Consider the following 72,089-nt stretch of genomic DNA (forward strand, 5'->3'; position numbering starts at 1 on the left):
TGTCAGACGATGTTTTATAGCTTTGATAGTTTTTTTAGTAGACCGTCTGAGAACCTTGTATTTCAGTTTAACAGTTTTGGGTTTTGATCATGTAATCACTTTAAACAATATTGTTATTTAAATTATGTTTTTTCATTGTCATTTGATTATCATTGCTTCGGGTAACCGAGATGGTAGCACTTCCATGCCTTGAGGGGTCCTGGTAAGGCACTTGGAGTATGGGGGTGTTACAAGGCTGCACTGTCAAATCTCCCATGGCATCCCTACTCTGCATCATATGTATCCCAAACTTCCCCACCTCATCTCTCAACCTCATCAAAGATAAAGCTGTACACAAAGAATGTACACTCTTCCTACTCAAAGCATCTTCAACAACATTGGCTTTCCCTTCATGGTAGATAATATCCATGTCATAATCGCCAATCAGCTCCATCCACCTCCTCTGTCTCATGTTCAACTCCTTTTGAGTGAAGATGTACTTGAGACTCTTGTGATCAGAAAATACATTAAAGGTCGCCCCATAAAGGTAATGTCTCCAAATCTTGAGAGCAAACACCACTGCACCCAACTCTAGATCGTGTGTAGGATAGTTCTCCTCATAAGGCTTCAATTGCCTAGAAGCATAGACAATCACTTTACCGTTCTGCATCAACACGCATCTCAACCCATTCTTTGAGGCATCTGTATAAACCTCAAAGTTCTCGATCCCTTCAGGCAATGCTAAGATAGGAGCTGTGGTCAAACGCTCCTTTAATGTTTGGAACGCCGTCTCACAACTCTCATCCCAACGAAACCTGTTCTCTTTCCTCATCAAAACTGTCATAGGTCTAGCAATCTTGTAGAAATCCTTCACGAACCGTCTGTAGTATCCAGCTAAACCCAAGAAACTCCTGATCTCAGCAACATTCTTTGGTGCTTCCCACTTTGTCACTGCCTCAATCTTCGCCGGATCCACAGCTAACCCATCCTTAGAGATCACATGCCCCAGAAAAGCAACTCTCTCTAACCAGAACTCACACTTGGACAACATATAACTCATGCTCCCTCAAGGTCTGCAACACAATCCTCAGATGCTCCTCATGCTCCTCCTTAGTCTTGGAATAGACTAAGATGTCATCGATAAACACCACCACAAACTTGTTCAAAAACTGTCTGAAGATTCTATTCATCAAGTCCATAAACACAATCGGTGCATTGATAACCCAAAAGGCATCACCACATACTCATAATGGACATACCTCGACGTGAAAGCTGTCTTTGGTATGTCCACCTCTCTAATCTTCACCTGATGGTACCCCGACCTCAAATCAATCTTGGAAAAGACTGATGCACCACTCAACTGATCAAACAGGTCATCTATCCTTGGCAAAGGATACTTGTTCTTCACCGTCACTCGGTTCAGCTCCCTGTAGTCTATGCACAACCTCAAGCTCCCATCTTTCTTCTTCACAAACAGAACTGGTGCTCCCCACAGTGATACACTAGGTCTAATGTATCCCTTCTCTATCAGGTCATCTAACTGTTTCCTGAGCTCCTCCATATCCTTAGGACCCATTCGGTACGGTGCCTTAGAGATTGGCCCTGTCCCCGGTTTCAACTCAACCGTGAAATCTATCTCCCTCTTCGGTGGCAACCCCGGAATCTCTTCTAGGAAGACATCTGCAAACTCCCCCACCACTGGTATCTGATCAACCATCGAACTCTCTATCCGGTCATCTCTCATATGGCACAAGATCAAAGGGCATCCCTTCCTCAGATAGGACTTCAAGGTCACAGCTGCAATCAACTTAACGTTGGGTTTGACCACAAACCCACGATAAGACACGCTAACACCCTTAGGACCTCTCAAAGACACTTTCTTTTGATGACAGTCTATCTTAGCTTTGTACTTTCCCAACCAATCCATCCCGACTATCATCTCAAAACCGTCTAAAGGAAACTCTAGCAAGTCTACAGGTAGGTCAACTTGCCCAACTATCATAGATACATCCCTATACAACCTCCCACATGATACAGACTCACCCGAAGGTATAAAAAATTTCTCACTTACAGACTCATATACCCTCAAACCCAACTGTTTAACATGACTCGAAGATACAAACGACTCAGACGCCCCCGAATCAAACAAAACAAAGGTATGAATACCATTAACAAGAAAAGTACCAGTGATAACATGTGCATCGTCCTCAGCTGCTTTCTTGTCCATCATGAACAGCTTTCCACTGGTCTTCCGTCCACCTCCCTGGACAGTACTGGCAGATGTGGTCGGCTTAGCACCCGACCCCTAATTGTTGTTGTTGTTCGTAGCTGGTTTCTGATAAGAATTACCGCCATTGCGGTTACCTCCACCCTGGTTGCTCTGACCTCCCCGGTTAGACCATGACCTAGTCGGTCTGTTACTCGCATAACTCTGTGCCGGCCCCTGAGAATAGCTCCCTTGAGCCGATCTCTGAAAAGCTCCAGGTACACTCGTGCACTCACGTCTCTTGTGGCCTACACCGCCACAGCCAAAGCAGGTCATCCCCCAACTACCACTACCGCTCATACGGCCCCGCCCAAAAGAAGCCCCAAAGATCAACCCCGAACGAAGAAAACGCTCTAGCCTTTGTTGTGGTTGCCTTTCTTGTAGTTAGATTGGCCACCACCTTCACTCTCACCTTCCTTTTCTCACTACCTCTCTCCGGGCCATCTCCACCAACCTCTCGGCTCTCCCGGCCCTCTCATAAGCTTCCTTAACGTCGTAAGGACTCCCACGGGTAACTTGTCCATAATCCCGGGAGTCAACCCCTCTCAAATCTCGGCTAGCTAGGTTCTCCTCACTCAAACCCATGTCCTCAGCATACCTAAACTTCTCATTAAAATGCTTGTAGTACTCAGCAACTGACATATCAGACGTCATCCTAAACCCATCAAACTCCTCCCTCAGCTTACTCCTCACATGCTCAGGTACAAACTATTTCCTCATAGCCCTCCGGAACTCTTCCCAAGGTATAGCAGGTAAGCCCTGCTTCGTATACATCTCTCTAACACTCGCTTTCACCTTGTCACACCACTCACCAGCCGCCTCCCTCAAGTAGAACGCAGCTTGTTCTACTTTCATCTCATCAGGACAATGTACCAGGTCCAGTATGTTCTCCATCTCACGATGCCAATTGTCAAGAAGAATTGGCTCCCCGATCCCCTTGTACTCTTTTGGGTTAAACCTCGCTATATAAAGGCTGATCTTAGAGTGATCCACCTCCTTATCCTTTCCCACTCTCTTTAGGGCCTCCGTGAGAGCATCCTGATGCTCCAACATCTTAACTATATCGTCGATGTTCATGCTCTCAGCTCTCGCATACAAAGCGGTTTTCTTGGGCGGCATCTTGAAATTATAGATATAAATATACGTACTATAACCCCAAAACACGAAAACAAACTGCCCAGAACCCACTCGATCGAGTGCCTAAACCTACTCGATCGAGTAGCGGCTACTCGATCGAGTGCCCAACATACTCGATCGAGTGCCCCGACTTTAGACCCAAAACAGACCTTTTGATCTATAACATACTCGACTGAGTAGCACAGCCACTCGATCGAGTGACCCCCTACTCGATCGAGTGCCCTATATACTCGATCGAGTACCCAAAAACACGATTCTGGTTATAAAAACGTCAAAATACCCACTCGATCGAGTCAGACCCACTCGATCGAGTACCTCCCCTACTCGATCGAGTACCCCCTACTCGATCGAGTCATGCTGACTCGTATATACTACCCGCTTGTTATCTCTCATAACCCAACGTACTATGCAACTTTATAAACTCAACATTATCATATGACTAAGCATGCAATTCTACACAATTCCTCATACAATCAACAAAACAAACTATTTCATGTTATCAAATGCCACATAATAAACAACAATCATGCTTCTTTATTCAAATCAACATATATACACACCCCACCAAATTTTCAATCACCATATCAATCTTCTACTCCCAACATCCATTAATTCACAACATATATCGTTACATTCACATACAAGCTAACAACCACCACATACGACCTTGACATATACCCCCCCATGTGACCGGTTCAAAATTATAGGGCGAGTTCGCGACTTTAGGAGGTCTCCCAAGCCTTTGCATTAGCTCCTACAACCTTTACCTCGGGTTCATTTTAATTGACTCCTTATATTCATTAGATTCATTGGTTACAGTTTTCAGGATCGTCGCTCTGATACCATTTTGTAACACCCCCATACTCCAAGTGCCTTACCAAGAACACTCAGGTATAAAGATGTTACCATCTCGGTTCCCCGAGGCAATGATAATCATAAGACAATAACGAAACAGTGTTTAAATAGTATAAAGTTAAGTGAAAGATTACAATCCGAAAACCAAACTGATAAAATATGAATACATGTTCTCCAAAAACCAAAAGTCTAACAACTAAACATAATGTCTGACAACAGCGGAAGACTCTTCTAACTGCAAGTGATGACTCATCCCAGGTAGCCCAAAAGCACCATATCAAACCTGCTCAACAAATGCTGACCACCCCCGAATAGATCACCACAGTTTTTAAAACAATAAACGGGGTCAGTACTAATCACACAATTTATATAATTCAACAACACAACACACAACACAGATCAATCGTCACAGATATACTCCGAACTCCATCACCAACTCCACAATACTGATTACACACTAAAGTGTGTAGCCTTGCCAGAGTGCCCATCGCAACAAGTCACTCCTCACCGCCAGTGGGGGACCGCAGCCGTTCCCACCTTAGCCCCGCTCATCTCCGTTGAGCGATAAACCCAAATCCATTAATGTGCACATCCCTTCTGTGGCGGGTTCCACAGAAGGCGAATAATGGGCGTGAAGCCACTCCCGCAAGTGATTCCACTCAGTCAAGGACGTACCCCGAAGAACACAGACAGATAAAAACAATCACAGCTACTATCAACAATCAAAACCAACAACCGTCACAATACTCGTATGATAATATTCAACAATCACAAATCACAACCAACACATTATGGGACTAATACTGAGTAGGAAAACCCTACCTGGAATGCAATATAGTCAGACGATCTCAACAGCTGTTATCAAAAAGCCTCCTCTACGAATCCTCCTCCTAACATAACATCACATATATCACAAACCACACAAAACTAACACAAATCCCCCAATTCCCAAAATTAGGGTTTAACGAAACTTAATTAAATACAAAAAATTCGGTACGTGGATCTTACCCTCGACGCAAGGATCACAAAGATGTAAAGAAAGACGAATTCCGACCTTACAAGCTCCGGGATTTGTCAATAATGCGATGCGTGCGAAGAACGTAGGTTGAAATCTCTTTTGAAAGTAATTAGGTTTGTAAAAGTGTATTATGAAAGTGACGAAAGTTTTTATATATTAAATCGCATTATTAACAAAGCCCGACAAATCATCCCCCCGTAAACCGGCTACTCGATCGAGTAACTGACGTACTCGATCGAGTGCCGCCTACTCGATCGAGTACCAAGCCTACTCGATCGAGTACCCAACAGTCGAGAAACTATTTTAAATCGCAAAACACCCTTACTCGACGTGAGTAAGGCCCACTCGATAGAGTACCCAGAGACTCATAAAACCGTAGTATTACGACGCTCTCATATCGCTCGAAAAAACTCTCTTTTATATATATATATATATATATATATATATATATATATATATATATATATATATATATATATATATATATATATATATATATATATATATATATATATATATATATATATATATATATATATATATATATATATATATATATATATATATATATATATATATATATATATATATAGAGGAAGGATCAACTAAGGTCCTCTATATATTTGAGTCCATAAGTCCTATTGTGAGCCATTGGATGGAGGGAGATGGATGGCCAAGATCAACCTCCAAAAGTGTGTTTATGTACTAATATCACTCATTCTCTCCTCCTTCACTAATCCTTCTAATTAATCACTAATTCACTATAACTTCTTTTCCTCTCATCCACTTCTCTCATATATCACACAACTCATCTTCTCTCTAAAACCCCAAAAAATAAAAACCCAAAAAATCCAAATAAATAAAAAACCCAAAACCCAAATAAATAAATAAAACCCAAAAAATCCAATTAAATCAAAAAACCCAAAAAATCCAATTAAATCAAAAAACCCAAATAAATCATTCATTCTTCTCTTCCTCATTCACCACCACCCACCACTATCCCACCCGACACCAACTCACCGCCCACCACCGCCGCCAACTTTTTTTTTTTTTTTTTTTTTTTTTTTTTTTTTTTTTTTTTTTTTTTTTTTTCGTTTGGTCTTTATTTTCATGTTTTGAGTTGTTTTTTCCATTCATTTTTTGTTGTTGTCTTTTATTTTCTTTTATTTTGTTACTTCTCCTTTTTTATTCATTTTCTCAAATCTCTTCTTGTTATACTTTTTTTTAAGATTTCGGGTTTTAAATCTTGTTATTTGGTTTATTTTAGATTTCGGGTTTGGTTGGGTTGTTGGCTTTTTGGTTTTATTATTGTTATTTGGTTTTTTGGTTTTGTTATTATGAGTTTTTTTGGTTTTTGTTATTATTTTTTTTTTCATATTTTTCATATTTATTGTTTGATTTTTTAACTATTTACGACTAAAGTTATACATTTTATGACCAAAGTTATACAAAAATGCACCAAAGTTATACAAAAAATTGGACTAAAGTTATACAAAAATGAACCAGAGTTATACAAAAATGAACCAAAGTTATACAAAAATGAACCAAAGTTATACAAGAATGGACCAAAGTTATACAAATATGGACTAAAGTTATACAAATATGGACTAAAGTTATACAAAAAAAGACGGAAGTTATACAAAAATAGACCAAAGTTATACAAAAAAAGACTGAAGTTATACAAAAATGGACCAAAGTTATACAAAAATGGATTAAAGTTATACAAATATGGACCAAAGTTATACAAAAATGAACCAGAGTTATACAAAAATGCACCAGAGTTATACAAAAAATGCACCAAAGTTATACAAAAAATGGAATAAAGTTATACAAAAATGCACCAGAGTTATACAAAAATGCACCAGAGTTATACAAAAATGGATCAAAGTTATACAAAAAATGGACTAAAGTTATACAAAAATGGACTTTGGTGCATGTTTGTATAACTCTGGTGCATTTTTGTACAACTTTGGTGCATGTTTGTATAACTCAGTGCATTTTTGTATAACTTTAGTCCAATTTTTGTAGAACTTTAGTCCAATTTTTTGTATAACTTTAGTCCATTTTTTGTATAACTTTGGTGCATTTTTGTATAACTCTGGTCTATTTTTGTATAACTTTGGTTCATTTTTGTATAACTTTGGTTCATTTTTGTATAACTTTAGTCCAATTTTTGTATAACTTTAGTCCAATTTTTTTTATAACTTTAGTCCATTTTTTGTATAACTTTGGTTCATTTTTGTATAACTTTGGTTCATTTTTGTATAACTTTAGTCCAATTTTTGTATAACTTTAGTCCAATTTTTTTTATAACTTTAGTCCATTTTTTGTATAACTTTAGTCCAATTTTTTTTATAACTTTAGTCCATTTTTTGTATAACTTTGGTGCATTTTTGTATAACTCTGGTCTATTTTTGTATAACTTCAGTCCAAAATTGTATAACTTTAGTCCAAATTTGTGTAATTTTAGTCCAAAATTGTATAACTTTATTCCATAAGAGTATAACTTCAGTCATAAAATGTATAACTTTAGTCATAAAATGTATTAACTTTAGTCGTAAATAGTATAAAAACCAAACAATAAAAAAAATAAAATCAAAACATACGTATAACTCTAGTCATATAATGTATAACTCTAGTCACAGTTTGTATAACTCTAGTCAATTTTTTGTATAACTTTAGTCCAATTTTTGTATAACTTTAGTCTTTTTTTGTATAACTTTGGTCATAAAATGTATAACTTTGGTCATAAAATGTATAACTTTAGTCATTAAATGTATAACTTTAGTCATAAAATGTATAACTTTAGTCGTAAATAGTAAAAAAATCAAACAATAAATATGAAAAATCTGAAAAAAAAAAATAATAACAAAAACCAAAAAAACTCATAATAACAAAAACAAAAAACCAAATAACAATAATAAAACCAAAAAACCAACAACCCAACCCAACCCGAAATCTGAAATAAACCAAATAACAATAAAAAAAAACCAAATTTAAATATCGTGTGTATAACTCTAATGCACGCAGTGTATAACTTTAATAGACAAGATGTATAACTTTAATCCAAAAAATCAAATAACAATAACAACCAAATAAAAAAATAACAACCAAATAAAACCAAATATGTAACACTAACAAAAAAAATACCAACAATAATAAATAACATTAAAATACCAAATCAGAAAAAAAATAAAAAAAATAGATCTAAAAAAAACACCACACAAAATTAATACCAAATAACAATAAAAAAAACCAAAAAAAAGTAAAGCAACAAATTTTACACAAACCAACAAAAAAAAGACGACTAAAACGAAACGACACAAAACAAAAACCATAAAAACACACAATGACACAAATCAACAAATTTGAAGAGATTTGAAAAAATTAAAAAAAATCAAAACCAGATCTGGAATCCTGGGTGACGGAAAACAAAAGGAGAAGAGGGGTGATGGCGCGGTTAGGTCGGTGGTGTCGGGTTGGAGAGGAGAGAGGCAGTCGTGTGGTGGGCGTGCGGTGGTTTCGGTGTGGGGTGGGGACGTGGGTCGTGAATGGTGGTGGGGGCAGTGAGGCATGAAGGAGGGAGGAGGTGGCGGCGGATCTGTGAAGAAAAAAGAAAAAAAAAATGAATGTAGGAGAAGAAGACGACGGCGGCAGTGAGGCATGAAGGAGGGAGGAGGTGGCGGCGGTCTGTGAAGGAGGGAGGTGGGAAGGGAGGTCGGATGGTGGGCTGGGAAGAAGGGAGGGAGGCCAGGTGGTGGTGGGTCGGGAAGAAGGGAGGGAGGGTGGTGGTGTCGGCTGGTGAGGGTGATGGAGGTGGTTTTTTTGGTTCTTTTTTTTGTTTTGTGTTAGTTTGGGTTTTTTTTGTATGAGCTTGGTTTTTTTTTTTAGAGAGGGTGGGAAGAAAATGAGAGAGAAAGAGTGAATGTGAGAAATGAGAGAGGATGAGTGAATGAGGAAGTGAGTTGGGAGATTAGAATGATGGTAGAGTTGTACAAAATTAGGTAGAGTTATACACAATTAGGGAAGGAGATTAGGGAGGGAGAATTGTGACCCTTGAATGAGATGTAATCTCATCCCTCCATCCCTTCCATCCAAAGGCCCTTATAAGGACTTAGGGACTTATATGATAAGAGGACCTTAGAAGAACCCTTCTCTCTCTCTCTCTCTCTCTCTCTCTCTCTATATATATATATATATATATATATATATATATATATATATATATATATATATATATATAGATTTTGTTTATCTTTAAAATATATCGATTTATTTATGTAGTTATGTAGTTTTTAAAAATTGGACTCTCTATAATCGCTCGAAAAAAGCTTCCTTAAGGGCTTGCCTGGAATCCATGGAATAATTCGGGGGTAAAATTTAATTGGGTGATAATTCCGGGGAAGTTAATTACTTGGGTAATGAGTTCATTGATGATAGGTTTTGGCATAAGGGTAATAATTACTTAGAGTATGTTTTACTTCCTTAATCATTACCCGGGGGGAGAGTGGGTAATGTATTTCCATGAGGGTAATAGATTCAGGAGGTGAATAATTACTCTCATGCCAAACATGAAAAATACACCTTAATTATTACTCCCATATTCATTCCCCTACTTTTACCCTCAATCCAAGCAAGACCTTAATAATATAGATAGATATATAAGATGTAAGTATGTTAACCAAATATTTCAACTCAGAGAAAGATGGTTCGTAAATGACTCATTGATTAACTTTGTTAATATCAGAGTTTTTGTTTTTTCTTTTTGCACAACTCCAAAAACTGCCGTGTTAAATGTTTTATGTATGACGATCATCTACAATGAGAAACTCTTAGCTAATATATTCAGGTTACTATTACTCCCTTTGTACCGGTTATTTGTTGCCCTTTTTCATTTTGAGGTGTCTTAGTCCTTTGTTGCCATTTCTATTTTAAGAATGAATTTGATGAGTAATTTGATTCTTCACACTCAATTCATTTCACTTGTCATTTAGTAATTGGTCATCTCCCCTTTTCTTAGTCTTCCAAAATCAAAAGGACAACAAATGGCCGGGACAGGGAGAGTAATTTATATCAATAACGACTAAATTCACATACCTAACATAACATGAGACGTTCCGCGAATTTCACGGGTAACAAAAGGAGTTAGAGATTATACCCTAAAGCTCATGTTAGTTCAAAAATTTACATCAATTAATATAATTACATCTAGCTATATGAAAGAATGATTTAACCCTAATCCTCTCTAATTAAGAGTATATCTTTGTACGTACATGATCAAAACAAATAAAAGAATGAAAGAATTCCCATAATTACATCTAAGATCGTCTAATTAATATATGTACCCTACTCTTGCTTCAAAAAAGTTTGCTTGCAAATTCATCAACAAACCCTCCATTTCTTCTAGATTTATCAGCCAAATCTCTTAATTCTGATAAACTCCTTCCCAATTTCAAAGCCATTTTCATCTCAAACAATTCTCCATTTTCTCTTTTTCCAAAATCCCTTTCTTCTAAACTTGTCTCAATTGTTTCATCCAAAAGATTAAAAAACCCTCCACAATTCCTATACATCTCAAATACCATCCCTACTTGCCCTCCATGCTCTATTGTGTTCACAACACCCGCCATCGACCCGGCTACGGCCGCCACCACCCCGCCCCACACGGCCCCATGCCCGGCAAAACCTGCCCCAACGGCCGCAATCCCGGTAAGCACCGGGCCCGCGACCGCCAACATTTTATTTAATTTCAATGCCTTGGTACCTAGCCTGACATAATCTTCAATGTCCTTTTTCTCAATCACTTCAACAATGTCTCTCATTTCTTCCTCCAATTCTTTATTCCAACCATTACTCCCAAACGACGTCATTTTATTCAATGACGACGGTTTCCTTGTGGGCCACCATCTAGCTGGCTTGTACGTCTCCGGGAATTTATCAAGCATCGCTCCCAATAGGGGAAGCGGGTACGCTCTATCCAAGGCCAATACTTGCTCCATAAACCCGTCAACGTCTAAACGGGTCGGGTTCCCTACAGTCATTGTGGTCTCGACTCGTGTTTTAAGCTGCTTAAACAACCTAACCGAATTTCTCTGCTCTTGGGCTAATTGAGAAGGTTGAATCTTGTTCATAATTAAAAGCAATCCTGTTGCAGCTGTGAATAACACTACGGAAGATACCTTCAACGCCAAGTTATCTTTTCCCATGGTCGAAACACCCGCCATTGTTGCCGCACTTAACGTGATCATGTTAATAGAGTTTAACAACAATGAATTCCAATTGTCACGTTGCTCTTTCACGTTGTTATGCATCTCAATTCTATCAGAAATCGCCTCTAAAATCGCGTAAAGCTTGATTTTTACGTCGTCTTTTTTATCGGTCGTCATATTTTTTGGACTAGACGTAATTGTCTTTACTCCGTTTATGTCCTGCATGACTAGGTTTTTGGTAAGATCAATATTTGGTAGCTTTGGCACTACAATCATGGGTTTCTTTAGATAAGTTGTGGGTCGATTTATGCTCGAAATTTGAAGATTTCGGGTCGAAAAGAGATGGTTTGTAGATAATGAGAGGTTTGTGCAAGCTTGTAATGAAACCATGACTATATTTTGGACGGAAATAATATGAATGTAATTATGAAATCTTTCTTTTTCTTTGTTTCTGTTTTTAGTGTTTTCGGTGTGTTTTTGGTGTTTGATTGTTGTGAGAAAGTTTGGTTTTTGAGAAGTTGGTTTTGTGGATTATGAATTTATGAGCTAGAAAGACGGAGGAATGGTGTATATATAGTATGGGGTAGAAAAGAAGAAAAATGGGTCAACATTGAAATTTTATGAATTTTTTTAGGTTTTGACTAGGCCTTGGGTTAGACTTGTTCATTCCTTGTGTACTTAGTACATCATAAGGTCCACCACAATTCAATTATTCATGGCTATACTATGAGGATTAACTTGGTCTTTTCCATGTTCAATATATGGTGTAGTAAAATTTTTAGTTCTTTGATTTGTTTGTTACGAAGTATAATATAGAGGCTATAAGACAAATAATACTTTTCTTAATTAATATTGTACGGGTCACTTGTTGTCCTATTTCATTTTTGCTATCTCGGTCAATTGTTCCCCTTTCTATTTTAGAATTGCATTAATTTGATGAATAATTTGATGATTCACACTCAATTTGGTCCACTTATCATCTTATAATTGACCATTCCCTTTTATTAGTGTTTGTGTCAAAATTAAAGGATAACAATTGACCAGAACAGAGGGAGTATTAATAACAAATAGATTTTAGATTAATACACTAGTAATTTTTCTTACAACTATCTCTATTGGAAAGATAATTTTGTTGGCCGGCCGTTGGGTTGTCAAGCAATAAATGTACTATTTCATACTTGTGCTTTTCTGATGCAATGACCCATTTATTTTCCTCTTATTTGTCTTTGTAGGAACTAGGAACATAAGCATGGAGGACGTTCTCCTATTCCCACTCTTATCCCCCTTATTGTAAAATGCTTGTTTGTATTTCTAATTTAGTACTCTAAAAAAGTGGGTTTTATTACTTTATACATAACAACAAATAAATCATGTAATTCGTTAATTATATTCAAATAAGACGGATTGAGATGTTAGATTGCCTTTAACATGAAAATAGTCTTATAAAAAACTTAAGATTCAAACAAAATTCACAACAAAAAATTAATCTAAATAAAATTTATGGCCTTAATTTTTCTTAAAATTCTCGCAATTACCATTAATGAGTAATGATACATTAACAATACTTCGATCAATACTCTATTTTATTCTTTTGTACGTGAACAATTCAAAGATATTTCTAAATGTTTTTTTTTTAGTACATATACATTCTTGCAATCATACAATGATGTAGATCTACATCTTATAGTGTATGTTATTGAAATAATTAAGGCCTTGTTTGGTTTATTTAGGAATTAAATTAACACCGAAAAATACAATTCATGTGAATTATTTTTCTATATACAAATTCACGTGAATTCGGAAAACATGTTTGGTTGCGGATGTAGGAGTTGAATTCCATAGAAGTTTTAAACTACCTATGGGAGCCGGGGAGCAGGTAATCCAACTCCCTCATTATGTAGGCATTCAAAACTCCTAGGAATATTGAATGCCTACATTTTGCCAAAAATATGGCAACCAAACACTCTTCCTCGTTTATATTCATGGGACTTTAATTTTTCCATGAATTGAGGTAACATATTCATTCTAAGATTTGGGCAATACCCGTAAAGAGAGAGAGTGAATTACCCCCAAATTAAAAACCCCCAAATCAAAACCCTAACCTAATCCACCACATTCAGCCACCACCCGACACCCTCGCTCCTCTGCCGACCGGCTGTCCGCCGGAGATGAGGCGGTGTCTTTGCTCATCTCCGGCGGATCGATTTCCCCTGCCATCGTTTTTTCCTCTTCCCGTTTGCGGTTCACCTTGGAGTGCGAAGTGCGGTACATCGTCGTCTCATCTCGTCTGTCGCTAATGTGGGTAAGCGAGGTCTTTATGTAACAGTGGCTAAATCAGCGTGACACTAGCATGTTCTTCGCGAGAGCCGATACTGGCGCTATTTAAATCATTTGATTGATTTTTGAAGAAATTTTAATAAAAAGCAGTATGTCGCCTTTGGAATGCAACAAATTTTAGTTTTGCAGGTTTAATTGGAATTTACGTGGGGTTTATAGAAGAAGTATGGTGTGATTGTGTGAGGTGATTAGCCAGTCTTTATCTTTGGAGTTTTTGGTTTGGGTGTCACTCACTGGCTTTGTTCCTCCACAATGTTTGTTAGCGGTCAACCCATTGGTCGGAATTTCTTTTCATTTATATGGTTCGGACTCCATCTGTGTTGGACTCCCGTCCCTCCGTACCCTTGTCCTGTCACCGAAAACCATATTTGCAACCTAGGGGTGATCCCCCCATTCCCCCCACCCCTGGTTTGGCCTGTTTATTGTGTTCTTGTGTCTCTTGAGTTTTGTCTTTGTCGTCCCTTTGTCCGGCCTTTTGCTTATATGGCGGTGGTCCTGGGAGGTGTCGTTTGGTGAAATTGGGTGTCTTTTACGGGGTTCATGTTCAGTGCTCCTCTCCTTGCTTTTTGCCTTTTTATGGTAAGGGTCTGTGTTATTTCGACTATTGGGGTGGCTGTGGTCATGAGGTTTATTACTTAATGTTCCTGCGTTTGTTGCGGGTTTTTAATTGGTTCTCTCTAGTGTTGGCTGGATGTGTTGGGCATGTTTGTGTTTGATTTGGTAAGGGTTTGTAGTGGCCTTTTCGCCCGGTTTTCAATTGGTTTTCTATGAGACTTTTGGATGGCTACTGTTTTCTTCTGACTGCCTCTGGTGAGCCTTTATGGGTTGGTTTCGTGGTGGGGGAATCGTTGGGCTGTGTTGTTATGAGCTTGGTGTGGAGTTGGTTGGTATTGCTGTGGTGGTTGTTCTCTTCATGAAAGGACTTTGTTGGAATGTTAGGGGATTTAATAATCCTCTTGCCTCTACAATCGCTAAGACTAGGGCGCTTCTTTCGAGTACTTATTTTGATTTTATTTTCTTAGCTGAGACAAAATGTAAAGTAGCTTTAGTTGATCCTATGTTTCGTTCTTTTGGGTTTTCTCGGAGTTTTGGTGTCGATGCTGATGAAACCAAAGGAGGTCTCTGGTTTGGTTATAGACATGATGCCAATTTTGAATGTCTTCTAGCATGTCAAAACTTCATTATTATCAAAGTCACACAATGTAGCGGTCGTTTTTGGTACTTATGTCTTATCTATGGCGAACCAGTCACCCATAAACGTGAAGCTGTTTGGAATGATCTTAGTGAATGGATTCGATCTTTTGACAACCCTTTCCTCCTTATAGGGGACTTTAACCAAGTTGATTATCAAGAAGATAAATGGGGAGGCAGTAAGGGTCGGATTCCGGGGGTTGCTCTTTTTAATAAATGGAAAGCTGAGCATCTTCTGATGGATATTCCATATAAGGGGTCAAGATTTACTTGGTGTAATAAGAGAGAAGATCATAGTGTAGTGTTGGAACGACTTGATAAGGGTTATGGATCGTGGGATTGGAATGATATTTTTCCGAATTCTGGTATTACTCATCTTCCTATTCAAGTTTCAGATCATGCGCCTATTATCTTTGAAACAGATTTAATTACTTGTAATGGTAGAAGACCTTATCGTATGGAGGCTTGGAACCTGGATTATGAGGAATGTATTCGCTTGGTACATAACGAATGGACTGAGCCAGTCTCAGGCTCTGCCACCGTCAGAATGATACGTAAGTTATCAAGAGCTAGAAATTGTATGCGTCTTTGGTCTATTTCCAAGAGGAAAGAATGGAACAAGAAATGGAGTGATTTTGATGACAATTTGGTTGAAGGGCTCCACGAAATTGAGACGAAGGGAGTAACTTGAACTTTCACCGCTGCGTATGCTAGTCAAGTGGAGTATGCTAAAGTCTCGGCTAAATATTGGAAACAGAGGGCTAAGATGAAATGGAACACCGAGGGGGATACATGCTCCAAGTACTACTTTAATTGGGTTAAGGGTAGGGCAGGTAGGAATTACATTGCTGGGATTAAAATGGATAATGGGGAGTGGAATTTTGACAGTGAGGGTATTAAGGGATTATTTGTCCAATTCTACTCTAGACTATTTCAGGAAGGAGTGAATCAGATCACTTTTGATGAGTACCGCCCTACTGTGCGAAATTTGTTCAATATTAATAAGGAGTTCCTTTCTTCTGATGACAGAGATGCACTTTGCATTCGTTTTACCCCTAAGGAGGTTCGTACGGCTGTGTTTCAACTTGGTCCGTTAAAATCCCCGGGACCTGATGGTATTCCTGCTATCTTCTTCCATAAGTGTTGGCATTTTATTAAGCATGATGTTGTTGGGACTGTCTTGGCTATCCTCAATGGTAATAGCTCACCCGAATTTCTAAATAAGACTTTCTTAGTTCTTATCCCGAAATCTAGTGCCCCTGAAACAGTTGATAATTTTCGACCAATTAGCTTATGCAATGTTATAATGAAAGTCATTACTAGATGTATCACTAACCGGTTGAAAAAGTACATGGGAAAACTTGTGGGTGACTTTCAAAATGCTTTTGTTCCTGGGAGAAATATTGGTGATAATATTTTAATTACAAATGAAATATTACACAAAATTTCTTCATCTAGAAGTGATAGGATGGGTAAGATGGCCTTTAAAGCTGACATGAGTAAAGCCTATGATCGGTTGGACTGGAACTTTATCAGAGGCACGCTTCTCTTGATGGGATTCCCTCCTAATTTCATTCAGCTGATTATGAAGTGTATCACGACGGTGTCTTATGAAATTCTGGTAAATGGAGTTCCTTCAAGACGAATCCACCCGAGTTGCGGCCTTCGTCAGGGCGATCCTCTTTCCCCTTATATTTTTGTTATGTGCACGGAAATTCTCTCGTTAAACATTCTACCTATGGAGAAGGAGGGGATTATACGAGGAATAAAGATCAGCAGAAATAGTATCCCTATCTCCCATATGCTTTTTGCGGATGATTCTATGTTTTTTATTGAAGGTAATTCTAAGAGTTGCGAAAGCCTTGACAAAGTTATTAAGGATTATTGTCATGCCTCCGGCCAGGTTATTAATGATAATAAGTCCTCTATGATGTTAAGTTCGAGCTCTAGTCTGTCCTTTGCTCGAAAATGCTTGAAAACTTTTAACATACCGTGTGGCACTAATTTGGGATCTTACTTGGGTATTCCTACGGACGTGGGGCTCTCAGGTGGGAATAAAAGTAAAAGGGAAATTTTTGAGTTTATCATTGATAAGGTTAGGAAGCGATTATCTTCATGGAATTGCATTCTTCTATCGCCGGCAGGTAGACTGACTTTGATTTCTTCTATCTTGTCCTCCCTCTCGGTTTACTTTCTATCGGTATTCAAAATACCGGTAAGTGTGACAAAAAGATTAGATGCTATTTTGTCACATTTTTGGTGGGCGGGTCATAAGAAATCTCCCTCTATTAGCTGGTGTAGTAGGCTTTTCCTAAGTCAACCCAAAAGGAATGGTGGTCTGGGTATCAGACGTATGAAGGAGTTCAATCAAGCACTTCTAGCAAAGATTGGATGGAGAATGATCACTCACCCAGATTCTATTCTCTGTAAGTCTATTGGTGCTAAATATGGCCTAAAGTGGCGTGATGGTGATCTGCTTTTTAACGATGGCAAGAGTAATTCTTCATGGGGATGGAAAGGTATTGTTTGGGGCCTTCAACTCATCAAACCTCATATAGCCTGGAACTTCTCCCCATTTTCTGACCTTGGTGTTTGGAATACTAAATGGGTTCATGGAACGGTGCCGAGACCACGATGTGCTGAGCTTCTTACTGATTCACCCAACTTGTGTAATTTGAGAATCAAAGATCTTATTTGTAACAGCAACAGTTGGGACCATAGACTTGTGTCTATGTCTTTTGATAAAACTTCCATTAAGGACATTCTTGCTATCCTAATTCGATGCTCTGAAGGCAGCGACATCTTCTATTGGTCTGCCTCGTCATCTGGGAATTACTCAGTTAAGATTGGCTATCACATTGCTCTTCAAAATTACTGGAACACTTCAGCTTCTTCGAAGGACCGATCAAGAGTTCCTGCTGCATGTATGAGTGTCTTTCAAAAAATACTTTGGAACCTGCCAGGGCCGAAAAGCTGGATCATTCTCTTATGGAAACTTCTCACGGAATCGTTGCCCACTGGGGAAGGATTCCTAAGGAGGGGCTTTGATGGTCCTTTTACTTGCGTGCTTTGTGATTCACAAGAAACGGAATCATCGGAACACTGTTCGGACTGTTCATTTGCTAACAGAGTTTGGGCTGGAAGTCTCCTGGGGATTAGGGCACAATCAGGGGATAATTTGAGTCTCCGGTCTTGGGTTTGCAATTGGCTCGCTGTTCTTTTTAAGGCTGATAATAAGCATGAGGCTTGTCTCTCCTTTTTGTGTACCTTTTGGACTATTTGGGTGGTAAGGTGAAGAAAGATTTTTGATAGTACCGAGTGCTCCCCTATTGGTGTTATCTTTCTTTACCAAGACTCTCTTAACTTAGCTATTTCTGCTGAAGATGGAAAATCGGGGTCCATAGCTTTCCAAACACCGATGGAGGAGGACTTGACTAACCTTAGGAATGGAGTACCCTTTCCTCTGATTCAGAGTTCTGTGAGTTGCTCTCGGTCTCATATTTATGTGGATGCGGCATGGTCTAAGGAGTTTGCTGCTGGGTTTGGCGGATGCATCCTTTTTGATAATGATATTGTTGCTGAATTCTGTATCAAAGGAATGGCGGAGAATGCTGAACAAGCGGAAGCTTTGGCAATTAGGGAAGCCTTAAAGTGGGCGCTCTCGCGCAACATCCTCCATATTAACATTTTCTCTGATTGTCTACAGGTTCTTGCCCAAGTCCTACAGTTCTCTCAACTCAAACATTGGACAAGGAACACTATTGACGATATAACCGATCTAGCGGCAAACTTTCATTGTATTACTTTTGCTTATGTTCCTAAAATTTGTAATAAAGCCGCTCATAGGATTGCTAAGCGTGCTATTAATATGTAGGTCTCGTTAACCCGATTGTCAAAAAAAAAAAAAAAAAAAAATTCCATGAATTAAATAGGCAATCAAACAAGGCCTAAGTAAGGTTTGAATATGATTTCAGCCGTCATTTAAGTCCTTTTGTCTAAATCAAGATGAGAGTCATTCTTTTAATAAATATTTGTTTAATCCTACAATTTGATCATGAGAATTGAGCTAATCTTGAATTTAATGACTGACTTATCTATAAGGCTCTAGGCAACATGGCAATATATATATATATATATATATATATATATATATATATATATATATAGAGAGAGAGAGAGAGAGAGAGAGAGAGAGAGAGAGAGAGAGAGTGTGTGTGTAGATCCGGTGAGAACGGTCATTCGGTGAGAACGATCTAATTAATTAATAAACATTACCAAAAATAAATCACCCAATTAGGGGACGTAGCCATGTTTCTTTAAGGAGGGTAGGAGATGATCGCATAAGGTTTTGATACGGTTTTTGGCCAAATTTGGGAAAGTTTAGTGTTTGTTTTGAGTTATAGTAAGTTGTGTTTAAGTTTTGTCTTAAGTTATAGTTGTGTCGTTGTGTTATAGTTGAGTATAGTGAATTTTTTTTTCAGTATGGATTTGAATTTTGGGGACGAATTTCATTCTTATGGAGGAAAGACTGTAATACCTCAGATATTTGAGGTATTGGGTACTCTACCGAGTAAGCGTTCTGGACAGTGTTCTGCTTCATAGTTACTCGATCGAGTAGGGGCAACTCGATCGAGTAGTGGGTACTCGATTGAGTAAGTCGGGTTTTACAATTTTTCGGCTGGGTTTGATAGATAGTAATGCGTGAAGAGTTATATAAAGTGATTTCGACAATTTCTTTTTTACTTTTTACTTTATTCCCTAAACTTTTACAAAAAGAAAAACAACGACGTTCTTCCTTTTCACTCTTTGCTATCAAATCAAGGGCTGGGGTTGTCGGATTCCTGAGTTTGTTACATCTTTGTGATCGTCATCTTGTGGGTACGATCTTTGTATTACTTTTATGTCAAATAGTTAAACTTGATTAAACCCTAATTGGGTGATTAGGGGGGTTTTGGGATTGTTCATGTGATAGATTGTGATTATGTGATTATTGATTATAGGAGGTGATTTCGTAGAAGAAGGTTTTTGATCCGCAGCTTTTGGTTGATTGTTGGTGATTCAGTCTGAGGTAGGGTTTCCCTACTCAGTTGACTGTGTAAATAATTTAAGATGGCATGTTTGTTGATTGGCATGATTATTGTTATCATTAATTGGAATTGGCATGTTTACATTAGTAATGTGGATTGGTTGTTGTTTGTCCGTGGTTCGCGAGGTGCGCCCTCGGCTGAGTGGAGTCACTTGCGGGAGTGACTTCACGCCCTTGATTCGCCCCTTGTGGTTTCAGTCATAAGGAGGATGTGCACATTAATGGACATGGGTTATTCGCTCTATGGTTTTGAGGGAGGCTTAGGTGGTACGACTGCGGTCCCCACTGGCGGTGTGGAATATCTGTTGCGATGGATATTTTGGCAGGGCTACACACTTTAGTGTGTAGTCAGATTAGAAGTGATCATGGGTCGGGCCAGTGCGGGCTTGGGCCGAGCTTTTCTAACAAAAAAGGCCCACTTGTGTGGATCGGGCTGGGTCGGGCCAAATGCGTGGGCTTATTTAACAAGCCTGAACCCGACCCTTATGGGCTAATTCGGGCTTTTGGGCCTAAATGGGCTTTTCGGACCCTAAAATTTACGACTTACCCTAGAAAATAATTAGCATAATACCTTCAATTACTACTTTAAAAACCTACGTAGTTTATATATAAAATTGTACAAAATATGATGAAATGCTTATGAATTGCTCTCCAAAATAAAATAAAGACAAATACCGCCACTTTAGAATGCTTAATCATGCATTCATGATATCATTTATGTTATATGCACATTGATTTATAAATCTATAAAAATATATTTGAGTTTTTAAAAAGGTTGTTCATAACTTTAACACTATTTTAATAGATTTTATGAGTAAAATTATTCATTTATTAATAAATATGGGCCTGACCGGGCCAAAATTTGGCCCAAATCCGACCCAAAAATATGTTGGGCCTTTTTGGGTCAGCCCATGGGCTTTTTGGGCCAAAACAAAAGGCCCACGCCCTTCTAAAAACGGGTCGGGTTGGATAGGGCCAATGGGCATGGGCCATTTGATCAGCTCTAAGTCAGATGATTGGTGATGAGACGGAGTTGGAGGAATGTGATTGTGTAATTGACTGTTGTTATTGGCTTATCTTGTTTATACAGTAACTGACCCCGTTTAAATGTTTTGAAAACTGTGGTGATCCATTCGGGGATGGTGAGCAGCTGATTAGCAGGTATATCTTGGATACGCGCGGGATCTCGCTGGGGATGGAGTCACGACGAGTCCGAGTCTTAGTGTTCCGTTGTGTTTTGTTAAAACAGTTTTACTTTAGTTGGTTTGCAGTTTTGAGACAGTGTGCTTTTACATTTAAGTTTCGGTTTTGTTGTACTCACATTAAACTTTTACTTAAAGGACGTTTCTTTATTGTTTACTTTGATTACTATACCTCGGGTAACCGAGATTGTAACACCCCAAATTCATCCGTCATTTTTTTTCTTTAATTTTCTGTCTAATGATTAATAATTAACGGACAAATCGGGAGGGCTACGAGCACGAGGTAAATCGTGCCAGTGATTACAGTCCAAAGGTAAATTTACACTGGAGGTAAAATATAACTAAAATTAACCAAAATAATTTAAGACGATAATTACATATTTTCGTACTTGGAAACTCCAAATTACAAAATTAAACCGAAAAGTCCATTTGAAATCTATCCTCCGGAAGCGTAAAATATAACAAAAGTCTAGCACAAATTCTTATTTCAGACCGCCATATCTGTCTGAAATTGTCAGACGGATACCATTTCCTCTCACAAAAAACCCATTTAGGGTGGGAGTGGGAAAGCACATGGGGTGTCTCACCACCCATGTGCTTATCACTTGTGAGAGGTCTTATTACGGTCTGAAATAAGGCGGTCTGAAGCAAGACGGACTGAAAGTCTAGTGACATGATCACCATTTCAGCAAACTAGTAGTCGTAGAAACGTCACTCCCCATTCCCGAACATCCAAGCCATTATCCAAGCAAAAGACTCATTCACCTGTTTAACTAAATTTACCAAACACTGCTCCCCAATACGGCGGAAAATACCATATGGTTCATAACAGACCCACCACATTTTTAAAGAGTTGGGTGGACACACAAAACCGAAAATATCAACCAACCATGGTTGAGTAAGGAAAACCAAGTTTCGTTACAATACTTAGTATATATATATATATATATATATATATATATATATATATATATATATATATATATATAGTATTTAAATAAAAATGTAAGGAACAATTAAGCTTTAAACCACTTAGCTCTTGTAAATTATTTTTAAAAAATGTGTACCATTAATCCTTTATCACAATATACGGGTAGAGGACTATAGAAGGTTCAGTCAACCAAGTTTCGAACCAAGGATGACCTCTCCAACTATGTAATTACATGGCCAAAAGTCCCGAGCGTGCACGCCCCTTAAAGAGCTTACCTCAAAGAGGAGGATCAGAAGGCGGGGTTTCGATCAACTAACTCCCACTGAACACCTGTATAGGAGTTCCTGTCCGTGGAAACAATCTACCCCTCTACCTCATGAAATCCATAAAAGAAGTAAAATTTGATTTCCAAACTTAAAGCATTTCACATATCTATCCGCTCATAAAATAGAAATAAGCGATAATTTTTCAAAACAATACTCACCATTAGTTTTACCAACCACTTTTTAAATCAAAAGACAACTCCATTAGTAAATATCTCACTTCAAACCATTTCAACATCCTTCTTTGTAAAATATTATATCAATACATAAATAAGGAAAATAATCTCCCAAGTACTTTGTTATAGTTTTATAAAATGACAAGCATTTTCCTTACCTTATTGGAAAAAGGGCACTTCACGAAAATGACCGCAACAACTCCTAGAACTCCTCGGCTACAAACTCGGAGTCTACACAATATATATATACACATATATATATATATATATATATATATATATATATATATATATATATATACACATTCCATATCAATATACATAAGCTAAATAATCCAACCTATATGCAAATTCACGGCTTCTAAACCGTTTATAAATCCAACCTCCCTTTTTACCATAAGGTTTGTATACATTCTTTAAGAAATAAATTAACCAAAAACTTAGCTTTAAGATCCATGTTTATGTCATACTCATATCAAGCTTACCTACCATCAATTTTTTATAAATTTTCCTACTAAACAGCAAAGCATGAATAGATAAATCAAAGACTAATGCACACACTTTCAGCACAATTCAATTTCTGTCCAGCTCTTACTAAAGCAGCTCCCCAGACCAAACAGTATATTGAAAAATTTCCAAACTTTTTGTACACGTTCTACAGTTCATTAACTAAAATTTCATCTCTAATAATCATCCCCCAATTCTGCACCGATTATTAACTAAAAATTCATCAAAGTTACAGCAATTTCAATACCACCAAAATTCAATCAACCATGTTCTTAGTTCATACAATAAATCCCAATTTCGACCTAATCAATCCCTAAACAAAATTAACAATCATAAACAAGTAAGTATAAGACTAATTCATATTTGTTATACCTTATCTAACATTATTAACAAAATCGTCACAAAAGCCCTTTGATTGAATTGTTCATACAAATCATAACAACAATCAAAAATCAATGAAATTTTCATGCTTTTAGTGACAAATACTACTCTAACTAACTAGAATTAACATGTATAAGTAATAGATTATGATTAACTTACCCAATTAAAGAAGATTTAAGAGCAAAAGTGACAACAAAAGATCAATTAGGCTGATTTCCTCTTCTTTTCTAATTTTTCTCCTAATTTCTTAGGGTTTGATCAATGAGAGTTTAGGTGATTTCTTTTTTCTTTTTTTTTTTCTTTTTTTTTTTCTTTTTTCTTTTTTTTTTGCTTCAATAGTCAGTAAACTCTGAGCCTGGGACACTTTGTGTCGACTTATTCAATTTTCTTAATTAATTTTTCTTTTTTTTTAAAATTTATTCTTACGGTTTCAATTAATACAATACGGGTTGCTTTTTCGATCCAAGTTAATAACTTACTTTCGTCACTTTTATTAATAAGTCAGTTTCATGTAATACAAAAATTATCTCATTTATTATTTATAACCGTAACTTAGACCATTAAACTAACCATTAATTTACGGTTTCTTTTATTAATCATTATCAAATTATACCGGGTGTTATAGAGATGGTAGCATCTTCATGTGTTAGGGTGGTCTTGGTAAAGCACCTTAGTGTATGGGGGTGTTACATTATCTCTCAATTCCTTTTGTATTGGTAATTTATATATCTCTTGTATTTATTGTTCTAGTTCTTGTTTATTGATGTTACTTAGTTTATTTTCATGCAAGGTTGAATATTTAGTTTACTTGTTATCAAAGTTACCATCTTTAGGCTAAATTTACATTTAATTTTGGTTAAATTAGTCTTATATAACCTATTAATGACTTATTGCATGTTTACTTGTAAAAATCTTAACTCCTCAAATATTGTTGCATATTAAAGTTTCAATCTTTACAACTTGTTTATGCTTTATCACCACGACTAGAAAAATCGTCGTGGTCGGGTTCAGATCTTCAATTTGGGCGTCGGTCGCGTTCTGGTCGGGTCAGTTTTGCTTGGTCTAGTATTAAGTTAGGTAGCACGGTCACGTCTCATAAACAGCGTACTCATGTCTGACACTGTGCCGATCACCGACACTCATGGGACAATGCCCCAAAGCGTGTCAGAAACCATAAAGCTATGTCTAACTTTGTTCATTTATTTGGGCATGTGTCCATGATATTTGAACACATTTTGGATACACCTCATAGAATCACGTTGAATTTAAGTGAATGGTATGTGTTGTTTAATGGTGGAGGTTGGTTAGTAAATAAGTTGAATTAGAGCAAAATGGATGGATGATTTTCTTTAAATGAGAAATGAGATGTCAAAAGACATTGATTAGAAGATGAGCTTGGGTGTAAAACGAGAATGAGTCTATGAATATAAAATATGTGTTGTAAATTTAAATCCAACCTGCTAAACATCGTCGACATTTTACTAATTATCGTCAACACTATAAAAATTGTAACATTACCAAATAAATTTACAATATTAGTTAATAGAAAATTAGTAGCACTAGAGTTAAAATGCCAATATCTGATGTCAAATAACAAAATCAAAGGAAACGGCTTGTAGAATAACCTACCAAAATAATCATTTAAAAAAAATTACATAAAAACATCGAGGATAACAAATATTATAAGCCCTCTAATAGATACCTTAAACACAACTAAACATGCAACACAAACATTTAAAAGAATTTTGAAAAATGGTCGGAGGAAAAATGGCTTGGGACAATAAGAAGAGATCAAATATGGGAAATTGTGAAACTTTTTATATACCAAAAAAATTTACAACTATGTTTGTGACCCGTGAAATTCACGGGTTTATCTGTTTTAGTTTTGATATGTTTATCGTATTGTTAATATTTGTTCGAGCAATTAGTTGTTGATCCATTTAAAAATATACAGTCTTGAAATACATAGAATTCTATAAAATATAATTAAAAGGCTACCCTAAAATGAAAAATAAATGCCACCTAGACAAAGCCACGTAAGATCCAAAAAGTCACCCAGATTAAAATTTAATGTGACGTGGCATATTTAAATGTGATGTTGCATATTTTTAATGTGACATGGATTATCAATTTATTATTACATGACATTAATTTAAAATATTTATCTATAAATTAATTTAATTCACTTATATCTATAATATTAAATGATATTATCATTATTCTTAAATTAATTTTGTATATTAAATATGTTGTTTTCCAAAATTTATATAACCCTTACCAATTTCATAATTTATAATTAATATTGACATTATTATTGAAATTTTTGTAATAAAACATGTTAATAAATTTCAAATTTATAATTAAAATTGAATTTTTTGTAATAAAACATGTTAAGGAATTAATTAAACCTCTTCATATTACTAAACACTCACCATTATTAACATCTATACAATATACAATAATATAAAAAGAGTTACTTGAGCATTTTCTTAATCACACGTGGCACAAGGAAAAAGGCACACAAAGTAGACTTCTGGATGATTAGTAAAATTAATGTGAGACTTATTGAATGAAGAAGACTAATCGCCTCTTTATTCCCATTAGTTACTCCACCTCATATTGATTCACACACTAAATAGACACTTAAGAGAAAAGAGAAAAGAAATTAATAGGCTAGGGAACTCCAATAGATTTTAAGCGTTTCTTATTGCAAGGCAACTGAAGGATCAACGTTATTATTAAGTGCCCTCAAATACTACTATTAATTCAATAGAGGGAGGGAGATTATAAATTGAAAAAAGAGGTGTAGCCGATGAGCCCCAAAATGTAGCAGTATAGACCTCTTATTGTATTTTTGTTTTCCGCTAAATAGCTCGTATTGTTACTTTGTGTTTCAGTATTGCTTTGTTTTGGGTTCAAACCTTGTACCTTCTTTTAATTATATTTGTGACGATATATTTTGTACTTGTATTTGTTAATGTGATTAAGTTGGAGTTGTAAATTCAGGTTGTACAGGAACTATATTTGATTTAATTAGTTTATAACTTTATAAGTGAGCTCCGGTTACTCGGTTAGGCTACGCTTTTTTCATTGCGCGGGATTTAAACTAGTAATTTATCAATCCATTAATTGATAAATCCTGTCACATGCAGTCGACTAGGGCGATGCTTAATAAGCTGGTAAAATCCATTCAATCATCAATCTAGCTAATATTTTTGCAAGTTCATATAGTGAGGACACTGGGGAGAATACATAACTCGAATACATAATACTCCCTCCTATTCATTTTAACCTTCCCCCTTTCCTTTTTCATCTATTCATATAACTTTCCCCCTTTCCTTATTTAGTAAAGTTTTATACTTATTTTAATCACCTTACCCCACAACAATACCCCACAATACTCATACTTTATCTTATTTTAATCACCTTACCCCACAACAATACTTATTTTAATCATCTTACCCCACAATAATACCTTTCCTCTCTCCAATTACCTTACACCACCACAATACTTTACAATAAAATAATCCTACCCTTAATTTGCGTGTCATTTTGAAAGGGGAAGGTTAAAATGAATAGGAGGGAGTACTAAGCCAATGATAATGACTAAATAATAGGAATATTTATAATAGTTGGGTTTCAACCATCACCTTAAGGTTTTGGTTGAGTTGGTTCATCTATCATGGTATCAGAGCCAGTGTGACCGAAGGTCACGGGTTCAAATTCTGACGACCTCAAAACTCCTCAAAAACTCGAAGTGGAAACCCAGCACACGGTACGGAGGAGACGGTACACAACTAACCACTCTTCAAGCCCAACGGGCATTTGAGTGAGGGAGCGTAATAGGAATATTTATAATAGTTAGGCTTTAACTATAACATTCCGTTTCGATGGTTGATCTTGTTTTGTAGATTGTCTTGGTATTGAGTTGCTAGTGAGTGTTATGGAAGTGAGATAAGGTTGGCAACATTATTTTGTGGTTATTCGATAATATTATGGAGTCTATATCGAGAGAATATGTTATCTAGTAAGCGTGGTTGGCGGAGTTAGTGTTAGGTGTTCATGTTTTATAGGTTGGGTAGGAACTTCGGGGACGAAGTTCTTTTTAAGGAGGAAAGACTGTAATACTACGGATTTTTATAAGCTAAGTACTCGACCGAGTAGAGCCTACTCGGCCGAGTAGTGTCAAGAGTGTAGTCTGTTTGGGTTCTGTCGAGGAATACTCGGCCGAGTATACACTTTACTCGACCGAGTATCCGGTTTGGCGAGTAATATTTCAGCGGTTGATGCGGGAGTGTTTAGGGTTATTTAATATTGAAAGTCAGTTTCTAAACGTCATTTACAACCCTAAACATTTTACGATTACTCTAATCACTCCCTTATCCTCCACTGTGTGGGCAATTGTCGTAGTCCTTGCGTTCAATCTTTCATTCTTTCGCCGGTAAGTCTTTATCCCTATGTTGTTGATGATTAATTCTAGGGTTTGTCTATATTCTTTGAATTAGGGGAAATGGGGTTTTGCAGTTAGTAACTAGAATTATATGATTGTTGTTGTAGGTGACGATGTGGTAATTGTTATGCATTTGTATGGTTGATTGCAGCGTAAGCGGATTGCGAAAAAGGTAAGGTTTCCCTACTCAGTTACTGTTAATTGATTTAAGAATGTGCTTGTGTTGTAATTGTTGTTATCTGCTGATCATCGGAGTAGGGGTGTTATGGTGACGGTGGTGTTGTGGTTGTGTTGTGACGGTTGTGGTGTTGAGACAGCTGTGATGCTGTGGTGTTTGTGATTGTGGTGGAGTCACTTGCGGGAGTGGCTTCACACCCTAGTTCGCCCTCCGTGGAACCCGTCACGGGAGGGGATGTGCACATTAAGGGACAGGGATTGTTAGTCGCTCGTTGATGAGCTGGACTTGGTGGGGATGGGCTGCGGTCACCCACTGGCGGAGTGGATTACCTGTTGCGATGGGTAATCTGGTAGGGCTACACACTTCGGTGTGTAGTCGGTTACTATGGAGGATGATCGGTCGGTTACATTGTTTGTTTGTCTTACATTGATTGAATGGTACTGACCCTGTTGTTGTTGTTTTGTAAAACCTGCGGTGATCCATTCGGGGATGGTGAGCAGACTTGACAGGTATTGCATTTGGTGAGCTTGGGCAGTCATGGGGAAGTCGTCATCACCAGTTGTAGTATCACAGTCACGAGTCTTAGCTATGATTTTGTAGTTGTCCTAAGTTGTATTCACTTTATTGGTTTTGGTTTGTGTTCCGGGTGTGATTACGGAGCAGATTTGTTACCACGTAAGCTTGTAGAATGATGACTTTGCTTGACTCTTCCTTTCGGCCTCTCTGAAACAATGAACAAACTGAGGACTCGGCTTGGCACCGAGCGAACTCACTCCGACGCTCAAGTCAGTAAACTTAAAAGGGATTAAGTTATGTGTTACTTGGCACAAAATATATTGTAGAGAGATAAGGGAGTTTATACCAGATTAGTGTGTTTAACTGATTATTTTCGGATCCTTACCTCAATGAGGGTTGAGGAGTATTTATAGACTTTCACCTTTTGTCACGTAGTGGCCAAGTGGCTAACAGGTGGAAAGACCGTTCTACCCTCGGCCGATGGACCCATGGCAGGCCGGTCGAGGGGTCTTGGATATGAGTACGCGGATATGTCTCTCGGCTGGCTGATTGACCAGCCGAGACCCAAGTGACAGGCCGACAAGCTGAGTCGGCTAGGCTGTCTGATACGTTGACTTGCTGTGGATATATTTGACCTTGCTCAATATGTTGACTCGGTCAGCTGGTGCAGAATATGCCCCATCAATTTGCCCCCAGCGTAGTCTATGCCGTGGTATGGACCTTCGATGAGTGTTGAGCGTATTCTGCGCAAGTTGAATTTTCTTCCCCGGCTTCTTCTTCCTCAGCTTGGTTCTGCTTAGGACGTATCATATCATATCCCCCCTCCACATGGATGTGTAATGGACATCAGATCTGGAAAAGAAAATGGCCCTGGCTGAGACCGGGGTTGAGAGTGCCGGAGCTTTTGAATGTCCCCGGCCGGTGCTGCCAAGCTTGGTTTGAACAGCGGGCCGTTTGGCAAGTAGATACCAAGGAGCGTGTTGAAGAAGATACGTCGATTGGCATTCTGTCAAGGAGCGTGCTGAAGAAGTTTTGTAACTGTTTGACGATTGACATTCCATGGTTGCATGCTTGACACGTGGCTCGGCGTTGATTGGTTGACGTTTCATGGGCTTTGCCCTGATTGGTCCGTTTCATGGGCTTTGCTCTATAAATAGAGCAGTTACCCTCCGATTTTGGCCACCAAAATTCATTTTCTGAAAAAAAAATTTCTTCTTTCTAGCTTTCTTCGACGAAACTTCTCTCTAGTCTTCAAAGAGTTACTCGGCGTAACACTTTTCCAAGGTAAACAAACAAAATTTTCAACTTTTATTTGTCAAGTTTTTGTTGTCATTATGTCTTCTGCTGATGCTGGACCCAGTACTTCTGCGCCGGGGGGCTCCCCGCCGCGTCCTGATGAGGAGGAGGCGCTGGCCGTCACCCCGATAGGGTTTGGGGGGCCCAGGTCTCCTTCTCCTGAAGTTGATCCAAAGTTTTTGGAGTGTTTTGAGGATGATGATGATGATGATGATGAAGGGACCCATTCTGAGGGTACTGATGATGAGGCGACCCATTCGGCCGTAGAGAGGCCGCTTGTTTTGCATCACGGTGATGCCTGCTCGAGCAGTCCTAATCGTGCCTGGACAAATAAGTTCGCTAACTGCTCCGGTTCTGAGCTTTTTGAACACCATTACTCCTTTGGCAGGGAGTATAAAATTATTATTCCTGAGGAAGGTCAGGCGGTCTGTTGCCCTCCCAAGGGCTGTATCGGCGTATACATCAAACACCTGGAGTATGGGCTCCGGTTTCCTCTGAATGAGTACGTTATGGCCATAATTAAAGCCATGAATGTCGCCGTGGCCCAACTGCATCCGTTGGCCATCAGGACGATTATTGGTTTTGTATGGTTGTGTCTTTTCAAAGGGGAGGCCCCAACGGTGAACCTCTTCCGCCGGCTCCATCATCTTAAACAGACCACCCAAGCCGGCTCGGTGGTGGTTAAAGATCTGACCGAGCGGGTTATATCACCGTCTCTAAGCTTACTTCTTGCAAGGACTGGAAGGGGCGGTGGGTATACGTTGAGGTTCCGGAGGATTATCCACTGCCCCGGTCCTTTCACCACCGTGTCAAATTGCGGTGTGAGAATCGGGGGGAGCGTGAGAAATATTTCTCCCGGAGTAAGCTTAAGATGGACGCCATCAGGGTCCATCTTAATGAGGACGAAAAACGGGCAATGAAGCTGTTTGAGGCTGAGAAGGATGGGACGCCGAAGGGATGGATGCCCCCGACGCAGATCATTCTTCAGGATGAGCTACTCTGCCGCGTCGGCCTCATACCGGCCCTCGAACAGGGTGAGTGGGGTCGGTGTGAGGCCCATTTTTGCTTTTTATGCTTCTGTTTTTGAACCTTGATTTATTTCTTTTGCTTAACTCCTGCTTCGTTTCTTTTGCAGACCGTTTTGGCCCGGATCTGTCTGCGGATACCCTCAAGAGGTTGGGACTCGGCGAGGACAGGAAAATTGTTAAGCTGCATCCTAAGGCTGAGGCACGTGACCGCAGACCGTCCCCAAACGACCTTATGGATCAGCAGTTGAAGGCCCTAGATGTGACGGCGGCCCAGGCGAAGGTTGCCAGTAAAGTGCCGCGCCGCAAACCAAGAGCAATGTCTATGGCGGCGACGGCGTCAACTTCAGTTCAACCTTCAATCCCTGTGGTCCAAAAGGAGAAGATGGTGGTCGTCGATATTACCGATGAGGAGGTCACCGTTGCAGAGGAATCTCCTCTTTTACGTAAGAGAAAAGAGACAGCGTCTGCTGCTGCCGCTGCTACTGCTACCGAGGCCGGCAAAGAAATGGTTCCTCCAACCAAGAAGGCCAAGCCTGGTACAGATCTAACCTGTGGCTCAGATTTAGCTGGTTCATTAGGCGTTCTCGATGACAAGGCTCTCCGGCATGTCAATGAATGTTGACATGGATGCTTTGTCCGAATTTTTTGTAGATCAACCGCCACGGCCGCCGGCCCCATCGAACGGCGTATTGAGAAGCGACCTGCGCAGACGGGTGATAAAGATGCCGCCGTCGTCTCCTCCTCCCCGAAGCCTTCCCCTGCCCAGATTAGGGCGGAGGGCATAAAGTTGTCCCAGAAGCTGGCGAAGTGGGCTGACATGGCCGGTGCTCATATTATGGAGCAAGAAAAGGTCATGGCTGAGGCTGCTCCACAGCTTAAGCGGCTCAGCTCGAGAGCTCGCCGCGAAGAAGGAAGCTGAGAGGGCCAAGGTCGAGGCTGAAAAGGCGGTCCTTGCTGAGCGAAAACTTAGGGAGGACGCTGAAAAGGCGGTCCTTGCTGAGAGAGTCAAGGTTGAGGCTGCGGAGGTTGATGCCGCTAAGCTGCTGGAGGAGCGTGACAAGCTTCAGGCTGCCTTCGACTTTACTGTTGAGAAGAGGGAAGAATGGAAGTCCCTGTATACGGCCCAGGCGAAGGCACATCGGAACACGAGGGCTATCATCGCCCAGAGGGAGTTGGACATTGAGACGCTCCAAAGCGTCGTCATCCCTAACATGTGCGCCCAATACCGGTACCAGGCCGAAGAAGCTGCCAGGGAAGTGATCGGAGAGCTCTTTCCTGAAGGCTCCTTCCCGTGGCAAAAATTTGACCAGCTGCTTGATGATAAGCTTGATGCTAAGGCGAAGGCTGCGGAGGCGAAGGCTGCGGAGGAGGCAGAGGTGAAGAAGGAGAAAGAGGAGGTTGCGGAGAAGGCGGCCCATGCTGAAAAGGTGAAGGCGGCCAGGGAGGAAGTTGAGAGGAAACTGAGAGGGCAAAAAGGCGGTGAAGCGCCCGATCGGCTCTCGGGTCGCCCATCGATGGTGATCTTGCTACCGCGCGATGGCGGCGGCGAGGCATAGGGAGATGGGCGGTCGTCACCAAATTCACCCGGCATCTCGGATAGCTTCAGCTGTTCGGGGGCCAACTATTGAGCCTTTCCTCCCTGCCATCTTTTGGCACTTAATGTCTTATGTCTGTACCCTTTTGTTGTTCCTTCTTTTTTGTAAACTTTGGTAGGTAGTGTTTAGGCTATCCCTATGGGGAAGGCCGTCGACTTCTTTCTTGTATTACCTGTAAACATTTTTAATAAGAGTTTGTTTATTTTGCCTCCGGCTTGGCCGAGGTCTTTATCTCATTTTCATCTGAGTTGTCTTCTTTCGTTATTAATTGAGCGCTTTTTTCCGTTCCTACCTTCGGCTTGGCCGAGGCAGTTAGAATGCGTATCTCAACTGTACTTAACGTTTTTAAACATGTTGACGTGTCGGTCGCTTCCTCCACCGCCCGAGGCGGTCAGATTTGCGTTTCCCAATCGCCGTTGTGAACATGTTAGCGTATCGGTCGTTGTGTCCCCGTCACTCTCGGTCTGGCCGAGGCAATCGGGGTTACGGTGCGACAGCGTTCGTATCTGTAGACGTGTTGATCGCTTCCTCTTTCACTCTCGGCCTGGCCGAGGCGTCCGATTTGTGTTTCTCAACCGTACTTATACGTTCCTAAGCATGTTGAATCAACTGCTGTGGGGCAAGTCGCGTTTCCCTCGTCACCCCCGGCTTTGGCCGAGGTGATCGAGTTTACGTTTGATTTCTTGTTGTAAATATCTTGGCATGACTATGGGAGGGACACTTCATTTTGATAGAAAACTTGGAACATTCTTCATTAGATATAATCAAGCGTTGGGGTGCCCACAACGGTCCCGGACACCTCCGCCGCTATACGAAGTATTTTCTATGATTGTCGGTGTTCCAATGGCTCATTAGAGGCACTCCCTCCATGTCTGTCAGCCGGTATGTACCCGGCCTCATTTCTTCAACCACTTTGTAGGGTCCTTCCCAGTTGGCCGTCATTTTGCCATGGATGTTTCCTTTGTTGGTGGCGGCCGACTTTCTTAGGACTAGATCTCCTATTCTTAGGTCCCTTTTGTGGCCCCTTCGGTTGTAGGCTCTTCTCATTCTGTTTTGGTAAACGGCTAAGTTGAGCCGTGTCGTGTCTCGGCTTTCTTCGACCAGGTCTAGGGAGACTCTCAGGCCTTCCTCATTCTCGACTGGGTCAAAGGTTTGCCTTCTGAACGTCGGCACCGATGCTTCAATTGGCAGGACGGCTTCGGACCCATAGACTAAGTGGAATGGATCGTACTCGTTGCTTTCTTTCTCCGTGGTTCTAAGGGACCATAGGACGCCGGGTAGTTCATCAGCCCACCTTCCCTTTAGATCTTCAACTTTCTTTTTCAGCCCGTTTAGGATTGTTTTATTAGCTGCCTCCGCCTGCCCGTTGCTCTGAGGGTGGCAGACGGAGGAGTATGCAAACTTGATACCGAGCTCTTCTAGCCAGTTCATCACCATGTCACTCCAAAAATCTCGGCCGTGGTCAAATACCATGACTTGGGGTAACCCAAAACGAGTTATGATGTTCTCCCAGATTACCTTTCTTACGGCCGCCGTGGTCTTGGCAGGTACCGCGACAGCTTCTACCCATTTGGTGAAGTAATCAACGGCGACGATGAGGTACTTCCTTCCTCCGGAGGCCGTCGGAAATGGCCCTAATAAATCCATCCCCCACTGTGCAAATGGTAGGGGGCTAAGTACTGGTTGTAAGTCTCGGGAAGGTGCGTGTATCACCGGAGCATGCATCTGACAATTTTTACACTTCTTGGTCTTAGCTCTGGAATCCTCAAGCATGGTAGGCCAGAAGTAGCCGGCTCGGAGAGCTTTGTGGGCTAGTGTTCTTGCCCCCATGTGATGTCCACAGATGCCTTCGTGAATCTCTCACAAGATGAGCTCTGCGTCGGTACTGGCCGACACATTTCGAAGTGGCCTTATTACGGACCTTCTATACAATTCTCCTTCAAACACTAAGTACCTTGCGGCGATCCTTCTTATCTTTCTCGGGAGAGAGATGCGGTCCTCCCGGTAACTCATTTGTAAGTTTGAATTTCATTATCGGAGTCATCCACGTCGTCTCGTCTTCTATGTCGCCCACCATGCCGACGGTCTCAGTGATGCTTTTAGCATTCCGATATCCACCAAAGACGGTCCCGGTGACATTCTTGATGCTTGAACTGGCAAGTTTCGAGAGAGCGTCGGCTCGGTTGTTCTCGGACACTGGGACGATTGGATTTGGAAAGATTTCAATTTAGCGAGTTGTCGGCTTTTACCCTTTCCGGGTATCTTACCATCCCGTCGTCTCGAGCCTCATACTCTCCTCTGATTTGGTTAGTCACCAATAGTGAGTATGTCTTCAACACAATGTGTTCTCGCTCCCGGCACTCTAGCTAGCTCGACTCCGTTATCACCGCCTCGTATTCGGATTCGTTGTTTGAGGCCGAGAAGGTAAATTTCAAGGCGTACTCAAACTCGTCCCCGTTTGGGCTGATGATAAGGATGCCGGCTCCTGAGCTGTTCGTCGTGGAGGACCCGTCAGTGTATACTTCCCATACTCCGGGGTTTGGTTCTTCTTGACATGTGCACTCGGCCAGGAAGTCTGCAAGTGCCTGCCCCTTTATCGAGGGCCTCGGCTTGTATTGAATGCCGAAACCGGATAGCTCTACTGCCCATTTGATGAGCCTGCCGGATTGTTCAAATTTTTCCAATGCTTTCTCCAATGGTTGGTCGGTTAAGACCGTCACGGGATGTGCGTCGAAGTAAGGTTTCAATTTCCTTGCGGCAACGACGACAAAGAAAGGTCGCTTTTTCAATCGTGGGTAATTTCTTTCGGCGAACAACAATGTATGGTGACAAAGTAGATTGGGTGTTCTTTGTTTGTCTTCTTTCTCGATGATCACGAAGATCGACCGTGGCCGAGGTAATCGCTATGTATAGATATAGCGTCTCCCCAAAGATCGGCCTGGACGGGGTTGGGAGAGTTTGAAGTTCAGCTTTCGGTTGCACGAAAGTCGTGCTCGTTCCTCCCCACTGAAGTCTTTATTCCCTTTAACACTTTAAAGAATGGGGTGCTCTTGTGTCACCGACCGGGAAATGAAACGGGCGAGAGCCGCCATCCTCCCGGTCAACATCATAACCTCTTTTCGATTCCTCGGCTCCGGTAGGTTCAATATTGCTTGGACTTTCTCCGGGTTGGCATCAATTCCCCGGCGCCGACAAGCACGCCGAGGAACTTACCCGCCCGGACACCGAAGTTGCATTTCATTGGGTTAAGTTTCATCTTGTATTTCCTTAGCGAACAAAATGTTTCGCTCAAGTCGGCCAAGTGCTCATTGTCAGACTTGCTATTTACAATAGCATCGTCGACGTAAGCCTCGATGTTTCGCCCTTTTTGATCTTGAAACACTTTGTCCACCAGCCTAGTGTAAGTTGCGCCAGCGTTTTTCAAACCGAACGGCATCATTTTATACATGTATGTGCCGTGTATGGTGATGAATGCGCACTTAGGCATGTCTTCTTCGCCATGAATACCGATGGTACCACGAGAAGGCGTCGAGCGAGGCTCAAGATAGTGTAGCTGCCGTTGCGTCTATTAAACTATCTATTCGAGGCAAGGGATAACAATCTTTAGGACATGCTTTATTAAGATTTGTAAAATCCACACACATCCTCTTCCCCCCCGATGACTTCCTCACCATTACAACATTTGCTAGCCACTCGGGGTAAGTACAAGGTATGATAAAGCCTGCCTCTAATAGTTTGTCTACCTCGGCCTTGATGGCCTCATCTTTCTCGGCCGAGGAGTTCCTCATCTTCTGCTTGACAGGGCGAGCGTTGGAGAGCACGTTCAGCTTATGAACGATCACCTCTCGGCTCACGCCTGGCATCTCGGCGGCTGAGTACGCGAAGACGTCTTTGTTCTTCCTCAGCAGGTCTAGGAGGTCGGCTCTGAACTTTGGCTCCAAGCCGACACCGCAAGCGATTCTGATGCGTCCGGGTCAATCTCCACTTGCTCGGTCTCGGCTCCCTCGACCATGCTGACGTTGTTGGTGCTCATCGGATCACCCTCCTGTCGTAAGGATGGGCACTTCCTCTTCTCTGATTTCTTTGCCACTTTGAGGGATTGCATGTTACACCCTCTGTCAGATATTTGGACATTGACAACTTCGTCTCTCTCGTCCTTTGAGACGAGCTTTTGTGCCTCCCCCCGGTCCGAGACATACATCAATGTCAGGGCCCGGATGGACATTACAGCGTCGGCCTCGCTCAAAGTAACCCGGCCTATCGAACATTGTAGGCGACGAACCGTCAATGACCACGAACTCGATAAAACATTCTTGGCCGCCTCGTCTTGGCGAACATCACCGCAACCTGATTGACCCGGGGGTACAGACCGGCCCCGAGAAGTCAGTATAGTGGGTTGGTGCGGGGGCTCGGGTCCTCAATCTTCGACCGAGATTGAGGAAGCATTCCCGAACATGATGTTCGTGTAGGCGCCGTATCAATTAGGCACCTCTTAACCAAGTGGTTGGATATGTCCAGGGTGGACCACCGGTCGGGTCATTTGTGCGGGGCTACGAATCCTTCGTAGTCTTTCCTTCCGATGGTTATATCGGGGACGGTGGAAGCGGGGATCGCTGTGGTGGGCACAAAGTTGATGGCTTGGTAAAGCTCATTTAGGTGCCGTTTGTGCCCATTAGCTGACCCTCCGTTCTCGTCTCCTCCGGTAACCACCTGGATCACTCCCATCCTCCGGAATATCGATTTCTGTTCGCCCGTCGGAGCTCGTTCCGGGGCCCCGCCTACACGATTTGCCGAGGGCCCCCTTTCGGATCAGCTCCTCGATGGCGTTCTTCAGATGCCGACAGTCGTCGGTCTTATGGCCGGGCTGGCCGTGGTAATCGCAAAATTGGCTTGCGTCGTCTTCCGCCTTTGTCTTGGGGGGTCTTGCCCACTTCTGCCCTTCATTCTTGCTCAGGGCAAAGACCTCGGCCGGTGATTTGACCAGGGGGGTAAGACCGTGGTACCGCTTCTGGGTGTATGGTCCCGAACTCCCCCCGGCGCCCGCCGAGTTCTGCTTCTTATTAAATCTCTCAGACCGTGACCGATTCGTGTCACGGCGATCTTCATCTGCATTTTCCCGGCGGCTCTTCCTTTCTGGGTGCCCGGCCTCACTGTGGCCTACCCAGGTCTTGTGGTAATCCTCCACCTTTACGGCTTGGTCAGCCATCTTTCTGGCGGAGTCCAGATTGAGGACCTCACACTTGATCAGGTCATTTTTGAGCTCGCCTTTCGGGAGGCCTTTCATCAGTGCGAAGGCCGCCAGTTCGGTGTTTAGCTCACGGATCTGCTGAGCTTTTGCGTCGAACCTCTTCACATAGCTTCGTAGAGACTCGTCGTCCCCCTGTCGGATAGTGAGGAGATCCGATGTCTCCACGGCCCTCCTCTTGTTGCAGGCGTACTGGGCTATGAAGTTATCCCTTAGGTCGGCGTAGCAGTATACCGAACCATTAGCCCTTTGTACCAACTCTGGGCCATCCCATGCAGGGTCGTTGGGAAGACTCGGCACCATACCTCATCAGGTTGTTCCCATACCGACATGTAAGACTCGAAAGCCTCGACATGGTCGGTTGGGTCGCTATCCCCTTTGTATGATAGGGACGGCAGCTTTAGTTTGGTTGGCACGGAGACTCCGAGGACGTAGGCACTGAGGGGCTGTCTGACCACGTGTTGAATGACGCGTGGCGATCGGCTCCTCGCAACCCTAGTCCGGCTTCTCTCCTCGTAGCGGGAAGGGCTTCTTGTTGCCCGACTTTGGATAGTCGGACTTCTTTCTTCATTTCTTCGGGGGTGGCCTCGTTGTTGCCGCGTGGCCTCGTTGTTGTCGCGGCGACGCTGTCCTCCCGCGAGGTGGGGAAGGACTTTGGTCTGCCACTGACACCACGGGCACCGCCGGCGTCCTTGCATGCTCAGCTCCTTGTATTGCTCCGGTCAAGTTGATCGGAGTCACTTTATGGGGGCCCTGGTCACTGCGGGTGTGCCGTCACCGTCGTTGCGGCGGGGTGATCGGCGTATTACCCATCAGTCAGGAACACCGGTTTGGTCGCATCGACCACATGTCCCATGACAAGGACATGGCGGCAGACGTGGTGTTTCAGCCAGTAGTATCGGCATCCCCGTACGCGGTTGAATTACTCTACTGGTGGGGGACTGCCCGATCTCAGAATAAAGGACTGTGTCATCCTGGTAGAATGCAGTTTCGTCGCTCACAATTACTTCTTGTTGTTTTGACATCTTCTTAGCTTGTTGGGTGGGTTTTGTTTTTTTTTTTTATAAGGGATTTGACTAGCTTTTAGTATGGCTCTCCCCACAGACGGCGCCAATTGTTCCGGGTGTGATTACGGAGCAGATTTGTTACCACGTAAGCTTGTAGAATGATGACTTTGCTTGACTCTTCCTTTCGGCCTCTCTGAAACAATGAACAAACTGAGGACTCGGCTTGGCACCGAGCGAACTCACTCCGACGCTCAAGTCAGTAAACTTAAAAGGGATTAAGTTGTGTGTTACTTGGCACAAAATATATTGTAGAGAGATAAGGGAGTTTATACCAGATTAGTGTGTTTAACTGATTATTTTCGGATCCTTTCCTCAATGAGGGTTGAGGAGTATTTATAGACTTTCACCTTTTGTCACGTAGTGGCCAAGTGGCCAAGTGGCTAACAGGTGGAAAGACCGTTCTACCCTCGGCCGATGGACCCATGGCAGGCCGGTCGAGGGGTCTTGGATATGAGTACGCGGATATGTCTCCCGGCTGGCTGATTGACCAGCCGAGACCCAAGTGACAGGCCGACAAGCTGAGTCGGCTAGGCTGTCTGATACGTTGACTTGCTGTGGATATCTTTGACCTTGCTCAATATGTTGACTCGGTCAGCGGGTGCAGAATATGCCCCATCAGTTTGGTTTTGGATTGTTGTAAACATTAATACTTTACAGTACTTCTAATAAATGTGTTAGGTGTTCATGTTTTATAGGTTGGGTTGGAACTTCGGGGGTGTTACATTAACCATCACCTTAAGGTTTTGGTTGAGATGGTTCATCTATCACTAAATAGGTTACATAAGAATTATAAATTGAGGTAAAACCAATATTTAAAAAACCATCTTCGGATATCATATGTTCAAAATCCAGATAATTTACATTCAAGATCACTTGCAAAATTAGAGATTATACCCTAAATATCATGTTAGTTCAAAAATTTACATCAATTAATATAATTACATCTCTGTACATGATCATAACATATGAAAGAATGATTTAACCCTAACCCTAACCCTCTCTAATTACATCTTTGTACATGATCAAAATAAATAAAAGAATGAAAGAATTCCGATAATTACATCTAAGATCGTCTAATATAAGTAAATATGTACCCTAATCTTGCTTCAAAAAAGTTTGCTTGCAAATTCATCAACAAACCCTCCATTTCTTCTAGATTTATCAGCCAAATCTCTTAATTCTGATAAACTCCTTCCCAATTTCAAAGCCATTTTCATCTCAAACAATTCTCCATTTTCTCTTTTTCCAAAATCCCTTTCTTCTAAACTTGTCTCAATTGTTTCATCCAAAAGATTAAAAAACCCTCCACAATTCCTATACATCTCAAATACCATCCCTACTTGCCCTCCATGCTCTATTGTGTTCACAACACCCGCCATCGACCCGGCTACGGCCGCCACCACCCCGCCCCACACGGCCCCATGCCCGGCAAAACCTGCCCCAACGGCCGCAATCCCGGTAAGCACCGGGCCCGCGACCGCCAACATTTTATTTAATTTCAATGCCTTGGTACCTAGCCTGACATAATCTTCAATGTCCTTTTTCTCAATCACTTCAACAATGTCTCTCATTTCTTCCTCCAATTCTTTATTCCAACCATTACTCCCAAACGACGTCATTTTATTCAATGACGACGGTTTCCTTGTGGGCCACCATCTAGCTGGCTTGTACGTCTCCGGGAATTTATCAAGCATCGCTCCCAATAGGGGAAGCGGGTACGCTCTATCCAAGGCCAATACTTGCTCCATAAACCCGTCAACGTCTAAACGGGTCGGGTTCCCTACAGTCATTGTGGTCTCGACTCGTGTTTTAAGCTGCTTAAACAACCTAACCGAATTTCTCTGCTCTTGGGCTAATTGAGAAGGTTGAATCTTGTTCATAATTAAAAGCAATCCTGTTGCAGCTGTGAATAACACTACGGAAGATACCTTCAACGCCAAGTTATCTTTTCCCATGGTCGAAACACCCGCCATTGTTGCCGCACTTAACGTGATCATGTTAATAGAGTTTAACAACAATGAATTCCAATTGTCACGTTGCTCTTTCACGTTGTTATGCATCTCAATTCTATCAGAAATCGCCTCTAAAATCGCGTAAAGCTTGATTTTTACGTCGTCTTTTTTATCGGTCGTCATATTTTTTGGACTAGACGTAATTGTCTTTACTCCGTTTATGTCCTGCATGACTAGGTTTTTGGTAAGATCAATATTTGGTAGCTTTGGCACTACAATCATGGGTTTCTTTAGATAAGTTGTGGGTCGATTTATGCTCGAAATTTGAAGATTTCGGGTCGAAAAGAGATGGTTTGTAGATAATGAGAGGTTTGTGCAAGCTTGTAATGAAACCATGACTATATTTTGGACGGAAATAATATGAATGTAATTATGAAATCTTTCTTTTTCTTTGTTTCTGTTTTTAGTGTTTTCGGTGTGTTTTTGGTGTTTGATTGTTGTGAGAAAGTTTGGTTTTTGAGAAGTTGGTTTTGTGGATTATGAATTTATGAGCTAGAAAGACGGAGGAATGGTGTATATATAGTATGGGGTAGAAAAGAAGAAAAATGGGTCAACATTGAAATTCTTGACCAAATTTATGTATTTTTTTGGTTTTGACTTGGCCTTGGTTTAGACTTGTTCATTCCTTGTGTACTTGGTACATCACAAGGTCCACCACTATTCAATTATTCATGGCTATGTAAGAGGATTAACTTGGTCTTTTCAATGTTCAATATATGGTGGTGTAGTAAAATTTTGAGTTCTTTGATTTGTTCTAATATAAAGGCTATAAGCTTAATAATACTTTTCTTAATTAGGCTTTGTCACCACTAGGGCTGTTCACTCAATGATCCGCAGCGAAAATCAAATCGGGTGACACAATTTATTCTTGGTCTGGCCACGGTCCGATAATTTTGGTTCATTCGATTTTTTGTCCGGTAGTTCTGTACCAAATCGATTGGACTGTGTGGACCGTACCACAGATCGAACTGACTTTTAATACATACTTCCTCCAATTCAGTGTTTTCTTTCCTATTTCCTTAAACAGTGAGTAGTATATATATTAGGTGTTTATAATATGAAATATATATTCTTTTAAACAATTATAAATTTTGTTTCGTTAGTTGGTATTTATAATTCGGATGAACTATATTTACTTATATTTTGAAATAATAAATTTATAATAACACGTAAATTATTGTTTTTTAAATACAATATGCATAAAAAACTAAATGTGGTCCATTTTGTATGATCTGGTCCCGGTCCACTCATATACAGTTAGGATGCTTGAATGTCGTTAAAATAAAATGTCATATATATATATATATATATAAAAAAATCATTCAAAATATAAGTCTGTTATATGATCACACTCTTATTACATCTTATACCTCAATTACCTGTTTATTTTTTTATATTTTTTATGAGGTACTTTAATAAATGGTGAATAAATTGATTGAGACAGAGGGAGTAATATTCTTGCAAATATGATTACTATTATTCGCAACTTTTACTATAGCTGACCAATAACAAGGGCCAACCTGGCTCGGCTCGGCCCAGCCCCTGTCTCCATATGAAGCCCGACATGTGTCCCCCATGCAAGGCTTGGTCCGGCCAAAAGCGTATCATGTCGAGTTAGAGTTAAGTTTGAGTCGGCTTGTCCCTATCCATAAGACCGAGAGATTCAACCCATGGGCCGTGGCCAGGTCTAGGCTAGCTACATTCTTTTCATTCTGTTAATTAACTATTTTTATTTTTTAGACTATCTACATTCTCTTGAGTCTTGATCGTATAGATCTACATCTCATAATGTTATTAAATCATTTAGGCAAAGCTACTTGATAGTTGAAATAAGAAAAGTTTAATTTGAATATGATTACAGCCGTCATTTAAGTCCTTCCTCTAAATCAGGATGACAGCCATCCTCTTAATTATTTGTTTAATCCTACGATTTGATGAGAATTAAACTACAGTAATCAGTATTATCTTGGATTTGTTTATCTTAAAGGTCCTACGCCATATGGTTGGTTACCTTCCTCAACTGAAATTAGAAAGCAAAATTCTTTACCCCAATCTCAAACTGATTATTACTAGTGTCATAAAAATATGTTAATTTCATCCACTCTTTATAGAAAGTTTTGGTGCTTTCTTACAGTTTCATGTTGTTTGCCACTTTAGTCGGCACGGTACCATACATACTAGCCAATAAAAAGTCTTTTAATTTCACTTATTTTCGACTTCATTATATACAAAATGGATTAAAGAGGCTCAAACTCGGGTGCCAAGCATAGCAAAGAGAATGAAACCTTTCCTAGTGTTCAACAACATACAAAGTTGTTATTAAGACATAGACTATAGAACTATTATTGAGGAATCCAACAAATAATAATATACCCACAATCTTTGCATTGTAATGTTGTAGCACAGGAATTATTGATTCGACCGTGTGATCAATCTGCTAGTTCTAAACTCTTTGCGATGCTTAAGAGGATGGGAATTGCAAGGAGGATGGTAATACCCATCTCCTCCAATCACCTCGTCTCCTGATATTATTACCTTGTATTTCGACTACAGTCGAGGGCCTCATAGCTTCTAATATTAAGCGTCTGTCATACGTTAAATTCTTAACCCTAGGAAAATTTGAAATTACGGCAATGGAAACCCATCCATCTTTATTCATTCTCTGACGCAAATATACATCCTTAGCTAGATTTTCATCACTGAAGTAATAATTAATCTGCTCCATTATCTTATAATGTAGCCCAAAATCCAATACAGGAAGAAACGGAACCGGTGCAACAAACGGCATCATCATTGGCATGCCTGGGTAGAGATAACCAAAAGGCAAATGGGGAGGCGCCATAGGGTTCATAAAAGAGGGATTTGCATCAAAACTATTTGGAGCATTAACTCTTGGGTGCATGGAAGTATTTTCCCCACCATAAAATCGTCTCCCCCCATAATATTGACGTGTTGGCCGGCGGTTTTCGCGAGTTAAATCATGAGACCTTGTAGAAGACATTATATTCGTATAGAGTTCAATAAATTAATTTTTGGTGATAAAAGAAGATTGTTGTAAGGTTAAACTGGGAGAAGATGTGAGATTATATATACTACACATAATATTTTCTCTTTATAGGAAAAGGGACCTTTTTGTGAGTAGGATTAGTACTACTTAATTGCATAGGATTTGGAAAGAGTATAAAATCTCTGTTCCTTGAAATATGAACTTCCACAAATATTATTTAATGATTTATTTATTATTTAGGGTTTTATATATGGAAAATGAAAGGGCGCCACCCGGTGACACCCAATTTGGGTGCCACCCTCTCACATGGGGTGAGTGGGGACCCCTTCAATTAAAAAGGGTTGTGAGAGGGTGGCACCCAATTTGGGCGTCACCGGGTGGCGCCCTATCCTACCGCATGTAGTCAAGTTTTTTTGGCACATAATAGGGCTAAGCCCGAGAACTAAGGAACAAAAAGAGAAAGCGCTCCATACAGAAGGTCTTCACGCATAATAGAACGAAGAGGGTCCGGCGGTGCATCGAGATGGATGACATTGGTAGATACTTGAACCACCATAATTCTTGCACGTTATATCGTTTTTCAACTGATGCATGAAGAGTGAAAAGCTCCATGTTTTTCGATATATGAACGGCCTTTTGAATTTAGTCGATTGTGAAAGATTTGGAAAAATACATAATACTATAACTTAATTAGATGAATTTTCATCTTTCAAAGTAAATTGAATCATGAAAAATACATGGGTTATACGAATTTTTCCGAACAAATTAAAATTACTGATTTACTTGTAATAGTATATGATTTTTTTTGATATGGAAGACAAGCTTAGTGCAAAGACACCTGAAAACCTAATAAAATCACACACATCATTGTCAAAAGTCTTAAATCAGACTCCCGTTCTATTCAAATATACAAAGGTCTATATTCAATTCCAAGTCAAGATGTAGAACAAGTCGACCATAGATCTCAAACAATTAAACAATTTGTTGAGTTACAATACTCCTAACATTAAAGAAAATTATTTCCGAATTACGCTAAATTGTGAAAATTGATTCTAATTAATTTGTATTTAGTTCCTATCGTTTACTTAGGCTCGTTTGGCACGACACTTCAGGTAACTTATTTGATCAAATAAAGTACCTGAAATGAAATGCTACCACATGTAACATTTGAGAAATCGGGTACCTGAAATGACTTATTTTCTATTTTGTACCCCTTTATTCTATAATATTAAACAATTTTCATATCTTTTTACGTCATTTTACCAAAATCAACTACCTTTTCGGCTAGTTTGCCAAACACATTTTTATATAATCAGTTACCTTATAAGCTCCTAATTTTCAGCTACCTTATCAGTTACTTTTTCAGATTTCATTAGTTTTTCAGGTTTCAGCTACCTTTTCATATAGTTTTGCCAAACAGAACCTTTGTTATTTTTAAGATTCCCAATAATATGGTCACAGCTGGTCAATAGCAAGGTTAAAATAGTTCCTGCGTACTAGTCATTATTCACTTCGTCTTTTTTATTTCATTTCTTTTTTTTTTGTGATGGTATATTTTAACCAAAAATAAATACTAAGTACAAGACTAAATAAAGAGAGCAAGTGTTTTAACCAAAAATAAATACTACGAGTACTAGTACAAGACTAAATAAATATTAGTGTTAATAGTGTTTTTTGGTGTGAGGAGACTCGCTTATAAGGACATAAAATGTTATCAAGATTTAAATTCAGGTTATGAATATTACCTCTTATTATTTATGACTTTAATTATCATTTGATATTTAAGTCTATTATTTATGTCTATTAGGGAAGACTAAAAATAATTCATGCAACTCTATATACACAAATACTTATATAAGATTGCCTCATATATATTTATAGGAAAATGATTCTTTTAATAGTTATTTTGCCCATTGATATACTTATGTTTTGATCAGTTCTATGTTATCTTTGTATAAAACCATCATACACAAGTGACAACACTAACTGCTCTCTATATGTGCTGTCAAAAAAAAAAAAAAAACTGCTCTCTATATGAAGTTTTCTTTTATGCCCATTATTACTAGAAAGTTTATCCGATAACTTCTTCCATTTCTCTCTTTTATTCTATCCGTAAATATTCTTTAATTCGAAGATTTCATCTCTTTTACTCTATCGTAACATAATAACCTCCCTAACATATATGACCTGAATTTTTTTCCTATGTATTCTACTTTTTCTTTTTATACCACATCAACATATTTGACCCGTCTTAAACCTACATACCCTAAATAATTCAAAATAGCCAACAAATGGGATAAAACGATCCCATTTGATTTCACACTCAAACTGTCAAATATAAAGCTTGTAATCATGATAAGTATCTAATTACACTTTGACTTGCTTATTTCTCGTTAATTAATTGTCATTCCGTGGTTATCAAGCCAAAAGAAATCTTCCTTTTTGAGATTATTACTTATCAAGGAATGTTGATTTTATATTTTTTCAGAAAGTCAAACTGTTGAAAGTAAAATTAGGATGCAACTACACTGAGCTAGAGTGATAATCTTTCAGCAAAGTACAACTTCTTTCAACATTACTACAAAAACAAAGTAATTAAATTAAATTGTAAGCATTCATCATTCCTTATGTCATAACTAAATCTACAAAGATGTAAGATAAGTAAACATGCATATCAATTCAAAGTCAAAACATGCAACAAATCAATGGACTCAATAAAAAAAAAAAATAATAACTTCAATTCTTATCCTATATAAAATTGAATAATAATCAATAGTAAAAGGAATTCAAAATCCATTACTACTTTGTTCAAAATGCTATTATAGTTAATGGACTGATACAATGTAGATGCGGCCTTCTCCCCCTCCTCCTCGGTTACTTGTTTTGGGTGTGTTGTTAGGGACTTTATTGGCTCTTGGGTTCATGGGTGGTCTAGCCGGTGTTTTGCTACTACCCCCTTTCTTAGTGAGGTCCTTGCTATTAGAGAAGGGATCCGTTTTGCCGTTTTGTCCACTGATAATTTTGTGATTGCTTCTGACTGTATTAATGCTGTAAAGACTATTCTTAGCTCGGACCATCCGTGCGGTCCCCTTGCTAACATCATCATTGAGTATAGGGAACTATTAAAAGCTTCACCAAGACTGGAGCTTGTGTTTGAGACGAGATCGGCTAATAGGGTTGCGGATGCTGTCGCCTAATTCTCCGCGGCGGACACAAGCCTTGCTAATGGATGTTTTATTTGGGAACTTGCCCCATCTTTTGTTACGAACTTATGTATTCTTGACTTTTTAGAGGCTTGCACGCCTCTTAACCCCGACCCCCCTCCATGATGTACTTGAACTCTTTGCTTCTTTTTTAATATAATGTTCCCTTTGACCAAAAAAAAAAAAAAAAAAAAAAAAAAAAAAAAAAAAAAGAAAATTGGATAGGTCAAACGGTGCGTGGTCACAGCTTGACTGGTCCGCGCGAGGAAGGCGGGGGCAGCCCGAATATGAATGACTCAGAGTTGATTCAGACTAATTTTGGGTTTTCGGTGGGTAGGGCCTGATGCATTGGACAATTTTTTTTTTTCCTCTTTATTACTTGTAATAGTTTGGACAAGTTGCAGATGAAACATACCGTGTTAGGGATTAAGGGAAGGTGGAAAGTCGGGTCAGTCACGCATCCGTGCATGGGAGATGGAACGAAGGTCGTGCTAACCCGGCCTACATACTAGCTAGATTGGTCACTTCTAGTTAAAAATATATGGTTAATTAATTGAATAGTACTCCGTAACAACATAAACGGAATCTTGACCGACACAATAATTTATTAACGCACTAATGTCTTGTGCAACTATACAATACCGGAATGAATCATCTAATAAAATAGTTATAACTTGACAAAATCAATCAATCTAAATAAAAAACTACTCGTTTTAATTTACCGTAACATTAATAATTCGAACTGAACTCAACGGTGCTGGTAATATAATAATGTTACTATGTTAGCCACCCAAATGAATGAAGTCCTTGTAATCAACCTGACCAGTTTTTAACCTGACCAATTGATTACAAGCTCTTATAAGAGGAGAATAACTAATGAAAATGACTTAACAGGTTTGATCGGAATGTGTCGTAGATGATCGTATGGCGTATGCAAAAGGTCAAGGCTTGACAAAATAATTAAAAGTACGAAAAGGTCCATTCTAACATTCTATGTGCCTAGTCAAAGCAACCACCGGTCAACATCTTCCAATCGCATGCTCTTCCTTTCTTTTACCAACTTTATTTAATTGCATTGCTTCGCCTATATATATATTAGGTCACCTTCATTATCATCCCAAAACAATTCTTCATCTAAACCTACAACAATAACATTATTTTCGTCATTCAAATTTAAAACAACCACGTATATTTAATTTTAACATTAATCGTCCTGCCTGTTTATATATTGAAAAACAGCGTAATAATTCCAGTATGGTTATTACCTTACCTTCTTGGTCATCATCAATGACATTACTTACAAGGCCACCCTACCAAACACCACAAATATTTAACCGTCCGATCACGATTAGATCCGTATTATCAATTCCACAATTATCTCCTTCAGATAAAAGATCGAGAGAGCAAAATCGATCAAACACCATCTTCATCAACAATAAAAACACGAAAACTACACCACTCCCGTTGGAGAATAACACAACGAACAATGGCGGCGGTATTAATATTAATACCGTGACAAAGACGCTTCTTAAGCTCCACATTGTTCTTGAAGCGGTATTAGATAGAATTGAGATGCACCATAACGTTGGTGAACAACGTGAGAATTGGAATGCATTATTATTAAACTCACTAAACATGCTCACGTTAACGGCCGCAACGATGGCGGGTGTAGCTAGCGTGGGCGGGAACCACACATTACCGTTGAAGTTATCTTCGGTAGTACTCTTTTCAACTGCAACTGGGGTAATCTTACTTATGAACAAAATCCAACCTTCTCAATTGGTTGAGGAACAACGGACTGCTGTTCGGTTGTTTAAACAACTACGAACCGACATCCAAACCCAACTTACACTCGAAAACATCAATGATAAATACGTTGAAGACGCTATGGCGAAGGTTCTAGCTTTGGATAGAGCGTACCCTCTTCCTCTCTTAGGTGCCATGCTTGAAAAGTACCCTAAGACGCTTAAGCCCGCGGTTTGGTGGCCTAATTCGAGTAATAAACCGTCATTAGTTGACGGTGTTATTACGAAAGATGGGAAAAATGGATGGAGTAAGGATTTAGAGGAAAAATTGAGAGATATTGTAGGAGTTATAGAAAGAAGGGACAAAAAGGATTACATTAGACTAGGGAATAAAGCATTGAAGTTTAATAAAATCTTAGCTAAAGTAGGTCCAACACTCATGGGGGTTGCGGCCGTGTCGTCGGTCTTTTCCGGACATGGGGGTCCGTGGGCGGGGCTCGTGGCGGCTGCGGCCGGGTCAATGGCTAGTGTGGTGAATAGTGTACAACATGGTGGACAAGTAGGGATGGTATTTGAGATGTATAGGAATTGTGCTGGTTTTTTAAGTTTATTGGAAGAAAGTGTTGAGAATAATGTTGAAGAGAGTGATTTAGGTAAGAGGGAAAATGGGGAATTGTTTGAAATGAAAATGGCTTTGAAATTGGGAAGAAGTGTATCCGAGCTTAGGGATTTTGTGAATGAATCAAATTGTTCTTGGTTATGTGAGGATGGAAGTCCTAAAGGAGAGTTTGCTAGCAAACTCTTTTGATTTGGCTTTGGACAATGTATAGTCAACTAGATAGGTTTATTCTTAGACACAAAATCTCATTTGTCACGGCACATATCCGTCACTTTGGAGTGACGGATATCATTTTCCCTCACAAATGACCCAAATAGAGGAGAAAGGGAAGCACATGGGGTGTCCCCACTTTGTCCCCCCTATCTGTTTTGTGAGTGGCATTATCCGTCACTTGCTCTGACCCGTTTTCAGCAAGACTAATTGATTCTTAGATTATTAAAGTTATTTATTCTTTCATTATTTATCTTTGATTTGTACATTCTTGTAAAAAGGACAAGAATAATATTTGTAGAAATCGTAACCTTAATTTCTTACTTTTACTTACTGAAAGATTAAACTTGCTTGAAGTTTGCATCTACATTGTATTTGTATTTGTGTTTCATTAGTTGTTTTACCATTATTCTTTTACAGGAAAATTCAACCGTATACCAATTCGGTAGTTCATAAATAGTTAAAGAATAAATGCTTAAAAATTAATATGTTAGTTTTAAATTGTTCTAGTTATTCTAAAAAAAATCATTATCTAGTTAGATATTGTCTTTCACCTGAAAATTAACGAGCTGGATTCGAATAAGTTTTCAAAATTGAATTAATTGATTTGAGACATTGATTAATTCAATCAACTAAATTGGGTGAATGGAATAATAGAAATTATGAAGAACGAATACATTGAAATGAACTTAATTGACTAGTGTAAAAGTAAATGAGAAAGTTAATTCATTTATTTGAAAATAAATAAAATTGAATAACTAGTGTCTTTTAATTCTAACTTAATAATTAATTTTACCCTCAAATCTCTACCAAACAATCACACTCACATTGGCCGGTGTGGACTAAATCATACTGTTATAGTACAGAATTCTATATAATTCGAGTACTAAACCAGAACTAATACGGGAGCTAAGTTTGATAGCTCGAGTAATTGATTATTGTAGAGATAGAAGAGAAAGAGAGAAGAAGAGAATGAGAATGTAATTGTTGTATTGAATGCTGAAACAATGATTACATGAAGGTATTTATAGACAAGCTGAGCTAACTAACTCATCTTAACAGCCTATTGTAACTAACTTACAGCTGCCATTTAACAAACTTGTAACAAACTAACTAACTAACTTAGATTAGCTATAACAAGTCTTCCCTCCTTCAAAAAAATCTTTGTCCTCAAAGATTAGAATTAGGAAACTGGGCCTCAAAATCATTGTAAAACATCCAAGTAGCATCTTCTGGAGGAAATCCTAGCCATTTAATCAAAACTTTCGTAGCAAAGAACTCCGCCTCGTTTTACCAGCCGCCTTTCTAGGATAGCCAGGCTCCTTAGGTATGGCGAGAATCATGAAAGAGGGCATGTAAGACACCAGCTGCTTGAGAAGGATCATGGCATTTCTTTAACTGAGAAACGTGAAATACTGAATGAATCTGAGCAGAAGAAGGAAGGTGCAACTGATAGGCAACCTTGCCAATCTTATCCACGACTTGGAAAGGGCCATAATACTTGGGACTCAACTTTTCATTACTGCGCTGCTGTATGGACATTTGCCTATAAGATTGCAGCTTCAAATAGACCCAATCGCCAACATTAAATGCACGTTCACTCCTATTTTTGTCTGCATGCTGCTTCATTCTGTTTTGAGCCTTCTGAAGTTGGAATTGCAGCATTCTCATAACCTGTTCTCGCTGCTGAAGGCTTCTGTCAACAGTGTCATTGAGAGAAGAACCTGGCAAATAGGGTAAATGGAGTGGTGGGGCTTGACCATATAACACTTCATAAGGAGTTGTATGAAGTGAACAATGGAAGTTAGTGAGATGCCACCACTCAGCCAGGGGAAGCCACTTGCTCCATGTGTGAGGATGCTCATGACACATGCACCTTAGATAGGTCTCAAGACATCTATTTACCACCTCTGTTTGACCATCCGTTTGAGGGTGGTAGGCAGTTGATCGTAATAAGTCAATACCTTGAATTTTGAACAACTCAGTCCAGAAGTTACTAAGGAAGATAGTGTCTCTGTCACTTACAATAGAGTCTGGTAAACCATGTAACTTGAAAACATTATCCATGTAAGCCTGGGCTACCGTTGTTGCAGAAAAAGGATGAGCTAAAGCTATGAAATGGGCTGCCTTACTCAACCTGTCCACCATCACAAAGATAACATTCTTCCCGTTAGAAGTAGGTAAGCCTTCTATAAAATCCATAGAAACAGTAGACCAAACAGTCTCAGGGATTGGCAATGGTTGTAACATGCCAGGATACTTAGCATTATCATACTTGCATTTCTGACACACATCACAAGTACGAATATGTTCGTGAATATCCTTCTTCATACCCTTCCAATAGAACAAGGATTGAATCTTATGCAAGGTAGTATCCCTGCCTGAATGTCCTCCCACGGGCGAGTTGTGAAACCATTTTAAAATTTCTTTTCTTAACTCAATATTAAGTCCCACCACTAATTTTCCTTTTCTCCTTAATTGGGAATTACACCATGTATGATGCTTATGGAGATCAGGATTTGTGCTTAAGTCCGTAATAAGCTTCTTCAAATCAGGATCTAATTCCCAAGACTCAACCACCTTTTGATAGAGATCAGTTTGTTCTGCGTTAATGACCATTAATTGAAGATCTGAGCTGGTCAGTCTAGACAGTGCATCTGCTACTTTATTTTCTGAACCCTTTTTATACTGTATCTCAAAATCATACCCCATGAGTTTGGTCATAAGGTCTTGTTGAGAAGGATTTGAAATCTTCTGCTCCAGTAGATACTTTAAACTCTTTTGATCTGTCTTAATTATGAAATGCCTATTAAGCAGATAAGAGCTCCATTTCTGTACAGCATAAACCACAGCAATCAATTCTCTTTCATAGGCTGATTTAGCTTGGTTCTTAGGGCTTAAGGCTTTACTGATATAAGCCAAAGGATGACCCTGCTGCATAAGAACAGCTCCAATACCATGCCCTGAAGCATCAGTCTCAATCACAAATTCTTCATTGAAATCAGGAAGTCTAAGTATTGGAGATTCACAAAGCAAAGTCTTGAGGGTGTCAAAGGCTGTGTTAGCTTCTTTATTCCAAGAAAACTTGTCTTTCTTGAGTAGGTCAGTCAATGGTTTGACAATCTGCCCATAGCCTTTGACAAACCGCCTGTAATACCCTGATAACCCCAAAAATCCTCGAAGTTGTTTCAAAGTAGAGGGAAGAGGCCAAGACTGAACTGCTGCAACTTTACTTGGATCAGTGGCAACTCCTGCTGTTGAGATGTAGTGTCCCAAATATTTAACCTTGGCAACAGCAAAAGCACACTTGCTTTTTTTCAGGAATAAATTGTTGGATAAGAGCACAGAAAACACACTCTCAACATGTTTCAAATGAGTATCATGATCCTTGCTATAGATCAATATATCATCAAAAAAGACTAACACAAATTTCCTGAGGAAAGGTTTTAGAATGTAATTCATAAGACTCTGAAATGAGGCAGGAGCATTAGTAAGTCCGAATGGCATAACCACAAATTCATAGTGCCCTTCATGAGTCTTGAATGCTGTTTTGTAGACATCTTCTTTGTGCATTCTTAATTGATGGTAACCAGCCCTGAGATCCAGTTTTGTGAATACACTAGCTCCACCAAGTTCATCCAATAAATCATCCAAAAGAGGTATTGGAAATTTATCCTTCACAGTTTGATTATTTACATCCCTATAATCCACACATAATCTCCATGACCCATCTTTCTTGCCCACCAAAACCACAGGAGAGGCATAAGGATTGCAACTGGTTTGAATTACACCTTTGTCTAACAACTCATTCACCATTTTTTCAATGATATTCTTTTGTAAAACAGGGTATCTATAAGGCCGCCGTTTATTCACGGGGTGAGAACCAACCTTTTCTTTGGAATTCTGTGGTCAAAATGAGGCCTGAATGGAGGTAGTGTTGTGGGTTCCTCAAACAGCCCACCATACTTAGTTAGTATGGTATCCATAGCACCTGTACTATCAATTGTGGGGGCAACCATTAGCAAGATGAGCATTCAATTTGTTCATCCAGTATGAGGATGGCATGTCACAAACTTGCAAAGTAAAGCAAACTGCCCCTCTTGATCAAACAATTTATTCATGTGCTTCCCACTAACAGACTTAAACTTTTTTGGTGCAAGACCCCTTAACAAATGCTTTGTCCCATGTAAGTGAAATTCCATTGTTAATTTTTGAAAATCCCAAACGATTGGTCCCAAAGAAGACAACCATTGAACCCCTAAGACAATATCACAACAGCCTAAGGGTAAAACCATCAAATCTGAAGTGAAGGTGGTGTTCTGGAGCTTCCATGAAAATCCTTTACAAATTTGTTTCACTAAAATTTGTTTCCCATCTGCCACCTTAACTGCCTTGGGGGTAATTTCCTCTATTTTACACCCAAGTTTCGTATGATCCCTTCATCCACAAAGTTATGAGTACTACCACTGTCAATTAAAATTTGCAATGGTCTTTTGTTGTGAAATCCAGTGACCCTCATGGTTTGAAAATTAGTTGAACCAGTGATAGCATTTGCTGATATGCAAGCCACAGACAAACCTTCCTCCTCATCTAAAGACTCAAAATCATCCTGAGAGTCTTCCTGATCATCAGTTTCAATCCAAAACAAGGTGGGTTTTTTATGTATAAGGTGATGGCCAGGAGTATAAGGATCACCACAATACATGCAAAGGCCTTTAGCCTTTCTGTCGTCCATCTCCTTCCTTGTAGGCATTTTCAATGGTTTCTCAGTTGATGAACCCACACTATGAGGAGAAATCACTGTTTGAGGTTGGGGTGTATAAGTATTCTTGGAAAATGAAGGAGTAGGTAACAAAGGGGGCTGTTTTGTAGTTGCTGTGAAAGATTTTGTGTTGGAACTGAATTTATTGAATTTTATGGACAAATTTTCTTCTTGCAAACGAGCAAGTTCAAGTGCCTTAGCAATGGTGACAGGTTGAAATGCTCTAACAAATGGCTTTAAACTTGGCTTCAATCCTCCAACAAAACTCTCCACAAAATAATTCTCAGTTAAACACTTATTTTTTTGCAACATAAATGCTTTTAAAGATTCAAACTTATCCACATAATCCTCCAAAGATCCAGTTTGTTCCAATTTATTAAACAATTCAACAACATTATTCTCATGATTATCAGGAAATCTTGCATACAAATCAGTCACAAAAGTTTCCCACTCAATTTGCTTAACAGTGCCCAAATAACTATTTACCCAAATTTCTGCTTTATCTAACATGTGTAAGGACATCAAATCAATTCGTTGTTCTTCTGGGATTTGGCACAAATCAAAGTATCTTTTGCACTTTTTCACCCAAGAACGCGCACTTAAACCATTAAAAGTAGGGAATTGTAGTTTAGGAGCATACCCATAAGAGGATTTGTTGTGTGCAGGTTCAGAAAACTTGGAACCCCCAGATTTAGAAAGATGAACACTGGCAGGATCATCATCATCATCCCCAATTCTGGATCTTTTCTCCATATGCTTCATAAATTGCAGCATTTCGACCCTTAATTCTGCCATTTGTTGCTGATATTCCTTGTTTTGCTGCTGTAATTGAGCATTTTGTTCCTCCAATTGCTGCTGAATCTGCTCTTGTAAGGACTTTAATTTGTCGTCCAATTCATTCCCAGATTCTTTATTTACTTTCGCCATTGTAGCACCTTAGGTCGCAGGATCGAGACTACTGATACCAATGTTATAGTACAGGAATTCTATATAATTCGAGTACTAAACCCAGAACTAATACAGGAGCTAAGTTTGATAGCTCGAGTAATTGATTATTGTAGAGATAGAAGAGAAAGAGAGAAGAAGAGAATGAGAATGTAATTGTTGTATTGAATGCTGAAACAATGATTACATGAAGGTATTTATAGACAAGCTGGGCTAACTAACTCATCTTAACAGCCTATTGTAACTAACTTACAGCTGGCATTTAACAAACTTGTAACAAACTAACTAACTCAGATTAGCTATAACATACTCGTACCTAACAAAAATTATGGGAAGATAATGAGAGAGTGATGAGGGGGCTAGAAAAGGAGGGAGCGGATGTGCTATTAAGCGGTCCTAACCGGACTCAAAGAAGCAAAGTGGCATGGCATCTTCGCAGAAGTGGAAGCTAGAGACGATATAATTAGTTTAATTTTTGAGAATATTTTTGTTATTTATAATCTGTTTATGGTAGTTGTTTTTCTTTTGTTCGTAGAGAAGATAACAAGGTAGTCTTATGTGGGTCGAGGATCTTTCCTTGAACATTGCGAGCGTTGTTTCGGTCGATAATGATAAATCTATATCTATATCTTTATCTATCTATTTATCTATCTATATTAATAAAAGGAAGCTTTTTTCGAGCGATTATAGAGTCTTCGACATTAGCCAAACGCCTCAGTCTAATAAATAATGCTAAATAATTATAACTAAAAAAAATATCGTATAACAATTCTATTAACTACCCAATCCTATATGAATTAAAGTACCGAATTATATTGAACTTTATCGTTTGAATTAAATAAATATTTTATGTATCAATTATGTTAGTATGAAGACTTAATTACGGAGTAGTATTTACATCAACCTCAAACTGTTTGTATATATATATATATATATATATATATTGCCTTTACGATCAAAGTTTCAATCCAAATTTTATACTTTCAATTTCAAAGCTTCTCCTTTTCCTTTTTGATTTTTTCCCTTAAGAACGCAATAGTTGATTCATTATGTTTTTTTTTTAAAATTTAACTTACAATAGTAGTAGTGGTAGTTGTTTTATTAATGTAACATTAATATGTTTTTTTTTTCTATTTGTTATATTTTGTATTCTTAATTTTGTTGATATTTATTTATGTTTTCTTTTTGCATGTACAGATAATACTCCTAGCAATGTTAAGTGGTATCAAAGAAAACAATTAGTCTTGCTGAAGACGGGTCGGAGCAAGTGACGGATAATGACACTCACAAAACGAATAGGGGGACAAGGTGGGGGCACCCCCATGTGCTTCCCTCTCTCCTCTATTTGGGTCATTTGTGAGGGAAAATGGTATCCGTCACTCCAAAGTGACGGATACGTGCCGTCACAAATGAGATTTTGTGCAAAGAAAATATGGTAAGCAACTCTTTCAGTTTATTTATGAGTTTATAAAGGAGTATAAATTATATTCTTCGTTATAGAATTATAGAGTAAATTTTGTGCTTTTAAAGATCATTTTTTTCTATTTTATCTTAAATTAATGATAGTTGGGAATTATCAAAGAACTATGTTTTTTGGTTAGCAATTAGTAATGGAACAACTATCTCCCTCAAAGCCTGGTTCTTCAAAAATTGTTGGGATGTAGTTAATGTTGACATCATCCCCTTCATCCAACGCATCTTTTCCACTAAGCTTGTCCCCATCACCATAAATCTAACAACTATCTCCCTCATCCGAAAAATTCCTTCCCCTCAATTCATTACCAACTTTCACCCCATCAGCCTCTGTAATACCACCTATAAGATGGTCACAAAAATCATTGTCAACCGTCTTAAGCCCCACATGCATAATATCATCTCCCTCAACCAAGGCCGCTCCATTCCCGGAAGGGGAACTGACACAAACTTCATCATTGCTTCTGAGATCCTTCACTCGATGCACTCTTCCAAAAGCAAGCTTGGGTGGTTCGCTCTCAAACTCGACTTAGAGAAGGCCTTTGACAGGCTTGAATGGGATTTCATAAGAACCTGCCTCTTCTCTGTCAACATTGACCAGGAAACTATAGCTCTCATCATGAGTTGCATTTTCATGGTCTCCGCTCATGTCAACCTTAACGGTTCCCCTCTCGATAACTTTCTTCCCTCCCGTGGAATCCGCCAAAGAGACCATCTCTCCCCTTATATTTTCATCATTTGCATGGAAGCCCTTTCCAACCTTATCCACCAAGCTTGATGTGATAACGACTGGACTCCTTTTCCCCTTGGGAAAGGCGGCGCTACTCTCATCTCCTTTTCGCTGATGACATCCTTGTTATTGGGAGGACGACGGACAGGAACCTTTGAACCCTCCAAGACACCATCCTTTCCTTCTGCTCCACCTCTGGGCAAAAAATTAATTGCCTTAAGAGCAAGCTCATTTTTTCCAAGAACACCCCCCTCCCCCCCTTCCGAGATAAAACTCTTTGAAGATGCCCTCAATATTAAAAGGGCCAACAACCTTGGCACTTATCTTGGGTTCCCCCTCCTTGGGAAAAAACCCAAAAGATCTGACCTTCACTTTATCCTCGATAACATTCACATCAAGCTTGCCACCTGGAATACTAGGTTCCTCTCTCGAGCCGATAGAATCTGTCTCATCAAGTCCACCCTCAATGCCATCCCTTCTCATGTGATGCAATGCATCCGTCTCCCCTCCTCTATTCTTCGCGACATTGATAGAGCTACTAGAAGCTTCCTCTGGTCTAGTACTTTTGCTAGCAAGCTTCATCTTGCTAACTGGGACCTCGTCACCCATCCTCTCTCCCTCGGTGGTCTTGGCATCAGAGCCATCAAACCGCTCAATGATGCTCTCTCTACCAAACTTAGCTTTAAACTCCTCCTCGATAAATCCCCCCTGAGTGCCAAAGCCATCCATAGCAAATACTTGTCCCCCTTCCCCCGCTCCTTCTCCTATGGCTCCCATATTTGGAGGAATGTTGGGGTGGGCTGGGCTACCCTCAAAAACCACCTCACCTGGTCTATTGATAACGGTGCTTCTATCCTTTTACGGGATGACAAATGGCTGAGTTGTGTGTAACACCCCCGCACACCAGGACGCCTTACCAAGGACCATTCCAGTGTATGACGGTGTCACCATCTCGGTTTCCCGAGGAAGTAGATCAAATCAGACAATAAAAGAACAATTATAAAATATTAATGTACCTTATACAATACAACTAAATACAAACTCTTTATACCAAAGATAAAACTACAACACTCATGACATAGCACTTCTAGACTGGTAGCGTGATGACTCGATCCCTCCAATCCTAGCAGCCACAATCAACAGTAGCTGCTAAGCCAACTGCTCACTATCCCCGAATGGATCACCGCAGATACCACAAAACAACACGGGGTCAGTACTGACTAATCAAATGTAAAACAGGTGAACAATGTAACCAGCTGATCATCCTCTAACCCAGTCTCCCGATCTCGCACAATAACCGACTACACACCAAAGTGTGTAGCCCTGCCAGATTACCCATCGCAACAGGTAATCCTCGCCGCCAGTGAGTGACCGCAGCCCATCCCACCTTGTCCAGCTCATCAACGAGCGACTAACAATCCATGTCCCTTAATGTGCACATCCCCTCCCGTGGCGGGTTCCACGGAGGGCGAACTAGGGTGTGAAGCCACTCCCGCAAGTGACTCCACCACAATCATAATCACAATCACACAACATCACAGCCGTCACAACATCTCCACACCAACACCGTCACCACAACACTCATACTCCGATGATCAGCAGATAACAATATTCACCAAAACAACCATGTCTTAACAATGAACAGTAAACTGAGTAGGGAAACCCTATCTCGACACGACCATGGGAGACATCTATAACAGCCAAGCAGGACTTTAGTACGCATCCTACAACGATAACCATTCCTATTACACAACTATCCTCAACGAACTACCCAAAAGAAGCACAAGGCAGAAACTTACCTATCACATGCCTCGACGGCGACAGCCACGCACGCCATCCTTTCTAAGTGAATCCCGTCCTTCCCTTGGTGAAGGTTTATCCTATACTCATGAGAGTGTGTAGAAATGGGTGATAGGAGAGGGAGGCAGGCTAGGGTTAGAGAAAGAGGAACTATCGAGAAAATGGGAAATGAAATAAATCTCGCGAACTTGCGTTTTATATTAACGCGTCAACAGCAGCCATACTCGGTCGAGTACCAGAGTACTCGGCCGAGTAGGCTCTACTCGGTCGAGTATTGAAGATACTCGGCCGAGTAGCCTCTACTAGGTCGAGTAAGTCATCCTATCAAATATGTGTTGTAAGTCTGGTCCTTCCCCCATTCCTCCCCAATGTCGGTCTTGGTCAACAGAGTCAGTCAACAAGGTCCTTAAATATCCTGGGTATTACAGTCTTCCCCCCTTAAAAAGAACTTCGTCCCCGAAGTTCCGTCTCCACGACATCAACAACAAGACCCCGAAAACACAATCCACACACATAACGACATACGAACTCCGGCCGTACTCGATACTACCACCACATCGCATTATTCAACCAACAAACATACCACCACAGTTAACACGTACAAAATATACGGAAAGGATACTCCCTCATAGACTCACAGCAAGGTACGTTCAAATCCCATACCACATGTTTTTCGTATACTAATCCGGTGAAAGCAACACAACGACTACCAAAAGTACACATCCTACACACCCATACAGGATTGAACGTTCAAGCTACCTACAATATAACATATATACAATTTCAAGGAAACGTAATGAACTTCAACTAGTTTTTGTACCCGTGCATTGCACGGGTGGCTATGAAAAGTGTTGATCGAAGTAGAAATTGTGTGTGGTTTTTTTGTTGTGAAAGTCAAAGTTTAGTTCATTAGTAGATTTTAAGTAAACTTCTAAAAGTTATTTTGTTTATGCATATATTTGTGAAGTTATATTTCGTAAGTTTATTTATAGTACTTTGTGATTTTTTTTTTAACTTGTTAAATCCTGCTAAGATTTTTTTATTATAATCTTCAATTATCCAACAATAAGAAAATAAAAGTAACACAATAAAAAATTAAATGGTGGAAGTACACCAAATTGATAAATAATACTCCAATGAGATCCACCCAGAACCCGAGCAAACTCGGCCTGATAGGATCTGAAAATGTTGCAAACTGAAACTGACCCGACGTGACCCGATGAAACTCCGTAACCCGTGAAAGTATGAAATCGACCCGACTTGAACCAATGATAACCCGTAACCCAATAAAACCCGATTAACGACGACTCGAAACTGAGTTCGACCCGAAACCGAGTCCTACCCGGTCTGAGATGACATCTATCACGATTCATGAATTGATCCGATAAATGTTTTGACTCTATCTTACCTAACTTTATCCGACATCTAACCTGACCCGAAATAGCACCCGAAATTGACTCAAAAGGTAACCCAAGTTGACTCGATTCGAAATCTAATCTGACATTTACTCGAAATATAACTCAAACGAAAAGTGAAGCCGATAAAGAAAAAAAATAAATCAACATTATGAACGACTTATAAAATACTTAAAAGTAACTTACCTTATAATTTCGTTCAATAATGACCATCACTCAACTCAAAGTGTTAATATAATCAAAAAAAAATTGACCTTGTAATGAATTGATGCTCGAAACCAAGCAAAACCCGGTCCCAAACCCGTCAAATTATCATAATTACCGGATCTGATAACGACCGCCCCAACAATGAGCCTGCCTGATAATAACTGACTCGACCAAACCCGACCCGACAAATTTATCTAAACAACCTTACCCGACAATGATTTGAACCCAACCCATACCCAAGCTAAGAATTGATCCAACTAACCCAACCTGAACGTAGCCATGATCATATATGACCTGAACAACCCCCCACTGACACCTTCAATACATTATTAGTTTTATTATTACCGCATTTACACGTAAAAAATGTGATGTCTTAGCATTGTAGAATGTTACAGAGTAGTTGCTTTCGTTATGTGAATTGCACACTGTTATAAGGTCATTAACAACAAATTTTTGTTTGACTCATATCTTCCCATTAACTTCCTTCTCATCTCCCATCGTTTGTGTCAATTACGCCCAAAAGGAATGCAATTGAGAATTCAAGCTGACAATAATTTAGCCGAAATTTGTCCAATCAGTTCTTTCACACTTTTTCAGTGATATATGAGTTAGTCCGTATAAAGTAGCAAAACCGACAAAGTAGACTATCATCAAAGCGAAGTTAATAATATGCTTTGAAGATTTATAATTCTCGGGTTTTTATATACAGATTTGAGTTGGGGTGAGTTTTACATTCAATAGCATTTTCATAGCTCTAAGCGGGTTCCTTCCACATGTGTTGTTTCAATCTGCCGAAAAGTGACCTAAAAATAATGCAGAACACATAAGCAGAATATAAATGAAATGACGAACTAAATAAAGTATCACAAATTATATTCTAATTACGTACTTTACAAATTCCTAAAGATTATTGGCTCAAAGGGGTGCGTAATAATTTTGTTTATGTAGCACATACACCTGTGACCTGTCCATGACTAATAAAATGACCTACACTGCTAAAAGATCCGAAGTGTTGGCTTAAAGGGTTGTGTAACAATAAGTATATTTGATTTCCAGTTTAACCTTTTAAATTAGGTTTGGAGACAAATAATTGTTTTTTTTGGGGATACTTTTGTAAAATAGACAAAACTATTATTTCAGTTGTTAAGTACAAAGTAATAAACACCAACATAACAACAACAAAACCAACAAGAATATCCTAAAGTATTTGGATAACTATCTCAAACATACTTAAAACAATATGACTCAATCACTAAACTTTAAATCAATGTCTAATGAAGAACATAATAATGGAATTTATCGTCCATCAAACTCTCACCACGCACCCAAATATTTATAGGTTGCATAAAATTTCCTACAACACTTACCGTTCCAAATAGTAGGTTGCGTATTTTGGACGCTATTATTGGCTTCCAATAACTTTATTCCAATTCTCGACGAAGGCAAATTACTCTGCTTATTCTCCCCAAATAGATGCGGGAAAATTTAACAGATATCAATTTACTTTTCTAAAAATATACAACATTCATTAGTTGTGAGAATGAAAAGTGTTGCATGTAGGGTATACGTACGTACTCCACAACAGTTAGTTTAATTGTCGTCAATTTCACGCCTTATTCTTGGTCAATTGAATTGAACCTTACTATAGTTGCTAAACTGCCTGCAACATCTGTGTTCATTCAAAATATTACGATGTTTATCAGTAATGTGTAAGATAGTTAAAAATGAAAGTATTATTATGGTTTGCATACCTAAGTGGTGTCAATCTGCTCCAACATGTCAGTAAATCTTCATGCTAAACCCGGAAGCTGATATGATCGGGCTACTCACTATGTTAAAACCTGTTGTAAAACTCAGATATAGAAGATATTTATGGAAAACAGATACAATCACACATCAAGTAAATACACTCTATGTTTGAGAAAATACACTCTTCCTCTCGCTTGATAACATGTTCAAATGTTTTAAGTAGATTGAATAATGTTCATCTACAATCAGATATTAAGTTTACCTTTGCATCGATTATGACCGAATCAAGCTAACTGATGCATGTTTCCGATGATCGTGCCCATAGTGGTAACTTTGGTAAGCATACTACTCTTGGACATGTTGAAATGAAAGTGGAGGGAGTGATTTTTTTTTTTTGGTACTACGATGGAATTGTTTTGATGTAGAATACGAACAATTTGTGTTGGCCGTTGGGAGCTTGATATTTTAAATGTTATGACTTACAGAGTGTGTATAGAAGAAAAAAAAAAGTAAAGTTAAGTAGTATTATGCTCAATCTTAGGCGAGATTTAAGGCTCGAATTTTGATTAAAATGAAATTATCTTTATGAATAAGGCTTTATGATTGGGAAATTACAGTATATGATTAGGGAAAGATATTGACATTAATTAGGTTAGTCCGCTTCTCTTTTACCAAAAATTAATTAGGTTAGTAAATATCTTTGAAAAAGTCAAGTCGTTTTTGTTTGATTTTAATTTGATAAGATTCCTTTTTAAAGACAATTAATTAATTGTTATAGACTGCATTTAACAAAATTCTTTTAACAAAATGACTTTCAGTCAATCAAATCTGTGTCCTATTTTTGTAGAGAATTTCCGTAGAATATTTATTTTGAGACACCAATACTACACACATAACGACATACGAACTCCGGCCGTACTCGATACTACCACCACATCGCATTATTCAACCAACAAACATACCACCACAGTTAACACGTACAAAATATACGGAAAGGATACTCCCTCATAGACTCACAGCAAGGTACGTTCAAATCCCATACCACATGTTTTTCGTATACTAATCCGGTGAAAGCAACACAACGACTACCAAAAGTACACATCCTACACACCCATACAGGATTGAACGTTCAAGCTACCTATAATATAACATAGATACAACTTCAAGGAAACGTAATGAACTTCAATAATAACGTGTAACATAGTGTGATTCCAAATACCAACGTAGAAGTAGAAGTGGTTCAAGTATTATAGACATAATTTTATCATTTGTCCTCGCGACATTACTCTTCCCCTCTTATAGGAACTTCGTCCCCGAAGTTCACCGCTAGCTAATTCCCGTACCCAAAGCCAACGCACACATCATGACTGTGACATTACCCATAAACTCTTGTTGCACAACTTACTTTATGACATTACACGCTTGTGACTCATAGAGACAGAATGTTTCCGCAATTAAGTAGTGTATATAAATCCAAATATGGGGTTAGCAAATGATAGCAGCTTAATTCATAAGCTTTTAGGTTAGACATGTACCGACCACTAGTTTCACTCATCCAGTTGGAGCGATTATAACTGTAATCAAACATATACACATATAAGACTGGTGACGGCTACAACATCGTCTGGGTATTGTGTTACATTCCTATATTGTTTAAAGACTCATGTATCACCTCGAACAATTTAAGTTCCTGGATATTAACCAATGCTATATAACTAAACATTTACAAATTAAAATGTTATCCAAGCAATCGCATACCTGTGACATGATCATAGTCCATCTTTTGGCAATTGATTACACAAACGACAATATAAGGCACGTACAGACTCCTTCATACAAGTATTCACATAATTCTTGCGATTCGTAACTATCACACGTCATGGTCTCTGTATCAGCAATAATCGGCCGAGTATGAATGGCTACTCGGTCGAGTAAGCTCTACTCGGTCGAGTATATTTGTATACTCGGCCGAGTAAGCTCTACTCGGTCGAGTAGTGGCTATACTCGGTCGAGTTATGACAGGCAGAGGGCTTTTGACACCATCACGTAGAGCATTCACAAATTAACCTGCAACCAAACTCTCCACAACGATACCAAACATAACTAATTCCTAACATAACGAAATCCAACACGTCTCCACACGATAAGTTAAGTAAATAACGGCCTTATGGCCGAGTACAGTCATCCAACAGTAAATAATAAATCCCGAAAGTGAACATCCAACGCAAAAGTAATAAATCCAACACAAAAGAAATAAATCCGACACCAAAGAAGTCAATCTAAGCAATATAACAACACAAGATCAATAACCAGGACCCTCCTCCATGTTATCGTCACCACCTGCACCAGAAGTACCTGCACCTGAACTGCCCGCTCTTGGAAAACCTGCTGCTGCTGAGTAATCCCCTCCGAGCTGGCTACCGTAGTTGGTTCCATACGGTCACGCGAGGCAGCCAAACCCTGTCTCCTCCGGTGGCCTCTAGTAACTCGGATCAACTCCGTAGCTGTGGAATACTCTCGTGTCCACTCCCGGTCCTCTCCACCAGACAGGCTGTGCTAGCTGTGTCCCTATGCCCTGGTTATGGGCCATCTCATGCATGTTGCGGAGCACCAAAGTAGTGGAGATCCGCTCAGCCAGGTCACTCGGCTGCATCCTGGGGTCGTGCACTGTGGGGTAGGGTGAGTACTGGTATGGGTAGAAGTCAGGGGCGGAGTAAGAGGGATCAGGTACAACCGGGTCTGCCCTAGACTGCCTCACCCTATGGCGCTCTCGAGGTGGGGGAGGTACCTGCTGCTGTCCCTCAGGCACGGTGACAGGCTCAGGTAGGTCCAAGAGAATCCTTGGGTCAATCAGGTAGGTCTGGGGCTCAGGCCTAGGAATGGCACAAGGCTCCCACTCATCCAAATGGTCAACAACAGGGAGATGGGCTGGGTCTGGAAGCACCATCCACATAGATCCCCTCACCCTTCAGGCATAAGACCCGTCATCCATCTTCCTCAACCATCTGTTCTGACGCCAGTACTGAGCGTCCATGGTAGGCACAATCTCTACATACTCATCCCCCTCAGGAGGTGGGGTCTCAAAATCTGTTAGGCGCTGAGCTAGGCGGGTCACTATGGCCCCGCAAGCAATGTGTCGGGTATCGGACTGTGCCATGCGCTTAAGACTAGAGCACACTACCCCTGGAGCACTGTAATAGAATGGTTTCTGATGGTGTAGGTTAAGGTAAGACATAAGGAGCATGACTTCGTGAGAATTGAGCTTGCTCACGTCGTCTCTCGAGTACAGCAAACAGGTCAACATCCTCAGAAACATACGAAGGGAAACGTGCTGCACATCATTAATCAGCATGGGACTGGCACTAGGGGCAGGTCTGCCAGTCAAATATGGAAGGTAAAGAGGTGCACCACTGTTCTTGGCCACATCACTAAGGTACCCCTCCCCCTCGGCCTCTAGACCCAAATGGTCAGCAAACTCATCTAGGGTAAGCTCATGATCCTCATTCATGAGGCGAAAAGAGACGGTCTTTCCCTTTTTGTCATAAACATAGGAGCTCAAAAACTCCAAGGTCAAGTGGGGGTAAGATTTCTTCCTCAGGTGATATAACCCCTCCATACCCAGAATCCGAAAGATATGAAATATGTCCTCCTTAATTCCTAAAGTCTCAAGAATACCAGGATTAATACAGCGGGTGGGACGGAAAGGACGACGCATAAGGGCCACAAAAGCCTTACGTTGATTGAAATCAGAGAAAATTACCGATGGATGTGTCTCCACCGGTGGAACTACAAGTTCACTGCTTGACTGACCCGTCTCAAGCTGGACATTAGCACGAGTTCTTTTGTTGGGTAGGCCTCTGGTTTTCACCATGCTGCAAAAGAACAAGTTTTAACAGGGGATTGACACACCAACTCTTATCGCAAAAAAACAGACTGTTTTCAATTGTATACAGATTTTGAAACGATCTTTTAAGACAAATTTTATCAGAAAATCACCAAATACCTTACAAATTATATGGTTACAAGCTTCAAGTTGTCTCAAACCAAAGGATAAACAACAACAGAAAGTATTTCGTTTTTAGCAACCCTAGAATACAGAAATCAAATTTTAAACCATGAAATTGCTTAAACAAGGGCATACACGAGGTTTATATACGATTAGATCCAAGAAATAACAAGATGAAGACTCAATTTCAGTTGCCCAAAATGAAAATTCGAAGTATAGCTGAAATCATACCATAACTTTGAAAACAAAGAGAAAAATCGAATTAAAACCTTACCTTGGGTTGATTTATAGCAAGGGAGAATGAATTAATCACCAAGGATTGACCCAAAAAGCTTGAGAAAGGTAGGGTATGGAGTTTTAGAGAGAGAGGAAAGTGAATATGGGAGGCGGAAATAAGAAAGAATGGGACGAGAATAGGGTTTTTGTATAACCAGCTTAAGTCCCGATAAAACAATACTCGGTCGAGTGTCGGGCATTCTCGGCCGAGTGTCGACTACTCGGTCGAGTATCCTTCTTGCTCGGTCGAGTTTTCAAGGTCAGTAGCGATTTTAATTTTCACCAAACGGACACTCGGTCGAGCAGCTTTATACTCGGCCGAGTATGGTCTACTCCGTCGAGTACAGTTATCTACTCGGTCGAGTTTCCAAAGGTCAAGACGAAATCATATTTTTCATTGTTCCTGCAAAATAAATAACATCGTTCGGAGTTCCGTGCAACCGGCTCGTCACTATTAGAGCTTACTTCTACCACATTAACACACACCAACACGAATTCTTTTGCACATACATCATCAACTTGTCGTTACTTCTACCTACATACCTTACTCTTACTAAAGAATAATTCACATGTCACCTTAAACATATGTAACTATTTAACCACAGTAACCGCAAGGTTTAACTTATGTATTACATTATTACACGTTCCGCTAATCATAATATACTTACCTTTAACCAACATTTACAAGACAGCTATTATCACATACGCAACCATTGTGGAACAATTAAATGGGCTTACCTCTCATCACTCTTCGCTACGATTCATTCACCAACTCTAGACTTTTTCTTACACATTGATACGCTTTACATAAACACAGATGCACACAACGACCACCACTAAGCAACCAACGACTCTTACTAGCTACCCTTATTCCCGTGTCTGGCTTAAGTTCAATGGGGCTGTGATTTTAAAATGAGGGCGCCTTCTCACCCAAAATCTAGCATCGGTTAGGGCTCCCAACGCACATACACCAGGTTCAATTTAGTTGACACCCTACATTCATTAGGTTCATTGGTTCAGGTTCCAAAATCGTCGACTCTGATACCACTTTGTAACACCCCCGCACACCAGGACGCCTTACCAAGGACCATTCCAGTGTATGACAGTGTCACCATCTCGGTTTCCCGAGGAAGTAGATCAAATCAGACAATAAAAGAACAATTATAAAATATTAATGTACCTTATACAATACAACTCAATACAAACTCTTTATACCAAAGATAAAACTACAACACTCATGACACAACACTTCTAGACTGGTAGCGTAATGACGCGATCTCTCCAATCCTAGCAGCCACAATCAACAGTACCTGTTAAGCCAACTGCTCACCATTCCCGAATGGATCACCGCAGATACCACAAAACAACACGGGGTCAGTACCGACTAATCAAATGTAAAACAGGTGAACAATGTAACCAGCTGATCATCCTCTAACCTAGTCTCCCGATCTCGCACAGTAACCGACTACACACCGAAGTGTGTAGCCCTGCCAGATTACCCATCACAACAGGTAATCCTCGCCGCCAGTGGGTGACCGCAGCCCATCCCACCTAGTCCAGCTCATCAACGAGCGACTAACAATCTATGTCCCTTAATGGCAACAGAGTCTCTATCATCGATTCACCGTAAAAGGCTTTTATCCATAAGAGGGTCTTCGAATCTTCCTTGACGAGTATCCATATCTTCTGACGTGATTTATTGTAGCCATGAATCGGACAAAATATGTAAAACCATATAACGATCTATAACAACGCTGATCTTCTACTAACTTATTAGAAAACTGCAAACGAACCAGAAAACGAAAGCTCTCAAACTGAGAGAAGGACACCACCGATAGACGGGGACAGAACCCTCAGAAAGAGAGACGAAACAAAAACGAAAGCGGAAATTAAACAAATTAAGGAAAAAAAGCGGAACACAAGAAAAAAACGGAAGCCACCGCCTCCCTACCAACTCACAACATCGCCAGATCCAAGCACCACCCTGCCACACCACCTCAACAAACTCGTCCGATAAGACCCGAACAGCCCACATACACCACGCAGACCGAGAGAAACGGGCATATCTGTACGATCCAGAACCGGGTGTGGGTAAGAAAGGGGAGGAGGGTTAATCGGAAGAGAGGAGACGGGTCGCCGGAGAAAGGTCTTGAGAGACCCCATCTCCGGCGACATGGTAGGGTGTTGATGGGTGGCGGTGGGAGGAAGGAGGAGAACGACGGCAGCAAAGGGGGAGGATTTAGGGTTTTGTTTTTTAGAGAGAAGGGGGAGAGAAAACTAGAGAGAGAACGAGTTGATGCTTTTTAACAATATGCATGTTTTATTGTACGTAAATCTGAGTTAGTAGTAGTAAAAAACGATATGCATATTTTAGCGTATGTACATCTGAGTTAGTAGTAGTATGAGTTTTTTTTTTTTTTAATGGCCCCTAATTTGAACATTGTTGCATCTCAATTTCAAGCTATGGATGTTGATGGATAGATTGGGTTTTCAGTATGTATTTTAGTTAGTAAAAGCTTACGCAGGGCAGTAAGAATAAATATTCAAACGATATCACTATGATGAACCCTTAATAAATTCACAAAATCTCATTGAAGACGGCACGTATCCGTCACTTTGGAGTGACGGACACCATTTTCTCGCACAAATGACCCAAATAGAGGAGAGAGGGAAGCACATGTGGGTGCCCCCACCTTATCCCCCCTATCCGTTTTGTGAGTGGCATTACCCGTCACTTGCTCCGACCCGTCTTCACCAAGACTAACTCTAATAAATTATGATGAAGTAAGTTTATCCTTTACTAAAATTGGACTTTGACAAACTTTCTATTAGAAAGAAAATGATAAATTGATGTAAATGACCATCTTACAACTTTGACCGCAAGACGATTCCAATTAATACAAAGACCCAATACCTATTGATTTTTAGAATTTTAAAAAATAAATATACCTCTAATAATAAAAATCAATCAGTAAAAAAGAAAATCAAACTCAAGGTGTCTTATTAGTCATCTATTGATTTTTGTTTATATACTAGGTAGTATCCCGCGCTTTGCGCGGCCTGTTTTAAAATTTAATTATTATAATTGAAGAAAAGAACATAATTTATATAAGACCTTTAATATTTTTACTTATAAATAAAAATAAATTATTCTCAAATTTAATTTTTTTAGGTTTATTTTCCATATGTTAAAATAAAATACATACAATTTTAATTAAAACAAATAAGTGATAATTAATTATGTTGATCAGCGTTTTATAAATTATTTTGGGACTGATCAAATATCATATTAATTAAAATAAAATTTATTCGAAAATGCAACAGTCAGCATTAAGTTCTCAAATTATATCATTTCACAATACGTTAGGTTTCAAATCAATTAATATTTGTTCAAAATAATGTGAATATAATTTTATGAAATTTTTAATTTTCTTATATATAACGTGTGATATTTATGTATCAAACATATAGAGTTCAAACTCAACTTATTCAAATGTTTGTATTGTGTATTGCATCTGTTATGTATCAAACATATCTATAAAAATTGCACCTTTTATATTTTTAAACAACTATATATATAAATGATGCTTAAGAGTTTACCTGTAAATAAAATAGGTTAAACTTTCTCAAATAATATTTTTTGAGGTTTAACTTCAAAGTATTTAAAATATAACATATAAAATTGTTAACTAAAAGTATTTAGACAGTCATAATCAATATTTATACTTGACGTATACGTATTTTAATTGAAGATATTAAAGAAAAATGTAACGTTTTTTTTCTGCTTTTTCATGTCTTCTATAATACTATATTATTTAGGGTAAATTGATAACTTATACCTACTTTAATACCATTTTTTAAAACTTATACCTAAAATAACTTTCTTTAAAAACTTATACCTAAAATCCTATTTTCTTTCAAACTTAATACAAAACTACCAAAAAGACAAAAAAAAGACCGACTTGCCCTTACTAATTAATCCATCCACCATATAACCTAATAACCCCACCTTTATAACAATCACCATGTAACCCCCTCCGTCCCCACCGGTACCACCACCGTTGCTATCACCGACAGCTTATATTTGTTCCGCTAGCGACCCGTTTTAGCTCTTAAACCTGTCGAACACACCCATATACTATTGTCGCCTACCTGTTCTCAACAACAACACAATTAACACTTCCCCTAAATCTCTTCTACTGTCATCCACTTTTCCTATCAAGTGTCAGTAGTGTGTCACCCACACAATCACACCACCAACAAAAACAATGAAGCACGTTTTCAAGAAATCCACAAAAATCATGACCCTAATCGCGCTCAACTCAACGGAATCCTAATTTCACCCTCCAAATCGTCATCCTCATTGACATCAAAATCGACTCTGGCTCCAACTCCCACTTCCATTGCGCAGTCCCAATCATGTCATTCTTATTAATCGAATTCAAGTTATCCGGGGATTGCGACGACGGAGGTTAAAGAGTGAGGGATGTGATTTTATTCGAGTTCTGAAATCATGTTACTTATTCATTTTTTTTATTATTATTAAGACCGTTGTGGGGCGGAATGGCGCGGGCAAGGCAGTCTTGGTTGAAGAGGAGGTGGTTTGTGGTGATGTAGTGAGGGTATATAAGATGGATGTTGGGGTTAGTGGAATGATGGGGTGGATAAAGGATAAGTGAGTTAATTAGAAAGGGTAAAATGGTCAATTTAAGTCATTTTTTGATATTTGGTATTAAATTTGAAAGAAAATAGGATTTTAGGTATAAGTTTTTAAAGAAAGTTATTCTAGGTATAAGTTTTAAAAAATGGTATTAAAGTAGGTATAAGTTATCAATTTGCCCTATTATTTAATAATCATTACTTTTGCTTTGATTATTCAAATGCATTCGCGATCACTGTGTACATACATACTCGTACACATACTTTTGTTATCACACTATTTAAACCTATCAAAATC

At 39.5% G+C, this 72,089-nt stretch overlaps 3 protein-coding genes and 1 long non-coding RNA gene across 4 annotated transcripts; 2 read left to right on the forward strand and 2 right to left on the reverse strand.

The window, feature by feature from the left end:
• Positions 1 to 10,612: 10,612 nt before the first annotated feature.
• LOC141638144 (putative F-box protein At4g22030) lies at positions 10,613 to 11,854 on the reverse strand. The gene has a single exon (XM_074447562.1). It carries the CDS (start codon positions 11,852 to 11,854, stop codon positions 10,613 to 10,615), a length of 1,242 nt encoding a protein of 413 aa, XP_074303663.1.
• Positions 11,855 to 13,406: 1,552 nt separating this feature from the next.
• Positions 13,407 to 21,412, forward strand: LOC141629091 (uncharacterized). Its single transcript, XR_012537225.1, has 3 exons — positions 13,407 to 13,985; positions 19,993 to 20,060; positions 21,229 to 21,412. It is a non-coding gene; the product is annotated as an uncharacterized LOC141629091 (long non-coding RNA).
• An 18,667-nt stretch (positions 21,413 to 40,079) lies between these two features.
• On the reverse strand, positions 40,080 to 41,321 carry LOC141638153 (putative F-box protein At4g22030). Its single transcript, XM_074447569.1, has one exon. It carries the CDS (start codon positions 41,319 to 41,321, stop codon positions 40,080 to 40,082), a length of 1,242 nt encoding a protein of 413 aa, XP_074303670.1.
• Positions 41,322 to 48,449: 7,128 nt separating this feature from the next.
• Positions 48,450 to 50,089, forward strand: LOC141638163 (putative F-box protein At4g22030). Its single transcript, XM_074447578.1, has one exon. It carries the CDS (start codon positions 48,450 to 48,452, stop codon positions 49,746 to 49,748), a length of 1,299 nt encoding a protein of 432 aa, XP_074303679.1. The 3' UTR covers positions 49,749 to 50,089.
• The last annotated feature ends 22,000 nt before the right edge of the window (positions 50,090 to 72,089 follow it).

This window comes from Silene latifolia, chromosome 2, assembly GCF_048544455.1.
Source record: "Silene latifolia isolate original U9 population chromosome 2, ASM4854445v1, whole genome shotgun sequence".
In the NCBI taxonomy this organism is placed as follows: domain Eukaryota; kingdom Viridiplantae; phylum Streptophyta; class Magnoliopsida; order Caryophyllales; family Caryophyllaceae; genus Silene; species Silene latifolia.

Bases quoted from the DNA above. Each gene is read 5' to 3' on its own strand.
- LOC141638163 (XM_074447578.1), top strand. From the start codon at position 48,450: ATGGTTATTACCTTACCTTCTTGGTCATCATCAATGACATTACTTACA.
- LOC141638144 (XM_074447562.1), bottom strand. From the start codon at position 11,854: ATGGTTTCATTACAAGCTTGCACAAACCTCTCATTATCTACAAACCAT.
- LOC141638153 (XM_074447569.1), bottom strand. From the start codon at position 41,321: ATGGTTTCATTACAAGCTTGCACAAACCTCTCATTATCTACAAACCAT.